We start from the raw sequence: 72,089 nt of genomic DNA on the forward strand, positions 1-72,089 counted from the left end.
AAACAAGTTTTGCAGATTTAATGCCTTTCCTGAAGAATTGTGTTTTGCTATCTGAGGATTACAAGCAAGCTACTCAGGCTTTCACCACAGAGTTAAAAAAAAATCCTAGAAAGAAACTGAAAAGGAATTAGAGACAGCATAAAGTGTTTGGAAAGCTAACTATGACGCCAAATAAATAATTTTAGGGTAAAATATATTACAACTGCAACTGTTTGAAATGATGGATAACTTCCAATGTAAAAACAACTGCTAATAGAAAAAGCTGGTTTAAACCCTGTTCACTGAGTAGTGAATAATTTTAAGCATCTCTAACTAAATTCCACAATTAGTAGCTTCCCATGCATTTTGATAATCTTTTTCACTCTCTCCATAAAAACTAACCTTTACAAGACAAGAATACACTTCTCATTCAGTATGTCTATACCCTTGATTTTAGCTTTTCATTACTATAATAAAAATAGATAAAATAGATCAAACAAAAAGCCAATGAGCAATGAAATGGGGCAGGGAAAGAACAAAATAGCCATTAGAAAAAAATTTAGCTTTGTATGAGCAACAGGCTTGTTCTATCACAGCCTGCAACTGCAAACTTAGCAACATGTAAAATTTGCTGTGAAGCCATATGGGCACCAGACAGCTAGCCCCACAACTCAACACATACTCTTGTTTAAGAAATTTTAAAATTTTTAGCTCATTTGAAAGAAAAATCACTGATTTGATCCACAACAGGGAAAGAAGAAAACTGCCACTCATTGGGTACATCTAAACTGAAGTCACAACACTACAGCCACCATCAGTATAAGCTAAAAAGAAAATAAAAAATTATATTAAGTATTTGTCACATTGGAATTTTTCTTCCAAACTCTATAATAAATATAACATACTACCAGGGGAAAAAAGAAAATAACAAAATTATTTAACTTGCAAGAAAGCAAAACTTTAAGAAACATTTTCAGACCAGGTTTCACCTGCAGCACGTTTGCTGAACTAGAAACTGAATTGAGCCTGACACAGGGTATGAGACTAAACCAGGACAGAAACACAGAAAAGAACTCCAAAAATAAGGATAAAAACATTCAGCACACTTATAAGGAAACAGGACACACTAAGTAATTCAGATTTTGAGCTTTGAACACACTCCTGATGATGCAGAACAATTCCAAGCTTGACATAAACACTGGGAAGTAACTGAACTGCGCTTGTTTCATCCAGAGGTACAACCAAACTTGAGTGATCTGCAATACAAGTGTCTGTATTTAAACATTATAAGTAACATCATAAATATATATAATAATGTCTTAACTGCAACAATTTTATTTGTATTTATGAGTCAGAGCACTAAAATCCCACAGCATGCAGCAGTATGTACACAAACTGACAGTATGACTAGAAGTTATGAGATTCCTTTTCAATAGTACAGATTTGGGGTGAGAGGATTCTTATTATGTTTTCTATAGCAAGCTTTTGTTTCACTAAATGAATTAAAGAGCATACTGATCTTAAGTATGCTAAGGCAAAGTAAAAAAAAACCCAACTTATTGGGAATCCCATGTTTTAATAGATTTAAAATCTTGCTAAGAAAAACTCAAGTAGAAGCTTCAGTTTTAGCACTTTACTGTAGTGCAATTAGTGTTCATTATCCCACATAATTCATAAATACTTTCAATTATATAGGGTGGGATTCTACTGACCTCTAAGGAAATAGTTGTCAAAACAATTCTGGACAATAAAATTAATAGATCCTTTTTTAAACTAATAATTAACTTTGAGAAACAGAACATATAGTTTTAATTAACATTTAATCACAGAATATGTATCTTGAGCAACAGGAATTTTCTCCAAGTCACTGTGATGAACCAGACATGAGGAATATTCTCTGGATTTGTGTCTCAGAAATCTAACATTTCCTGTCAATCAGCGAGATCCATCCATGCGATGTAGCATGTCAACACTGTAACTGTTGTGACAACGGTTTAAGTAGCACTGCACCAGAAATTATTCAACAACTGCTGCTAGTTTCATTCATGACGTATTTCCCAGCGTCGCACTACTTCGGTGAAGCTTTGCTGTCACACGCACCATTACGAGACTTCCACAAGATGGTGCTGTCGTCCTATTTTAGAAAATACCACCTATTTTTCTGTTAATTGGGCTAGCATTTAGATGAAAACTCATTTCATGTGATTGTTAAGATTACGAACAGTATTTTGCAAGATCTATTTTCGATCAAGGAGCAAAACATGCTAACATTACCTAACCTTCCAATATTTTTTAAAAAAATAAATTTCTTAGCAACTGGTAAAGCAGTTCTATTACAAAAGTCCCCAAACCCTCAACTAAGTTTCAAGAACATAATGTTCTTCTGCTTTTATGTAAAATAAAGTCAATTTATATTCCACATGGTTATAGAAAAAAGTCATAATTATTGTTAACATACATAAATCACTTTTCACAGCGCAATGTCAAACAGCTGCTTTCCCCTCCATTTGCAAACTCTGCCAAAAAAGAAAAAATCCACTGATTTGTGATACCAAACTCTAAAACTCTTGTTAAGTGAAGCACGTGTTACAGCAAAAAGACCCCTTGGTATGACAGGCTACAAATTTACAAAGAGTAATAAATAACTTCTATCAAAACTCGCACATCTCTGGTTTGATTATATAATGTTTATGGAAGTCCAACATCTACTTACATCTCTAAAGACAAATTTTAATACAGCTTCAAATCATAAAAATGTTGTGTATTTTTGTACACTGGATGGTCTCCATCTGTGCTGCTGGTTTTAAAACGTGTTGGGTAAGAGCACTAAAACACTCAACACATCTCTTGCAGTCAAAGTCTGTGGACTTACTTGCACATTTTATTGTTTAGGATCAAACTGACCCTCACTTTGTCAGTGTTAATGGAAGACATAATGTGTTGGTACTCTCCAGCTCAGTGTGAAAATTTATATTTAAAATAAAACCCAGCAAAAAAACCTACATATTTGAAATTGTGTGTTTAAGTTTTCACTAAGACTTACTCAACAGTACAGATGGTAAGATGGTATGTAAGAAAGCCTCTTGGGTGTAATATGCAGGTCCCAGATGGAATGTTTCCAACAGGATGTAAACCACAGTCCTCAAGCCTGCACTTTAAAAAACATATTACTTAGCACACTGCTAACAAATGTCAACACAAAAATACACTCCTGTAATGACTTCACTTTACAAAAGTAGGATAGGAAGGTGGAAGCTATTTGAACAATTTTTAAAACCAAAAATTGGGGCCAGGGGAAGGAAATCAACACACAGATGCATTAAAAAATATTTATTCAAAGGAAAAAAAGCATTGTCAATCACTACAAAATTGATATATTAAGAATGTAACACTGTACAAACATACATATTAGTTCTAATATCCATAAACCTACAGAGACCAGGTCTGAAGATCTGTGCTTTCAGGTCTTCTCAGAGGTGCTGCTTGATGTTTTCAACAATTCTGAGGTCTCTTCAATTCTGAAAATAAATTTTGATTATGCATGCACATTTATTAAAATATATCAGATCAGAAACATTAAAATGTATCAGTCAGCAGAAATAACTGACTTGCCTTTATCTTTCTAATTAATTCAAAATATTAAGAAGCTTGAAACTTTAAGTTTCCTCCTCATGCCCTCTTCTGCAATAAACCTTAAGTATACATAAAGAAAGCAGTAATCCACACAGTAAAATTAAATCACAAAAAAGGCTACAGCTTTTTCAGGCAAGGTACTGGCAGAATAGAAACTGCTTACTAAAGAAACATTGTACAGCAATGCATCTCTCCAAGTGTAATTTTTTTTTTTTTTAAAAAAAGTTTCATTACAGATCTTAGGACTAGTATCAAATACACCTTAACAGTTATCACAATGCTTAGGCTGCAACTGGTTTTACTTTTCCTTAAATAATAAAAACCAGACAAAAATATTGTAGTTATCTTTCAGGAACAGAAGTTCCAAGTCCCAGGGAATTCCCATCAGAAGATAAATAATATTCCTATTCCTTGTCAACCAGATTCTAAACACACTTTAATCTCTCGTTAATACTATTAAGAATGTTTTCTATTGTTTTTTAGAAACCGAAACAGTGACTCATCCCACAAATACAGACCTGTAAGTGGATTTATTATCCAGTGGAGTCATAAGGAAATGCCACACCTGATGTAGAGACCTTTGAGGTTTGGAACACATATGCACATTCTCTATATGCCTTAGTCCAGTACAATTCCCTTCTGGGAAATGAATTCCTGCTGCCCTTTCCTATTACTTACATTTTACTTATCCTTTCCATTCTTTGTCTTGTTGTCTCCTGCAATTTAAAAGCAACAAAGTTAGTGAACTCTTCAAAGCTAACATTCTTCAGATGGACTTTCAACCTGAAAAATTCATAGAGAAAATGTGACTTTAAGCACTGTTTACATATCAAAAGGATTTTTATGAGACAGACCTGGATGTAGTTTTGCATAGTTCCCTTGTTTTTCACTACTAGTATATACAACTAAAACTAATGCTTACTTGTTCTCTTGACCTCAGAAAGGAAATCAACTAAGCATTTGCCAGTTTTACTTACCTTTGAAATGTCTGTCAGATCATGAGAATTAATGGTCACGGCTTTGGGAGATGGGTCAGTGGATAATAGTGAACTGGATCCAGACAGTTGATGAAGACTCTCTGGCATCTCCTCTTTCCTCGCCGCATCTATGGAGAAATATTTGGGTTTGCGTCACCTTTGCCTTTTTGCTCTCCTATTGCAAGGTCAGCTATCAAACAGCTTGATTTACAGTATGTAATAACAGAAGGGAATGAGTTGTTTAGAGAGTGGAAAAAGAAAAGCTACTGGTGAGGGTCCAAAATACCTTGTTTTAAGAAAATGAGAAAGCTAAGTGCAGAACAATCTGTGTATAACACAAACAAGAGAAAAATCCAGAAGGATTACTAGGAATGCTACCTTTACCCTGATTACAGAAAAATCATCATTAAAGAAAGTCTAATTATTGGGTCAAACATCTAATACTAATTTCAAATAGCTTATGTTATCTTAATTGTAAAGTGCCTGTTGAAACTTGCCCTTTAATTTATGCCAAGTAATTTTTCTAATAAGCAGCAGAAACGAACAAAATCATCAGCTTCTGCCTTAACTTAATATCAAGCTCTTGCTGTTTTCCTAGCTCTTCTCCTATTGGGGCAGGTTCAGCATCCATCCAGCAGAAACAGAATTTTCTTTTACACTGCAGAGGCTTCGATATTCTTTGCAATTTTAGAATACTATTGTCAGGGACAAGGGTTCAGTGTTGAGAAAAAAGTGTTCCCATACCCTTACTTTCATTAAAGCCACCATTTACACATCATACCTTAGGAATTTGTTTAGCTACATTATTCTGTATTTCAAAATCATATTAAATTGCTTTTAATAAATTAAAAATTGCTTATTCTGTACAGCTATAATTCCTGAAAAGCATTCTGAGTATCATACATCTCAGATATAGAGTGGTCATGTAACTTTTATGCCAAAAATTTCCAGAATCACATTCTAGGGAAAAAAAAAAAAAAACAGGATTAACAAATTAAGAAGCATTCTAGAAGTCTTTAAAAGAGAATTTTTATATCTTCAGACTTGGATAAGAAATTGTCTGGACAGTCCCACTCAAAGAGTTGCCATCAACAGCTCAATGTCCAAGTGGAGACCAGTGGAAGTGGTATTCATCAGGGGTCAGTGTAAAGTGAGCCCGTGCAAACTGCATGAAGTTCAACATGGCCAAGTGCGAGGTCCTGCACATGGGTCGGAGCAATCCCAAGCACAGCTGGGCAGAGAATGGGCTGACAGCTGCCCTGAGGAGAGGGAACTTGGGGGTGTTGGTGGCTGAAAAGATGAACGTAACCCAGCAATGTGTGCTTGCAGCCCAAAAAGCCATCCACATCCTGAGCTGTGTCAAAAGCAGCATGACTAGCAGGTTGAAGGAGATGATTCTCCCCCTCTACTCTGCTCTCATGAGACCCTACCTGGAGTACTGCATCCAGCTCCCAGGGCTCCAGCATACAAAGGACACGGAGCTGTCGGAGCAAGCCCAGAGTAGGGCCACAATGGTGATAAGAGAGCTGGAGCACCTTTGCTATGAAGACAGGCTGAGAGAGTTGGGCTTGTTCTGCTTGGAGAAGAGCAGGCTCCAAGGTGACCTTATAGCAGCCTTCCAATACCTGAAGTGGGCCTACAGGAAAGCTGGGGAGGGGCTCTTTACATGTAGCAATAGAACAAAGGGTAACAGCTTTAAACTGAAAGAGGGTAGGTTTATATTAGATATAAGGAAGACTTTATTATTATTTTGTATTTTTTTTTTTAACATTGAAGGTGGTGAGGCCCTGCCCAGAGCACCTGTGGCTGCCCCCTCCCTGGTAGTGTTCAAGGCCAGGTCAGATGGGGCTTTGGGCAGCCTGGTCCAGTGGAGGGTGCCCTAGATGGTCTTTGAGGTCACTTCCAGCTCAAACCAGTGTGTTATTCGAAGTTCTCAAGGGTTAGAAACATACCACTAAACTTAGGAACGGATATAAACTTGTTGCAAGCTTTCTAATGTCTGTTAAAAGAAGGCCCATTTTTGAGACTTCAGTACTTAAAATACCTCCAAAGCAACAAACAAACAAAACTAACAACCACAGAAACAAAACAATCCCAACACCCATAAAAATACAAAACTTTGAAATAACCAAGAAACTACCTTCCTAATTTCCATGGAAACTGGATTACTGCAATTCTGGTTTAATCTCAACACAATAGTCCAACACTGGACAAAAGCACCTGGTAAGTGAGAATAGGAACTGGAACATGCTCCTTAGTACTAGTGGTAGGAGTAACAGCTGCCATATAGGACACAGACGAAATTAACAAAGAGAATGATGCAAGGTAAGGGCTAAAGAACTATCACTGAGGGAGAAGACTTACTTATGGTCTATGGAATGCTTTTAATTTCTTTCCCACTTAAGACAGTTTCAGGTGCTTCTTTCACGTTATCAAAATTAAGTTGAAAATGGAAGAAAAAGGTTTTGTCTTACTCTTTAACATAAAAAGTTTAGCAAAAATGCTCATTAGACAGCTGCTAACAGCTTCAAAAGGGATGAAGCTGTTGAGAATGTTCAGCAGTGATTTAATAACACCACAGATTATGAATGAAAAAACCCAATTTGTTTTAAGCCCTGTTGTAACAGTAAAAACCAACATCATAAATGTGGCACTATTTTGATTATACAAACTCACAGCAGCAAATAAAATCCCTTTTGTGCTTGTGAATAGCTTATTTTTAAAACATTACAGAAGCTGCTTTCAAAAGTGCAGGTAAGATAACTTTTCCACAGCTTTAGCTACAGAAGCTTAAATACATTTACGTCTTTGAGATCATTAGTAGAGTTGTTACTATCAATTACTACACTATACATTTTCAATAATGCTTTAAAATCCATTTCAGTAAATAAAGCTTCTAAAGAAGAAAAATTACAAACATGAAATGACTAGCAGGTTAATTTCTAGTTTGCAGCATGCATTTAAATTCAGAGGTCACTAAACTGCAATTGTGTACTAAAAAAACAATCACTTCAAGCAAGAGCAGCAAGAAGTGTTTGGCATACGATGTTAATTAAAAACAGTAATACTCACCAGTAGAAACTGCAATCCTATTAGAAGTATATTCTTGATGTATATTGCTGAACTCCATAGGTAAGTCTCTCTGAAATACAAGTGTATTGCTTTTTTAGCCATACATTCTGTTTAAATCATTGTTTTACTGAACAAAATCGTATTTAAGTACTAGTTATGTATGCATTTGCTACACCATCCAGATACATTTGCACTTCACAAATGTCTTTACAGGACTAAAAAAAAAAAAAAAATCCATAATTTCCATACATACAACACATTAAAAAAAAAAACCAGCAAGTCAAGTTCATGGGGGCTTTTTTAATATCAATATTGCTGCTGGTAAACAGGTCAACATAAGGTCTAAATATAGTGCATATAAGGTCTAAGTAGAATGAACAATCAGACTGTTCTTGGCCTGTGCTAACAATTACATCTTGACATTGACTGCTGTTACCCTAGTAAAATAATTGTGTTTGCAAGTTTATATTCAGAAATGCAGCTCCTTGGTCCTAAAAAATTAGCCTACAGATCAACTGAGATTCATTCCATTTAAATGTTTAAAACTCAAGCTCAGAAATGCTACTACTGGGCTACTAAATCAAAAAGGGCTCTTTTAAGAACAGTTCTTGGTTTTACTCAATCTAGCTTAGAAAAGATTGCTTGCAAATAAGGAAAAATGTTAATACTAACAACAGGTGGCTTTGAGTGCAATTTCAAAATAAAAATCCAACACTCAAACATCTAGACTTCTTTCACCAATGAGTTATCATTATGAATTGAAATCTCAACCTTTGGTGAAGCATAGCACTTTATACACTGGAGTAACTATTATCAATTAACAAGGGAATATTATAGCAAATTATGTGAGTGAGGGAAGAAATAAGTTTTGTGTGAGAATCGGCTGGAAAACACTGTAATAATGGATACCTCTTACAAAAAAAAGAAAAAAAAAAAAAAAAAGAAAGAGGGCATTTGGCCTTACTACTTCTCTTCAATTCCTTCATTGAAATGGATTTGGTAGCTTTCAGACTTTCCCAAAGCTAAATGTGCAGCTGCTGCTACTTTGGCAGCAGTGGAAAACAGATCTTAGAGTGTTCCTGCTATTTTGGCTAGACGCCAACAGTTCCCTGAAAAATTAAAAAGAAAGGAGCAATTCTGAATTGCTTCTGTATCTGTGAAGCTCAGCTTGGATGGAATTTCATGAAACAAAGCAGCAGCAATTCTCTGACCCCAAAGGATTATTTCTTGGTAGTTTTCAAATGGCTAGTGCAAAAAAAATAGGATTTTGAAGACTTTTTATAAACATACATACACACTTACATAAAACCAGCTTATCTTGCTTTGAAAAAAGACAAGCAACAATGCCACATGCAAGCTGCATTCAAACTTGTTTCTGCAGATGACTCCTTTCAGTGACATACAGTATAGAAATTCAATTATCTTAAAGGACTTTTTTGAGTGTTATTAATGTTTTTTCCAAATCACTTCCCAATACTATCCCAAACCTTTGAACATCTGCAGTCACCACATTAGTGAAGAAATAATAAACCAAGTTTGCAAAAATAAAAGAACAAACCTAGACTGGAACACAAACTTTCCTGTGCTACTACCCTCACAAATGCAACAACTATCTCTTGAATGAACACACTTGATACAGCAGCAAAACTGTCATGGCTGTTCAGCTGAAGATCTCCTGAGACTGCTAGCAGAAGTAAATATTGTCACTGGTGGTTTAATTTGGACATATGTCCACTGATAATTAAATTACAAAATCCATAAGAAATTGATTTCAAATGGTAAATCGCTCGAACAATTACTGACCTGAAACTATGTTTTAAAAAACAGTGAATCTTTATCATAGGAGCTACAGCCTTTAGAAGCAACTCTGTGACCAGTCTGAACACTTCTCCATTTCCAGACTTTGCACAACTAGCCAAATTTCAAGGCACAGAGGAGAAAAAACAAATCAAAACAAAACCCATACACCACCCCACCGCATCTTGTATACAAGTATTAGTGACATTTTCAAATCTGCAGGGCCAGCAACATCCACAGAGCTCCTGGTTACAAGTGAATCCAACATTTTTGCAACTACAGAGAAAAATGCAACTCTGATCAAGTATTTTCCATAACTCTTTTCAACTTCTGGAAAGCATCTTACAGTATCTGAAGGATACACATGAGCAAATACACTTTGAAATTAAGCATGTGATCATAAAATTGATGCTATGGTTCACTACATCTCAAAATACTGACATGTGTACATATATGAAATTACATACAGTGCATACAAGGACCTTTCAACAGCATGAAAACACAACACAGAGTCATAATGTTACAAAATCCTTGACTTGCTCTGATAGATATGCCAGATGTAGCCAAAACTGTAGCACTTCCATACATTTAAAATGCAATTAACATCACAGACAAGAAATAGGAAGGGAGAAGGGGGGGCTGCAAAAAGGAGAAATACCCTTGATTAGGCTAGAAATTAAAAAAGACACCAACTAAGAATAGGATTAACAGAAGAATTAACCTTTTATTTTTCATTGAGCATGACAACTATTTTTGTCAATGTTTTTAAAAATTTAAAAAAAAACCCATAACATTATTCAAGTGTACCAACAGCAGCAACATTTGCAGGCCAGTAAACTCAGAATAATGCAAGTCAGAATAAGGAAATCTTTAAAGGTGTCACTAGTATGATGAAACTCAAACACATTAATATCAACCTTTCAAAAGACAACGCAATTGAGATCTGAAAAATCTTCCTTCTACAATATTGCTAGGAAATAAAAATACAAGCAGTCATTACCACTGAATATAGGTTTAGCTATACCTGCTATTCCTATAAGGAAACAAATTCCAACGGGAAAATCTGTTTCATAGAGCATAACAAAAATTAGAACTTAACAGTTAAAAAAAAAACCCACCATCTCCATAAACAGCATTTCCATTCAGATCATGCCTTTAAAAATAATGGAAAATCATCTACATCAGGAGGCAGGAAGAGCAGAAACAGACCAATAACATCACTTGTGGGCCATTTTTCTTACAGAAGAAAAACAAGTTAATATACCTTTTTGGTTTGCAACAACATTTCTGTTTCAAGCAGCAAAACTCGACTCAACAAGTTATTCCAATCCTTCTCATCTATGATCACCTTTCCTTTCAATTTCTCTTCTAAATCGTGTAGTTTCTCTTCCATCCAATCTAGCTTATGAAGCTTTTCCTGGCACTCAGCAAGCTGACTCTTTAGGAACTCAGTCTGAGAATTATCTTCTACAACCTGAAAAGATAAAGAGCCCATGTTTTCTAATTCCAAAACAGATATAATTCATCATTTGATCAATGAAATTAAGTGCAATCTTCCTCAAGTTCAGTAACCACGTGTTGCTACATTAGAAATTTTTCTTTCTTTCAGAATTGCCAGAAGATGCCCATTCACAGAGCTCAGCTTTCAAAAGGAACTTGTTGACAGAACTGGCTCTTGAAAAGACAGTACCAATTAACTTACTTTCAGCTTTTCCAATAAATTTATTATATATCTATTAGCTATAGTTTAAGAGTATCCAGCTATCTTGTTAAAACATTTATCCATTTAGAAAAACCATGTAAGGAAAGTTAAGAATACACATAGACAGCATCTTAAAAGAAATGTTCTTACTTGTTCACATTTAACTTCCACAACATCAGGATCTAGGAACGATTCTTCTGCATTACCTCCCTGTGCAGGAAGAGGCAGTGGTTGAAAGTCACCACTAACTTCATTTCCTGAGTGCCGTTCTACTTGAGGCTTCATTTCAGTATACTTCTTAAAAAAAAAAAAAAAAATTAAATTCACTAGTGCATTCATTACAAGAACATTTAAATTCATCAACTGATAGAAAAGATCTATCATTTTAGTATTTATTTAATCTGACAATCTTCTCCCAACTGCCTGCAAAACACAGAAACAAAGAGCAGGCAGCTTAATTAAAAAAAAAATAAAAAATCATCATACAGACATGAAAGAACTGCAAAACAAATATGCACCCACTTTATGATCTGTAGTGTGTACCTTGGCTCCCTTCCACAAACAGTAATGAAAGCATTTGTGTCTTCTCATTCTAAGGGCTCTGAGATTTCTAAGCATGGATTGAGAGGTATGAATCTCACTGTATGCAGTAACATAGAGGCAGTTCCAACATCAAAACCACCACTTAAACTTCCAGAGGAAAAAAAAAGGTTTCTCTCAGAAGATTAGAAGTCTCTCTTCTCCTTTAAGCACTGCCAGCAAAATAGCCATACTAGCTACACATTCCATTGCCTTTGAATCCTTGCCTCAAAATGAATCAAGAGACAAATTTTGCTTTTCCTTCAAGTGGCTCAAGTTCTATAATAACTACCAGTTACAAAGCAAAAAAAGCTATCCACAATTACTAGCTTTGTGCAGCAATTTAACATTTACAGTTTCCTAGATATTTTAGCGAAGCTGAAATTCTTCCAGGAAATTCTTAATATATTGTTATCCCCATTCAGTTCTACCATTCAGCAAACAGACAATCCATTCCTAATATTTTCTTTCTGAATTTTTCCTCCCTTCCAAAAGCAGTATTTTCCTTCTAAATTGAAATCACCAATGTTTAACGGACAGTCACAGTCCTAGGAGACGTGTACAATTCTATTTTGCACTCTTTTAGCAGAAAATAATATTACAGAGGCTGTGTCTTCCACAGGCATAATGCGTGAGATCAAATGTTACTCTTGCAAAGCTGAAGCCAAGAGGAACGTTACATTAAGAAATCTTTGCTTAACAGATTCAGGCAAAAAGTATTTTGAAAGCTACATTGAAAACACTGCCACCTTACACCAAACACACTTCAAGTCTCCAAACAGGATATACATTCTTATTCCAAATGCATCTTCACTGTCATGGCTCTTTCTCAAATTGATATAATTCAGATGGCAAACAAGTCCTGGATCATTACTATCACGGCTTTGAGATCAATTACTCAGCATAAAAGAGAAGCAGTGTCCTCTGAATTTCAGATATTACTTCAGTCAGTCGCATTTTGGGGCCTGGGGGTGGGAGGAAGCAAAACCGAAACAAAACAAAACCAGTCTGATCAAACATTAAAACCCAAATGAAAGCACATATTTCAGAAAGACCCTGAATTGTTACAAATTAGATTAACCTTTAGACATACAACATAAAACTATTTTCATACCTGTTTGTTATTCAGAGCGCTGCCGCTAGCATCAGCAAGGACATTATCACAATTTGACCATATTTCATATTTAAAAGACCTCACTTTTTTCCTTGTTTGGGATTTAACCTTCAAAGTGAAAAGGAAAAAATATATGGCTTCTAACACATGAATATCAGCGGGGCAGGGGGGCACGGATGGGGACAGGATGATACATCCCATTTTCTACCATCATTAGTGGGCAAGAATATGGCATGGCACACACAAATGTATTTAAAGTATGACCAAACTTATAGAGAAAACAGATCTGGAAGTGAATGCTGTATTCATTAATGCCTATGCATCAAAGCTGATCATAAAGAGGAAAGACAAACTTGCAGCAGTGTTGAAATACAAACATGAAGAAAAAAAATGTAGTTATGCCCCAAAAGGTGACAAATTAAGTATACAGAAGTCCTGACAACTGTTAAAATGAAACAAAATCCTGTAAAATATGAAGACTAAAAATTCCTTTTATTAAAACATATGCTGATACACAACATATACTGATAAAAATAATGCCACAATGAAAACCAAATATTATTAATAAATTAATCAGATTTGAGATGTATACCACTGAAACACAAATATAAGTGGTCATGTTTAAATTGTTACAAGAATTTCAATATATCAGACTGTTTTGCTTTGTTTTTAAATCTACCTGAAAAGTCTACGGAGTTAGCCAAACATTCGTTACATTGAGAAGTGTAAAAGAAAAGGTAACATTTCCTATGATACCAAGTACCACATCTTCAATGTAACATATTTTTGGGTTTTTTGTTTATACTATGAAGCATTGGCAGCTTGGTGCCTTATGTATACTTGAGAACACTCAAACATCTTACAATGCAATTTCATCTTAATTTCCCCGCTATTTGGACAATTAGTGATGCTACACCTTCACATAAACTTGCTTTTAAATGCAGTATCAAGTTTGTCAAAAGAAAGATCTCATAATAAAGTTACTATTTCATCAGTACCTTATTTGAGTTGCTTAACTCATGATGTTTTTTCACAACACAATTGATAATGTCACAAACAATCTGCATTTTTCTTTCTGCAAAGCCAAACTGAAGGAACTGCTGTTTTGTTAGAATTGGTTTATATTGAAATCGATCTCGAAGAAGCTGCAACAAAAAGAGAGATTACTTCAATTTTAAAATCACCACACAATTTGTTGCAGAAATGGCATGCTTAGGTTCTTATTTTTCTATCTACTATTTCACTCTGCACTTCAGCAGTTAAACATTTCTTATTTGATTTATATATTCTCAGCTGTTTCTTCTAACTAGACGTTTAATATACCTCTTCTAGAACCATTTCATTCACATCACTCTTGGAAAGTTTAATCCACAGTCTTAAGATTTGTGAAATAAATAATTGCAGACATTAATATTAAAAAAAATTGAGCCAGAACTTTCCAAAGTGAATGCACAATAAGAAATCGTATTCGTCTCAGCAAGTGAGTCAGAGGGCTAAGTAAAGCTCCCACAGACCCTCTTTGTAAAGGAGCCTCTGTCTTCCTCAGATGGAAAACTCGTCTGAATATGCTATAGTATCCATTAACATACATGCTGCCTTTTATAAAAGTGTGCTTATACATATCTATAAGGATAGTTTAAAATTATTTTCATTCAGTAAAAATAAACATAAATGTTACTGTTTCTGCAACTGTCTCAAAATTGAGATTTGTCTAACATCCATCCTTATTTTCATGAAAATATACAGACTTGCCTACTACTCATCTTAAAATCTAACAGAATTACAATTCACATTCATACACAAAAAAAAATCCACATTCTAGTAAAACTTACACTAGACATTTAATTTGTATGAGTCCATACTCATACTGTGTCTTTTCTCTGATGAACATGAAGACAGATACCTTATAAATAGCTTCAATAAAACGCAAGTCACTTTTTGCTGTGAGCTCCACATCACACTTCACCAAAAGTTCTGCTACATGAGTTGAAAAAGATGTAAAAGCGTAGCTGATGATAGGTAAAAATGCGGCTGGATCACCCTTTACTAACCTATTGAGAAACAAAAGTATTTTAAACAGCAGAAGGTAACAAAAACCTTTCATTACATGAATTCAAACATTTAACCTGAAAGGTCTTAACCTTTTTTCTTTGGTTTTGTTGGTTTTGGTGGGTTTTTTAATCTTTATACAATGACATTTCCAGAAAAATGTTTTGCTAGCATGTAAAAGAATTTATGAAGGTGAAAGATTAATCAGAGAAAAACAGAAGAAAGAAAAAAAAAAAAAAGTAATACACTTCGGGGTTATTCTAAAGATTGCTCGGAATAGCAAAGCCACATCCTTTTATCTTCCACTTCACATGTGTCAAACCCCAACTTCCCATAGATATATGCTCTGACTGACTACTCATCACTGGGTGCAAGGCTAACATTTATACACATCTTGTTTATGCAGCTTGTACTCAAGATTCAATACAATCATGTATTAGCATAAAATTATTTACACTGCTGCTTACACTGTATAATCCACATCTCTTGGATAATTTAACAAGCGAAGTCCTTGTTCTATTTTTCTTAAACTTCCTTTTAGGTCTCCTGTCGCCATTATTCCAAATTCTGTTCTTCTTTTGGATTATTAAATAAATGTAATATAGCACATTTCCTCCTTAAAAAAAAAGAAATTAAAAATAAGATTACATACACAAAAATTAAAAACCGCAATAGTTATGACTGAAATTCAAAGGGGTTTGCTACTCTTTTCTAGACACTATTGTTTCCAAAGTGTTACAACACAACACAGAGCTACCAATTATCTTCATTCACTCCAAATGGGATCAAGTAGTAGCAGCACAGCTGCAGAAATCAGTGCAAACTGTTGTCATTCACAACAGATGTCCCTCAACCCTGACGGAGTAGCAGTATTAAACACCAGCCATACAAGCTGGCAGCAAAGTCTTGTGGCTTGTTTTTTGTTTTTAAACTGTCTGGAAGCCGCAATGCTGATGTACTGACAGGCTGACTCCTGTTCTTACCTCTGCCATCACAGCGGTTCCAAAGAACGGTTATCAATACGGTGACAGTTTATTGCAAGTTTATTGGAACGATAACCAAGAGGTCTCTGTTTAACTTTGACATTGCATTAAAATTTTGCTTCGCTTCACAGAAGAAAGAGATTTATTTAAGAAACGCATGAAACCCAAAAAGTCCTTTCTACCTGCAGAACTATCCTGCGAGGAAACTGAAGACTACAAGAAAGGAGAGAGGAGAGAGAGATGTGAGGGAAGGAAAAAAAAAAAAAAAAAGAAAAAAAAAAAAAGAGAGACAACAAATGAGAACCAGTAAACCACAAAATCATCATCATCTAAGTAAGTTTCAAACCTATCTAAAGCATAAGAACTGGTTAGTAAATTCTCAAATGGAGACTGGGAAAAAAAAATACATACCATAACAGACCTAATACTAGCAGCACTTCCTGGGTGGCAGATAGCAAAAAGAAACATGTAGAACAGTACCTTTCAATATCAGTATTAATAATAAATAACCTCGTTCCTCACTCCATTGCTTCCAAATACATTTTTATTTAGAGATAGCCTACTAGTAACATTTACTGTATCTTGCAACCATTTGTTTACAAGCAACCAATAGTGGTTCTTCTCCAACATAAGTCTTTAAAAGCACAGGCAGGATGATAGCCTAGTTCATACCTTGGCACTCTGGACAGACTGACAGAACTTGAGAAAAATCTATTAGCAAACCACCAAACTCAGCTGGTTTTGAATGGACTAAAGAAAAAATAAGGCAAAAAAAATAAAATAGAGAAAGTTAGTTAAAGGTGCAGAAAAAGTTAGTTAAAAGTACAGTAAGTTGACTCTTTTTATAAAAGAGTTCTGCTTCTTCACAGAACTTGAGATCTGCTTGTAAGTGCCTTAATCCTATACAGCACTTCCCCCCCAAACCACAGTAAAAGCAACCATTTCAGCAACATAGCCTTAAAACGACACTTCACTGTTCAATTTTCTGCTAGAAAACGGGAGATAACTGCCTGACACTGCCTTCACTGAATTTCTTTTCTTTCCAAACACACTTTGAAGTCTACCAATCCAGGCAGTGAAAAGTCCTTGCCTGACAGCCTGTACATGACTAGATATTCTCAAAATACAGAATTTTACTAAACAGTGAGCTGGGTTTGTTCATTTTTTTCATTCTTGTGCCTCAATGGTGTTTAAATCAGCAACCTTCAAGAAGAGATCTTCACCTGTGTTCTGCCCTTGTTAAAGTATTTTCTTCCTATTTAATTACTAGGTCCTTCCTCTTTAATCATTAGGTTGTGCATTATCAGTCATGCTAAATATAAGTACGCAATACTCATTGTTAAAGGTGAGGCATAGCTTACCCTCAAGTATTTGCGAACTGAGGCAGTCTTCCTGCGTTACCTTGCAGAGTGATCCACCCTGTGTTTTTGCCAATTTACCAGATCTCAAGACAAGTCTCAAAGACTCTGACATAAAACTGAAGCTCTAATCTGCAATATAAATACTCACAGAAGACATTCTCATGGGAATTTGCCTAATCACATCTGTTTCACAAAAGTATCAGCAATCCTTTCTATACCAGACCCCTGAATGTAAAAACTGGCAACTACCATCGCTACAAAGTGATTAGCTCAACAGATCATAAAAAAATATTTAAGTTAGTAGAAAATAACATCTTGGGAAGGTGAACACTGTACAAAGTGGCACAGAGCTTTGGCCTGTAAAAATTCATGACAGAACATCAACTATCCTGAACAAAATCAGGTATAACAAAGTTTTAAGAGGTAGAAATGTGAATGGCTTAGAGAACAACTCTTAAAACCGAACACGTATTCGCAGAACTAATGAATGCAAAAAAGAACCCAAACAACACACACAAAACTCCATTCAATTACCGAGCATCTTAACACTGTAAACACTGCCTGTTAAGGGACTAACAAAAAAGACTTCCGATTTCTTCAAGCTGTATTTGCGGCCTTCGGTCACATGGGCGGGGCCTGCACAGAGATGCAAACAACGTCAGGGACAAGCACGGCACTACCGCGCCGTGTCAGCCATAGCAGGCACGCTTCAGGCACACAGGATACTCGCCAGCCAGGGAACCGCCCTAGGAGCTGCACGTCGTAGGCCGATTGTCCCGGGAGCTACCGAAACATCGCAGAATAACGGGCCCCGAGCCGCCCCAGCGCGCTGAGGAGAGCTCGCAAGAGCAGGGGCGGCTCTCCACCCGCCCCCACTTGTCGCCCCCGAGAGGGAGGGCCTTGGGACAAACCCCTGCCCTGGCGAGAGAGACGCCGACGCTCACCCGCGCCAGCCGCCACACGGGAACCCGCTCCCTTCTGGGCCGCCCGCCCCAGAACGGCGGGCGCCTCGCTGCCTCCCCCTCAGGCTTCCGCAGGCCCACAGAGAGCCCCGAGCGGCGACAAGCACAAACTGAATCTGCCGCCGCTGCACCGCCCAACGGCCGCTTCCGCTTCCCTCGCGTCCCTCCGCGGTGACGTCACTTCCAGCAACAACAGCAAACGTCAAACCTGCCAGGCAGGAGAGGGGACAGCAGTTCGCCTGCGTGCCGGAGGGGCCTTCCCGATCCCCACCGCTCCTTCCCGCTGCCGGGGGCTGCTCAGCCCCTATCTGCCCGGCGAGGCTCACGCACCGACTCAAGCCAAACTCGTCGCGGCGGCGGTTGGGACCCGAGCTCGCACAGGTACGAGCCCCTGCCTGGTTCCTTCGGCGGGGCGGGTGGGTGCGGACGGACGGACGGACAGGCGGTGCATCCAATCAAGAACCGGGGCCGTTGGGGCGGCCCAATGGCGTGTGAGAGCGGCGCCCGCGGGGCCAGGCGCGCTGGTGTCCGCCGGGCGGGGGGGGGAGGGGCGGCCGTGCCCCGGGCCGCCCCGGCTGAGGGCCTGGCACCCGTTGATGGGGGTCGTGCCTCTTGGTGAAGTGCGGGAGACGGGGCGAGTTGGGCAGCCGTCGAGCTCCTCGGGACCCGGGGCGGTGGGAGGGCAGCCGCGGCCCGTGGCGGAGGGGTCTCCCTGGGTTGCTCCGGTGAGCCGCGGTCGCCTGGGCGGGAGGGGCTGGCGGGGTCGTCGGAACCGCCCGCGTAACGGCCCACGCCCAGCTCGGAAAGGCTCGCACGGTGAGGCGAGCAGCAGGCCGCGGTTACGAATAGAGCTGTGGTGAACGGAGCTTCAGCTTTGATAACGTCGAAGGAAGGAACGTTTTCCTGCTGGAATGGCCGTGGGGTTCGGTTACCATAATGGGGAGGGGGTTTATATCCAGACTGCGTGTTGTGTTTTATTTAATAAAGTCAGTGCCGGCGCAGCATTAACCTGGTTTGTGCGTCGCTTTCAGTGGCCTAGCATCAACACCGCAAAATAGCTTATTGTGCAGTAGCAAGGTAATGCGAAGACAGGAGCGCCTGGACGCTGCACTCCATCACATGCTCTGACCCGGCTGGCCTGCGCGGAGCCTGGAGTTGGACTCAATGGGGCCCCTCCAACTCAGGAGACTCTGTGGTTATCTATGATTAAAAATGAAACCCAGCTCTGATAGGTATCCGAGCCAGAGGAGATCAGCAACTTATAAACAAACTTGATGTTATGCTTACTGTGATAGATACTACAGCTGAGCTATCAGGAGGCTTTAATTATAAAGTTACATAATTGAACATTCAGGAACATATATTTAAGTGGCTTATTGAATGCAGAGGTTGAAAATACACGTTCAAAATAACTTTAAAACATCATCCTGGACACCATTATTTAAAGGGCTTTGTAGTAACGAGATTACTCATCTAGTTTTACAAATGAGTTCTCAAAGCATTCATCCTGGATTACTACAAAGCTGGAAGTAATTGCGTGATTGGGAAAATAAGATGTGATTTAAGCCGCTGAGTAGCTACACATGTATTCAAGCTTCTGGGTTTCCAGCAGCTACTTCTAGAAAGGTTTAAATTGTGTCTCACACTGTTGTGTCTCTGAAATGTCTTTAGTTGGTACTTAAAATAGCAAATACATGATTTTTTTTAATTTCTTAAAAAAATACTTTAAAAATTATTTCTACAGTAGTATTTTCTGTAATTATGTGTGTACATTATAAGAAGGCTAGATTCTTGAAATGACAGTAGCTTTTTTCTGTCTTAGAGCCACTTTTATTGTGACCATGTTGTTGTTGATGCGTAGCGATTAGCTTATTTTTCTGGGAAAAAAACCCCTGTGAGCGCCAACAACAACTGCTGATAACTCGTTAGCTCAGTGTTCCTGCACAGTAAGTATTTTGTGAACAGGAACTTCTGGCTGAATATTGCAATAAAGATGTTAAAGGAACAACTAAAATGTGGGTGTTTCATTCAGGGCTAAGTAGGAAAACTCAGTCCTCTGTGACCACTACTGAATTCTTTACAAGTAATGCATGTAGAACAGAAGGATAATCTGATTTTGAAGAGGTTTGAAAGATACTCTAAAGTTAATGTATGTTTTTCTGTTAGCCTAAAGCTTACTTGACAGTTGACTGGGTACAGCACAGCCTTTCTATGAATTGTTTGTGATGCTGCTGCTGGTCTCTCTCATCTTTCTGGTGTATTATGGATATGAAACGTGTCACAATGCGATGCCTAATGATCTTCAGAGCCTTTATTTTAGCTGTGCCCAAATAATTAGTATTTTCAGAAGATTTTTAACAGTTAGGAGTTAACCAGTGTGTGTAGAAATATGGCTTTGTTGCAATTATATAAAATAATGTCAGAAAAGATGGCAAAAATACTAGCAAAATAAATTATTAATTGGTCTTTTAAAGTTACTTCAACAAACAGATTTGGGTGTATGACAGAACTTTTCTTTCTCTGTATTTGACATACACAGTTTATGTAGAATAGCTTTTCTCATTTCATCTTTTGTAAAATGTAAGGTTTAATATTGCAATGTTTGGTTGGGTTTTTTTTTTTTCTTGCTGATCTCTGTTGCTAGAGTGGTCAAGGACTTGAAATAATAATGAGGAATTAGAAGCCCTCACTCCTGGTTCTCTTTATCCCTGAAACTAGTATTTTGCTGTTTGTCTGTTTCATCATTTTGTTCAGAATCAGTGCTGTATTTTCAGGCACATATATATGTATATTTCAGTGTGCACATCATATTTGATTTACATCTATGCATGTATGTATACATTTACCTCTTTAAAAACCCTCATTTCTTTACATCATTAAATGGAAAGGTCATTATTATTCGGTCATTCAGATCATCCGATATCATCCGAGAGTGAACACAGCCTCTGAATCTGGCATCTGCGTATTTAAAAGTGTAATGCCTTGTTGGCAGCGTTCAGTTTACTCACAGGGCTAAGGTCAAGAACTGGTTGAAGCCTCCCAAGATATTTAGAGATACCTGTGAACTAGTACTGTATGTAAGCAATTAAGCTATTTTTATCTTAATCAGATCCTTTAGGGTGATGATAGTAGCCCTTTCTGAAGTGTTGTATTTGCTCAGAAATATCCCTTATCTGCTCTTTTCATCCCTTAGGGAAGTCTCCCCTCCTCCTTCCAGCCCTCGGCTGATACTGCTTACCCACACAAGCTGCTTTTTAGCTTGATTCTCCACGGTTTGCCCTGCCTGCTCTGCAGAGGCAAAAGCAGCAGCAGCTGGTGTTGGAGTGGCATGTGACTTGATGAGTTTATGCTCATAGACCCAAATGCCAATTCTTTGTCTTGTGAAGAAATATGTTTTCTTTACAGCGAGAAGTTTCATAAATTAACTGCAAACACCAGCATGGATTACCAAGACCCAGTTTCATCAGACCACTCGCCCTTGCATTGCCACTTTTTAAATGGCACACTGCAGTATAGCTTCCTCTCATGCAGCAATTTTACCACTAGCCCTAAAGACTTTTAAAAAGTTTGTGCTGGTTTCAGGAAAGTAAGAATACCATCCTTATGCACATGTTCTTGCAGCCAACTGTATATCCAGTTTATGGTGTGACTTGGGTTTTATGGCAGCTGATCATGGTTTAAACTGCCTCTGCATGATAGAAATGTTAAGCCAAATATATAAATGTACAAGAAATTAAAATTAAAATAATGATTAATTTATATAATATCTTGCTAAATTGAAACAGGTGACAACAGTTTCTTCAAAACTGTGGCCTTATCTGAAAATGAATTCTTGAACTTGCCCTGAATGGATGCTTATGTAGATAACTGCTTCACTAGCCACCTGACCTTCTGCTTACTTCCATCTTCGTTATGCTGCTTTTTTTCCTGTAATTTCTGTTTTTTTCAATTTTTCCTTCCATAATCGCTCACCACATCCAGGGCTTGTTTCTTTCTACTTACGTAGAACAGTTTCCATTCACATCCAACCTTTAACAGCATTAAAGCCCCAGATTGAATTCCCTATGCTAATTGAATATAAATAATTTCAAATATATGTGAGATCCCACCACACCATGCCAAAAGCATTTTTTTTTTTGAAACATGCAGATTCCTCGTATGATCACGTTAGTGATCTGTCATCAGAGCAAAGGTTGAAAAACAAGGTAGATTGCCATATATATACTACTCGTGATGAGATAAAGACAACATTCCCCATACTGAATTTGTATGATTTATTGTACTTTAATTCAACCTCTAGGTAAATACAGTTGGTCACTGAAATTTGACTTGTGGCATTCAGAAATCTTGACAACTGACTAACATTCAGGATCTGTTCTTTTTATTACCATCTCAAGCAAAGTTTGACAAAACGTACCAAACAGTGCTAAGAAAGATGTAGAAGCCTTATCATGAAGCTTTTATGCTGTATTGCAGGAAAGCTTGAAAAGCTATTTTGGGTGCTCAGAAACAAGAAACAGAATCCTTAATGCATATTCACTGAGGTTTTAAAGCTTTGTCTTAACATCAGTCACAGCCTAGTTCTGTGTGCTACAAATATTTATAAATAGCTGTCAACATTTAATTTGGATTTTGTGCCCTGCAGGCTCGCAGATGGGTCAGGGACTCTGGAGAGTTGCTAGGAACCAGCAACTGCAACACCAAGGATACAGTGGACAAGGCTATCTCACCAGAGAGGATGGTAGGAGGATAGCTACTAACAATGTTTCCAGCACAAGCCATCGCAAACAAGCCCAAGGAGGCATTGACATCTACCATCTGTTGAAGACCAGAAAATCTAAAGAACAGGAAGGATTCATTAATCTGGAAATGCTGCCACCAGAGCTTAGTTTTACCATTTTGTCATACCTGAATGCAACTGATCTTTGTCTAGCTTCATGTGTCTGGCAGGATCTTGCTAATGATGAACTTCTCTGGCAAGGGTAAGCAAAAAAAAAAATACATATATAAAGAATAATTATTAGATTTTATGTTTGTCTCTCAACATGTGCTTTTTATCCTTCTAATCTTAGCAAAGGCTTGCTAAGTTAAATGAGATTTGACATAGGGGAAACATTAACATAGTTTTAAAATGTGTTATTGTGGATTTCTAATTATTCTTAGGTATTGGAAGTTTTGGCATACACAAGTGTGCTTGGTATGAGTATACGTGTTTATTAGTACACACTGGCTGTCGGAGGTATCATGGGGAAAAAAGCAAGAACTTGTCAAATGAAGCTCAAAGCTCATCTCAAGTGTTTCTATTATTACTTCTCTGAACTTGTCAAACGAATACCTAGCTTGAGCAAACAAACCTATTCAGCTGAAGCTCCAAGTAGAAAGGGATGAGAACTCATCTACTATACTTCTCTTAGAGCAACTTCAGCGTATTTTTTTTGGAAGAGTGTGGTGGAAGGGGGAAAGAAAAGGTCAGTTTTGCAAATGTGTCAAGTGGAATTTCTGCAGTCTTAACAGTTCAAAAACATGTATGTAACATGCAGAGTTGGTATGTCCAGGTGTCCTGGTTTCGGTCAGGATGGAACGTTCTACCAAAATAGTGTAAGATAAAAATTTAATTTAAACTATTTTATATTTGCTGTTGTACAACACTAGGAAAGACTCATGAAATCATACTTATTTTTAGAGTAAGTGATCAGCAGAACTTGTATCTTCTTTTACAACATACTCTTACCCCATAAATTAAGAGAGAATTAGTAGTATTACTGTAATAGTGGAGTTGTTGTTCAGGTCCTGTTTCTTTTCCTATCATTTTGCTCTACATCTCTTCCTTCCTTCTCTATTTCTTCAGCCCTCTGCATTTGAATCAAGCAGCTTCCCTTCCTGTCATGCTTTATGAACTCAGAAACAGGATAATGCAATTATAACTTAGTCACATTTGTTCTGCTGTTGGGAACTGTTGTCTTTGCAGGAAATGGGAATTCTAGCAAAGATCCTGCTAAGCTTCTAAGTTCATGTATATCAAATAGCTTGGCAGTTGAGTAAGTATGCGTTGTATTGTGCTTGGTTCTTGGCATCAAAACCACGCCAAATAAAATAAATTCCCTGGACCAAAGCTGGAAGATACTAGAGCAGTATATGTACTTAACATGAATGGAAAAGATACATATTTTCCTCAGAGTTCATGCTGGGAAACAGTTCAATCATTTTTAATGAAATCTTCCCAAACAACATGCAGTTCAATGTATACACTTTGGTAGTGAAAGTGTGTCCTGATTTAACAAACTAATAAAAATCTCAGATTGCATAAGCTCTACAGACAGCCTTCAGTATTCCAACTGCATCGGCTGTGTTTGAGTTTAAGCTTTGAAAAGTCCTGTGGCTGCAATTTGAAATAGTCCAAGTGAGACCCATGTTCCTGAGCTGAAAACAAAGTGTCTCCAATGTGCCCGAATTGCTACCTGCTGGGTCCTAAGCAGTGTGCATAATTATTTACAAAACAGACTTGCTGAAGCAGCACTACCAATTCAATAAGGAATCTAGATAACAATTGGAGTGTCTAGAAAGTGAAAGAAAGTTCCTGGGAATTTCAAACGGTTTCATCAAGGAGACTGAGATGACAGACAGAAACTCCTGGAAGTAAGATACGGAGTCAGGGTGGGATAGAAGGGAAAGAAACTGAGAAGTGATGGAAGATACAGAAGGATGGAGGTGGATCAAATAACTGGGAGTGGTCAAGGCTGGAAAAAGAACAGTCTGGTGGGAAAGGACAGATGGGGAAAGCAATGAGTTTGTGACGTAATTTGTGCAGACGTGGAGTTGCGCTCACTGCACAACTGGGGCACAGGGGAAGAGTCGCAGTTTTTTTAACTGTCACGCTGCTGCAGGAGACAACTTGACACAGCTACCCGGTGTTCAAACAGGAGGAGTGCGAGAGGTCCCGGCTGTGTGATGTTGCTATGATGCCACCTACTGGGGTATGTTTTGAGATTGCGCTCAAATTCACCAAAAACCCATGTGAGGAGAAAGCAGTGATCATATAAATGGAGGCTTTAGCAAAGCATGTGCAAAAGACTGGATAACTGTTAGGAGCAGCCTATTTCTAAGTTTTCCTGTAGTTTGAGTGTTTGGCTTTGCAGTGTTGGTTATGTTTTGGTTCTGTAAAATACATACATACAGAAAAGAATTTTGATATAGACTAATTCTATTCCCATAGGTTGTGCAAATCCACTTGGGGTCACTGTTCTATATACAATAAGCATCCGCCTCTAGGATTTTCTTTTAGAAAACTGTATATGCAGCTAGATGAGGGCAGTCTCACCTTTAATGCCAACCCCGAAGAGGTAAGTGAACTGTTGCTGACAGTAACAAACAGTTAAAATAATTATGATTGTTGTTTTATAATTATAGCCATACTAAAAGATAAGTTTTAGTAGCTGTTTGCTTTACTGTAGGAATGGTTAATAGAAAGTTACAGCCCTATCCTGATCTTTATTTGCATATGGTACCTGTGTACATCATTTACATGGCTTGCCTCTGAAGCACTCTATACAGCGGTCTGACCTGTGGATGCCAGAAATTCATAACCACATACTGACTTAGGAATGAGGCAGAGATTCTAACTGTATTTCAAAAGGATAATAATACACCTACATAAATTAAAATGTTAAAAAGCTTCTCCACAGTATGAGTTTGATCCCATTTCAGTTAACGTAGGATGAGGTATAAAGTAACACCAACTACTTCTATGGCAATTACATTTACTTGTAAAGGATTTTTAAATATTACCACTATCAAGGAGGAAATCTTGTACTATTATGAGAGAGATATACTGCTGACCTGTCCTAAAGATGAATTTCATTTGGTTACTGTGGATGTTATGGATAATCTTTCTTCATAGTGTATAAAAACATATATATTTATTTTTTAAAAAAACACCCAGTGTCAAACTAAAAGGTTGCCATTTAGTAATTCATGTAACTAACTGAAAAGGTCAGTTTCTGCTTTCACTCTTGTCACCTTTCAAAGAATAAAAGCGTTTGAGAGTGGTCAGCTTTTGCTTGGGGGATACGCAATTAATGTTCAAGTGACAGATTCTTTTGTGTACAAACCCAGACTCCTGCTTCATGTTTCCTAAGGAAAGAAGGTACAGAATACTGAACAAAAAGTAGTATTAACTTCCCACATGTATTTATACACACACGAAGAAGTGGTAACTGGGTAAATACAAAGTAGGAAAAGGAAGGATTACGAGAGATGGGAATATAGATCTTGTAGGAGCTAATAGTTCACTCTGCTGATACGATACAGAAAACGTGAACTTGTGACCACAGGGTAGAATAAATAAAGCAGTTGTATGAATCATTACTGTAATGTGATTTTGTTTAAATTCTTGCTTTATCTCATATTCTGCTTGACAAAGAAATCCACTACTTTTACTAGTCACAAATTACCGTATTTTGTCATTTCTCTGGTAGAGCTCTGCCTTGAACTGTGATACACAGTTCTGAGAGATCTTATCAGCACTTTAGCACTGAATTTGCAGCAGGATTTTAGTAAATTTAGTAATAAACATAAAACTTTCCAAATTAAATGCAATGCTTAGGTAACTTAAATGTGTTTTCAAGAATATATATAGTTTTAACTGGTAACAGCTTTGTCCAGCCAAATTTTTCTTTTCTTTCAATTTGTTTTACCACGGCATTTCAGTTAGTGTCTTAGGCTATAATATACTGTTATATTCCAACGTAATTTAAAATAGTCTTGTAGGTTTAAAGCATTAAAAGGCAATGAATAAAAAACAATTTATTTTTAAAGGAAATTAAGATCTGCAAATTAGAGCTACCTTATAGCACAGGTAAATTAGGTGTTAAATTTGCAATGCTATACTTCTTCTGGGTTCATTATGGTTATATTGTACAGTAGTGGTACAAACAGTCTGCTTCAGGCCTAGTGAGAGAAGAGAACCTCAGGACATGTCCTAAGGGCTTCTGTTCCTCTCTCCCTGTGGAGCACCATAGCCTGGTAGGAATCATTCAGGGCCTGAGTTTCAGGAGAATTCACAAATGCTATTGCTTTTACTGTTTACAACTGTGATATTGGCAGAATTATTATTCTGAAGACACTGTGACTGGAATATATGATATGACATTCCACTATTACAAATTGCGTCTCCGAATTTCCTGCCAAACTCTGCTTTACATTTGATAACAGACCTGATCAAATTACTATAAAAATAGGAATACTTACAGCCACAGGAGCAAGATTCTCCAAAGGACACCGCCCATGTCATGAAAATGGGTAACCAGGCTCCACAGCAACAGCTCCAGAGCTAGCGGTGGCTCACGGGGTAGGGAAGAGCATCTACACACTTTGTGGTAGGATTCTCTGGTTAGCCATTGTTGTCTGCATGGTGTTGTGATATCTGCTGTAATTTAATGTATTGGTTGTGTGCATGAGCTTGCATTAATTCATAGCAGGTGCTCACCTTCTGCTAAAGAGGATGTGCCTAATCAAGTGACACATAATCTGGGGGGAAGGAACAAAAAAACCCCACACCCCACCAGTGCATGTTTGGTTTCTTATCTTTTTTTTTTTCCTTTGTTTTGTTTTGTTTTGCTTTGTTTGTTGTTTTGGGTTTCATTTTTTTCTTTCATATGGCAGCACTGTTGTAGCCAAGATTTTGGAACTTGGTTTAACTTCTCTGGGGAGAGGGGGTGGTTTAGTGTTAGTATTAACACTTGAATATGAATATTATGTTGTTTAATCTGCCTACATGGTCTCTGCTGTATTTTATTCTAAAGAGTATATGGTGTATGTGAAATGTTTCTCATGCAGTGCTCATTTCCTATCTCATATGCTTACGGAATTTGTAAGCAACCAGAAGTTATTTCCCACTGTTTTGTATACTGTTTCTAACTCCCTACAAAATATTTTGTCAAGTTTATTACATAGTGCTACGATACATAGCAAAAATTGGAACTGAAGGTGAAAAAGAAAATTATTTGGTCAGGAAAGATCTAATTTTTGTTACATTCTTAATGATTCTGATTCTCTTTAGTAGCATTTATTTTTATGGATCTATTAGAATCTGGACTGTACCGAAACTCTCAGACTTTAATAAGGTCAGGCTTTCCTTGATGTAGCATAAAGTGTAGTAAGGCAGTGCTTATACTAAGCCTGACTTTCTACTCTCCTGATTGTATCATGCATTACCAGCTGCCCTTAGTTTTTGCCAGGGAGGTCAGCTTCCTGACCTGTTCTTGGATATAAATGAATTTTTACCTTACCAGACTTTTAATTAGATAGTCTAGATGATGGACTGTTTACTATGCTGTATATTTCTAATGAATTTCTTTTAAAACTTACCCTGTTTCATAGTGATCTACTAAGCAAGACAACTTTGAGATGCTCTGATTTATTTGTCCTGTGAATATTAAATGTATGTGTGTGTTGTAGAGGGAAGAAGTTTTTTTATGTGATTTATCTAGAACATTGGAATGTTCTAGATAAACACATTGAACATTGGAATGTTCAGCTGAAACCTTTTGAAAACTCTATGTTTAAGTCAGAGAACTTTAATCTTGTAAATTATTACTTATGGGTCCCGTGTAACATGAAGAATATTTCTACATTCTACTTGTGATTTCTGATGTCATAAGTGTGTATCACTGAGACTGTATTTCAAAGTCGTACAGTGAAAAAGACACTGTTTGAAATGTACATTCTATATTGTGTCCACTGTTGATGTTTGTCACCAAATACGTAACTTAGGAAAAGAATCTTTAAAATTTCAGTTAGACGATTAGAACGTCCCCACTTTGCATTTTGTTCTAGAAGATGCATCATGGAATATGTTAAGATAGTATATTTCCCTAGAGAAATACCACCATCCACGTCTAATTATTTGCTGGTAATGTTATCTAGAAACCCCAATTAGATACGGAGGCCCTAATGCCAGATACTATATATAGAGGATTAAATGACAGTCACTGCTCCCAAAGAATTTATCTAAGATAGTATTTAAACTTGAATTCCTAAATTTCCTCGGCTCTTATTTAAGAATGTTTTAATTTAGTTTGTGATCAAAATTGTCTTTTTTTTTTTAATTCAATACAGACTAGAAAGAAATCAGCATTTTATGTTGATACATAGGTAACCTTACCAAGATGTAAAACTATATAACTCCAAAATTACAAATTACTTAAAAATGTTAATATTCTACTAATGATTCCCTTAGTCACCTTTTAAAGCTATTTAAGCTTAACAAGTGGACTGTATGTACAACCATTTGTGTCTTTATTGACAAATGGATTTGTCATATATTTTCCTGCACTACTTTAAATACACATTAGGTAAAACATTTCATTGTCTCCTAGCTCTGACTTTGCAAACAGATCATTTTAATTATTAAAAAGAGAAATCATGTACATGTGTAGGAAAATACTGATTCCAAAATTTCTGTGCGGTTAATTTAGGATATATCTGATGTGTTTTGCATGGATATCTAAACAAAGATGTCAAAGGCAACTGCAAGTTTTAATACTGACTGCTCTATAGAATTGTTTTGAAAGTACTCTTAGCAGAGAAGAAAATCAATGCAGAAATGAAACCATTACTGAAAAAGAAAACTTCTCAATTGTCAGTATCCTACATGGATATAAATGATGGAGAAAGACTCTTGGGAACAGGTAGAAATCAATCTAGGAGTGTTAGTGCCATAACAGGATACGTTGGTAAAACAAGCGTTGTGTGACTGGGAAGAAAAAGAGCAACTGTAAAAAATAGCATATCAAAATAAAACAAATGGCTTTTGTTGTTACTATTAGTCTATATTTATGATTGGTTTTGCATATATAATTTCAATTAGCGCTTTCATATATTAAGATTTTATCCAGAGCTCCCTGAAATTTGGTGTTAAAATTCTTGCCACAAAGACAAGGTATCCTTAAGGCATCTTTCCTAATTCTCTAATGATAAGAACAAAGAACAGAATAGTGACAAGCAGGTTCCTCATCTAAGTTAGACAAACACATAGGAAATCTTCCCTATTTTACTGTTCACCTAACTGCGCTTCAACTAAGTCAGAATTAGAAGAACATACTGTGTCTGCTCATCCTGCAGTGTCTTAAGTGTTAAAAACACCACTTCAGACCTGGTAGGTAGTGGCACAGATCTGCCTACCTGACTTCAGTCAAATGGTTCATCACAGAATCATCAGGTGACTGATAAATAATCTTAGCCTAGATTTTAATACTTCTTTGAGGTACTGTACATGCCACAAGTGACCATTTTGGCTACCAAAGTTGATTTATTTTGAAACATGGGTTCTTTCAGGATTTCAAGGCATGTTTATGGTGTTAGAGAAAGCAGATTCGATGACATGCTGTAAATCCTGTAAATAAATTTGATTTGCTGTGAGCCAAAATTTAAGAACTTTAAAGAGAAATCCGGTTTCAATTGTTGCAAAGTATTTGTGGTTGCTTAGGAAGAAATAAAAAGCAACTGAGAAGGATGGCATGTGCTGAGGTATAAATTATTTATACCTTATTTGTGATCAGATGAGGCAAATAAATAATGAGACTGCATTCACAGAGGAAGAATTGTCAAACATTGTCTGGTGAGGGGGAGATAGAGAGAATTAGGGAATAAAGATGCTTTGCAAAGACCTGGTAGCCTGTCAGGTGAGGATCCTATGGTGAATTGAAATCTAGCGCATAGAAGAGATTACTTATGGCATTTACTGTCACAGAGAAACCAACCAATTGTCTGTCTTAAAGAAGGTCTTATTTTCATCCTGCCTACTCCATGACGTACCAGGTATTTCTGAGTATCTTGCAGAAATGTCTGTTAACTAATTGCAGCAGGAAGCTACTGAGACTTCCTCAACAGGCTTCAGTTTGTATTACCTGCAGCAAATACTTCTTACTGAGATAAATGCATCTCATTAGGTCAGAATACATGTAAAGGGGATGTTCTGCTGCTGGCCTTGTATAAATTGCCAAAATACTTGACGGAATAATATGCAGTCGATGTTCAATTTGATGTCCCATTTTAGTTTCCTGCTTAGCTCTGATTCAGGAAAGTACTTAACCTTATGTTGTCCAATCTAATTTAGACTTAAATACAAGCTTATAATGCAGTGGATGTTTCATGACGGTCCTAAGTAAAGATTCTTCTTAAAATCAGGGCCCAAATTTGATTTAAAAAAATTTTAAAAACTTATTTTTTAAAATATTATTTTTAATAAACTATTTTATATGAATATATAAGGGAAAATTATGGAATGGTAAAAGCAGAAAACATCTGAATAATATTCCTAGTGTTTGTTGGTTTTCCACTTGTGTTATCTGTATTTTAAGCATTTGTTATAATTTCTTTTTTTTGCTTGATATAACTGAGACTTTGCTTTATTAATCCACTTCATAAAACAACCTTCCAAATCTGTCCTCAGTCCTTTATTTCTTTTTTAAGCAAAAATGAAAAGCCCTGGGAAGTTAGTTTATACACTGAATGACAGGTTGGCCCTACATCTTTATAGATGTAATGTAAACTAAAAGGGCAGACTTCCAAAATATTGTGAAGCCTGATATCAGAAGACTTATGGAAAAAAGATTTCATAAGTATTTTAAAGGTGATTTAGGTTGTGGCCATAGTACAGAAATACCTTGGTACAGAAAATGTGTAAGCCTACACATTTTACATTATTTCAACGTTCTGGTATGGTCAGGAGATACTGTACTTAAGTATTGTAACACTTCTTTGTAACAATCGCCAAGAGCTGCTCCCAGTCCCTGCCAAATTGAATTGAAACTGGTTGGTTAGTTACTAGGTTTAGATTTTTGCTGTTGAAAAATGCGAACAGCTTTAAAATCCGTTAGGTTGGGTTTGATTTTTGAGGTCATAAGGAAAATAGTTTTAGTCTTTGGGATATTTCAGTGAACAGTAAGAATCCAGAATACCATTGAAATATTTTTAAATTACATTTGGCTTGTATATTCTGTAAGAAATGTCTGCTTGTCAAAGTGTGGAAGATTCTAGAACTTGTAATAGGAATATAAAATATACACAATTGGTCAATCTTTTTAAACTTTTTTTGATGTTAGGCACAGCGTTCTTATTTATGTGTATGCATATTTATATATATATGTTGATATTTACCTATGCTTTGAAATCAGCGTGCTTGTGTTTATCTGCATTATTACACATTTAAACAAATGCATTTAATGCATCTATTTGAATGTGATACATCATATACATGTGAGAACATTAATGTTTTAGTGTAAGATATTAACGTGACTAAAGACATTATGGCTAAGATTTTCTTATTTACAGAAGCTACGAAATTAAAGTTATGGTCCCCACAGCATTTTAATTACAATTAGAAAAGTACGGAAAGCAAAGTACTGGTCTATGCTGCAAAGAAATTATTCAAGAATCATCGTGCTTATTATGGGGTTCATAATTTTTAATTTCATACTGTGAGTATATGTAAAATCTCAACCATAACAATGAATTGTTTCTTTGCATTTGTTTTATAATTCTAGACTGTATTGTGCATGTTGAAATGTGATTTAGAGGAAGAGGAATAATTCTGAAAAACCATAATAATTAGTAAGATTATGTTCCTACATTGCCAAGTACAGTACTTGATCCTAAACACATTGTGAAGATTAAATATATTTATACATACGTGTATTTTATCTCAGGGAGTCAACTACTTTATGTCCAAAGGCATACTGGACGATTCGCCAAAAGAAATAGCTAAGTTTATCTTTTGCACGAGAACACTAAATTGGAAGAAGCTGAGAATCTACCTTGATGAAAGGTAATTTGAATGTCTCTGGAGACATTTTCAATGTACAGCACCATTCAATGATGTTTTGCTTGTGTTGATGTAATTTTAAAGACGTAAAAATACAAGGACATGTAACTACGTAATGCTTCTAAGTCTGAACAATTTTCCAATTTGAGCATTTGTGTGACTGTAACGCTTTATAAGAGCCCTTGAAAATACCACCTATAACTAGTAACTCTCATATCCAGAGCTTTTTCTGAATTTTTCTAGTCCTGTGCATAAACTGTTTTTAAATTACAGTGAGAGTTAAACTGCACAAGAGAATCTTCATGCTGTATGGTATCCAGATTTTCTGGATACTTTGCTGCTTTTTTTTTCTTGAGGTTGCTTTATTTGTTTCTTTTTTTTTCCCCTATCTAGTATAGGTGTTAAGCAGATACCACTTTACCAAGTGATAATAGCTCTTTATGAACATTGAATAATCTAACCACTATTTGGTGCCCTGCTTTTCTACCTCCACGATGCTTTCTTCTTGCCCTCCAGGATGCCTTCAGGTTGAGGTAGTGCAGCGTCAGGAAAGAGGAGCACCAACACATTCCAGGGAATTCAAAGAGGAGGAGAATAATAACTGGACCTAAATAGGAAGAGCAGAGGGACAGCAGCGCTTCTAGCAGGAATTCTGTCCTGCTTCTCATCCTCCTCAGCCTCTACTACTAAAGAAATAAAAGGACTCATTCTGTAGTGTTATCACCACTGACAGTCCTGTTCTGTAAAACTTCAGATCATCAGGTTTTTTTGGCAATAGAAAACACACAAAACTGCTCAGCGGATGAGATTGGAAGTTAATTTTAGCAACGCCTCCTGCCGTTAATCTTCTCTTCATAAACAGAGTGTTAATCAGGCACTAAAAATAAAAACTAGCTTTCTAAATGTTGAAGCTCCCCTCTTAGTACCGACTTGTTTAATAGAAAGGATAAACATACAGGAATATTTTTTAGTTCAAATTTGCTTCCAAATGTCCTTCAGATGTCTTTTGCATTTCTGTTCATGTAGACTAGTCTGAACCCTTTAGACATTTCAGTGTTCAGTGGAAAACACTCAAGAGTGTTGCATTGTGATGGACTTAGACTTTGAAGGGGTTTTGTAAGCAAATTGTATCTAACTTAAGCCTGGTTTTAACACGATACTCCTGTAATACCAAAATGTGTGACACATGAATCTATCTCCTTTTTTAAGAGCTTGGTCAATTTAAAGGAAATAAATCCTATGTGTAGACTATGATTGAAAATACATATAAAGAAATGTAGAATCCAAATTAACATGGTTTTATAGTATTTTGTTTCTATTGTGTCTCAAGAATGGGTTTATATTATCTTTCTGCTGTAAATGGTAATTGTCTTTCAGCAAAAAACAAAGCTCAAAAACTGTTCCAAAGTTTTCATTTTTATTTGTAAGACATAAATTTTTATATTTACACAATTAAAAGAAACTTCTTTAATTATGTGGGGTTTTATTCTACCAGGCGAGATGTTTTGGATGACCTTGTGACGCTGCACAACTTCAGAAATCAGTTCTTGCCAAATGCACTGAGAGAGTTCTTCAGACACATTCATGCTCCTGAGGAGCGTGGGGAGTACCTTGAGACTCTCATAACAAAGTTCTCTCACAGATTCTGTGCTTGTAACCCTGATTTGATGAGAGAGCTTGGCCTTAGCCCTGGTAAGCAAAAAAGTGGCTCAGTCTTCATTTCTAGATGATGCTACTGTTTATGATAGTTTTAAAATTAGCGCGTGAACAAGCATTTGTGAGAGTGAAAACATGTCTTGGGAGGGTTCAGTATACAGGCATCCCTCTTGGGTTGCAGCAAACCAACAAACAAAAAAAAATCCAAACCAGAACATAGAGATTTTCTTAGAACTAGCTGATAAGTGGGTTTAATTTTCATGTTGTTTTTCCTTCACTTCTCCCTGTGCTTAAGCTCTGTAGTATCTCTAGGTTCCCTCTCACAACGACTTACACACTTAACATTTTACCCTGTGGATAATCACACAGAAACGAGAGGGAATTTTGGGCCTCACTCAAGTTAACAAGCATTTCTGATTTGAGGGGGAGAGGGAGGGAAGTTTTCAGCAGCAGGACTGCTTATGTATCTAAAGATAAGCTTTAGCAGGACTTTGGCCTTAGTTTAGAAGAGCATCAGGAGTGTATAAATGAATCCACATCAAGCCCTTAGTGATGTTGGGATAATGTAGAAATATTAAGAGATTTGTAAATGCTCGTTTGGCAGTGTGCTGACATTATTACTTGGAAAAATGCTATATTAAATTTTATTTTACTGGGATACCCTTTTGAGTTGTTAACGTGTGTGTGTGTGTGTGTGTATAAAAATATATAAGCCCAAATGATGAAGACTGTAAGGTTCTTGGACAGGGAATAGTATTTTTAATGATCACAGTTTCCGTTTTAATCTTCTTTTTTCAATTTTATTCTCTCTTGTCCAGATGCAGTATATGTACTGTGTTACTCTTTGATTCTACTTTCCATTGATCTAACAAGTCCTCACGTGAAGAACAAAATGTCAAAGAGGGAATTCATCCGAAATACACGACGAGCTGCACAGAATATTAGTGAAGATTTTGTAGGGCACCTTTATGACAACATCTACCTTATTGGCCATGTGGCTGCCTAAAAGCACAATTTGCTAGCACTTAAACTTTGTAATTTTCAAAAACTACATCAAGTCAAGAAATTAATTATTTTGTAGAGATGGGGGTTATTTTAGTGCTGGTCATTCTAACCTCTGTATGCAATCAGAGTTTGTGTGTGTAAGTGTGTGTATGTGTAAACTACCTTTTCTATCTATTTACCATGGGAACAGAAGAATTTGGAGATTTGTTCTTCATAATTTTTTAGTTTTGCAGAAAACAGCGCCATTAGTCTGACACAGCCACTTACGGATGTTAAACTGACATTACAGTCTAAGCTGACAATGTGGTGAATTTGTGCGTTAGATCTGCTTGAAACTTTAATAAGTTCATTCTTTTTAGAATACCATGTAATGTGTATATATTTAACTAAAGAGATTTATAATCATAATTATTTTATTGTAAAATATTTTAACTAAAATTTCTCCCTTTATCTCTTAATCTAGTGTTGTATTTCATTCTTTTGCAATTTTTACAATGCTGACTACCTCAGATAAGTTAGAAAAATCTGAATACTACAATAAAGTTTATTCTAGGAGATTGCAGAACACTCGTGAAATATCTAAGCTGGTTTTTAATACTATATTGACTTAACTTGAATTAGCCTGTTGCCAATCTGCTATTTACTCGATGTTGAAGAAGATTACAGCCTCTATTTTAGATGAACCCAGATGTCATAGCAGGATAGCCTGGGGAGATGGTGTAGTTAACCTATGTTGCAGGCACTAGTTATTTGGGACATAGGACAACTACAGTCATCTGTTGGGCATGGGAAGGACAAATGCAATCATCTGTTCGGCATGGTAAGCAAGGCAAAATCTCACAAGGGAAAGTGGTAGGGGCAGGCAATGTGTTGCTGCTTTCAGCTGCTTCCCTTGGTCTAGAAGTGTCAGTGGTAGAAATGCCTTGGCAAATACGTACCAGATGACTCGTTGCTAACGCTGTTAAAAACTGACTCTGCAAGACCAGGGCAGGACCGGAGACCTGTTTCAGGCTCAGATACTGAATTACTCTCTCTAAATCCGCCATGTAGCTAGATGTTTAAATAGTTCTAGGTTTATAAAAATACTTCAAAAATGTTTTTGGTCAGGTTGTGTCTTGGATTTTCTGAAGTGTGTAGATCATTAGCTGTTGTGAATGTCCAGGAATTGAATGAGGATTTGCCTTGTTTTCAGATAACTCATAAAGCTGTGCTTTTCTTAAATAACATAGCATGTAGTTGAAATCGGAGCTGTTCCTGATTATGGTTGTTGACATAATATTCAGCTGCCACTAGCATCTGGATTCATCATGGAAACAAGGAGATTTAGCCTTTTTCCCTACCACACCATGACATGAGCTAGGAAGATACTCTTAGTTCAGTTCTGTTTCACAGATAAATCTGTTGGTTTGTTGTTTTGGGTTTTTTTTTTAATAATTGAGGAAGCCTGTGGCAGAGCCAGGAATTGACTGCAGGTCATACTCCTTGTAGGCATGCACTTTGCCCACACTGCTGCCTTCCTTGTAGCACCAGAAGGGTGTTAGATTTCTTTTAGATATAAGAGCGCTGACAATGACAGTCCACGTAAGGGCTACATAAATGACAGGGAGAAAAAAATGTAGCTTACTACTGTTATTTCAAGTGGTTAGTACATTTTGTTTATAGCTCTGGTTCACGAGCCAAAATGCATTCAGGAAAAGCTGTATTTTTTAATTACATTAACCTTTAATCAAGTGTAAGTGCCCTTTGTATTTGTGTAGCATATGCGGCCAAAGCCAGGAACCAGCAGTATTGCAGCTGTCTTCAAGACAGGCTTTACAATATCACTCCCCTCTCAGGATAGCATCCCATCACTTCACCCTATGTCATTTCATATATTTCAGAAAGCCCAAGGATGTGTTCCACAGTGGTCAATTAATTTCAAATAAAGAGTATATAATGTGGTGGGAAGCTTTGTTTAAGGTACAGATATCTGGTCCTGTCAAAAAAAAAAAAAAGACAAGTTGGAAAACTTTGAGCATAATTTGTAAAACCAACAGTAGGGTAAGTGTCAAGTGTCTTTTGTGCTCCTTAAAATGAACTTATGTGAAGGCTGCAGAATATGGCTTTCTAGAAAATACTCCTTGGAAGACATAAAAAAGTCCATGAGTTTTGAAATCACAATTGATCTTACCAGGAAATGTTTTCTTCTCCAACCACACATGCAGAGGGAGGGCTAATTGTCTTCTGACCCATGTACTGGTTTTGATTTCTCACAGATGAAAAAGTACAAATTGTTAATCTGCATTTCTCCTAATTCCCAGTTACCCTCAGTTCCCATCCTCAAACAGAAAACAAAGCCTCCAGGCAGAATGAGTGTGTTTTCTTCTGGCATAGATGAGCACATCTATTAACAAGGATTAGAGAGCTCCAAGGCCAGCGTAAGAGCCAAGACAATTAATTAGAAACAGGATGCTCTAGTTAGGATTCCATAAGATACAGGTACAGGGGAAAAGAACGTAACAAATCCAAATCCTAATTGCATGCAGATAACAGCGTCTGATCTTCACAGTAGGAGTTTGAATGGCATCAGGTGGTTAGCGCCCAGCTCATGCTCTGCGTAGAGCAGAACAGAAACCTGCAGCAAACACAACATGCCAAGTGTGAATTCCCAAGGAGGTAACCAAAAGTTACAATAGATGTTTCTTCTGTCGTCTTCTTTTGAAATGTGTGTCTTGCTCCAGAGTGGCAGAGAATTAAGTTTTTGCATTTTTAAGACTTATCATGAAGTTAGGCTATTTCTTATCTTAAAAGAAAAATCTTAAGCAGGTGTAACAATACTATTACAAAGTGCAAAAGATAAAGTTTGAATTCTCATAGTCGTCCTCCAGAAGTTTGGGTAGTGTCGTCTTTAGTGCACTATTGCTGTCTGCATGAATGTTTGAAACGAGAATAGAGGTGGATACTTTGGTGGCCCAGGTGTCACTTAATGTTGTGTGGAAACAGCCACTTGATCAAGCACATTGGAAGACTCAGAGGATTCCAAGCCTAATTACATGAGCATTGCCATACTTCTAACTGCCGAGCCATTCCCAAGCTACCGTGCAATTCCACCACTGCCTGTCATTTGAACTTTGGAAGCAAAACCCTTACCTTTGCACTGAACTGTACGGTGGACACACCGAAGGAAGGAATGAGCCCAGCCCCTTGCAAACGCTCCTTATTCTGCTCCTAAAAGACACTTAAGTTGTGGTCTGAAATTCTGCTAATTTTAGTATACACAGATGTGACAGAAGCACAAGTGTTCTTTGTTCATATAGGGGAAACAAGTGTACCTGTGTCCACCTAATACAGCTCATTTTTGGCTATATTCAATTCCTAAACTCTCATTGCATTTACTCAAGGAATATGGTGTATATTGCATGTTCATCTGTTTTAGGCAGTGTTTGATATTCTCCATTTTCTCAAATTTCTCTTTCTCTCTTGCATACTTTTCATTCGTGCTCTAAACAACAGATTTATACAGCTTTGGCTTTTTAAAATAAATCAAAGCTGTTTCAACATACAAAAGTCCAAACAGTTGTAAGCTAGAAACAAGTTTGTCAATTTTTCAGGCAGGGAAGAAATTCGCATTCAGGAGGCGGGGAGGGGGGGAAATCAATTTATTCTCTTCAGCCTTTCTCTCCTGTCCCCCACTAGAAAAAGAAAAATTACACTCAGTTTCAAAATACAGATTTAGGAAAATAAACTGCCTAGGTAGGCAAATAAATGTTACCCTTTCCTCTTCGGTTTACTGCAGTTTGTTAATGTCCTCTACATAAACAAATTTATCAGCAGGAATTGCTCTTTTTTGAAGTGGTAATGGTTTTGTTCTCTCTGTAAGGTTGTCGTTGTGCAGACTGATATTTTTTTATAGTTCTGTTTTCAGAAAACAAGTATTAAATTATTTTAAGTACTTAAGCAGAATTGAAGCATACCTATTTGATCATGTTAAAATGTCAAAACCACAATATTAAGTGTTTAGAAAAGTCAGGTTCACTCACCTTATATTGGATTGGGATTTTTTTTCCTTTTCACATATTTCATGTAAGTATCAAAACTAATAAACATAAAGGCTGACAACTTGTTCTCTGCCATTGTAAAATCCACCACTCTAATCTCAAAAGCACTATTAAAATGGACAAAGGACAGACTTAAAGGATTTCCTGTGTCTCCCATAGGCACATTATGGTTTCAGTTTGCCTTAAAGAGAAATAATATACAAACTTTCACAGTCTACATTTAATAGTGATTCTAGTAAGATAAAATTTTATGTGATCTTCTAATATTGTTTATCAGATGTTAGAAATCAAGACTTCCTATGCGACGAGTGCAACAGAATCATAACCAGATAGCTAGGATTAGTTACAGAAATGAATGTATATGTAAAAAACTTCAAAGAGATCACGTTGCTCCTTCAACACCTCAGTGCTTTTGCTGACAATGATGTTAGTAAATTTGCAGTTTTTCCTTTCTTATTTATGTAAACAGAGAAGAGATGGAGCAGAAAATATTTGCACAAAATACTTTCATTCCCTATGTCAAATTTTCTTGCATTAAAAAGGAACTTTGTATTTGCTTTATAATTTAAACAAGCAAAAAAACCCCTGCAAATCATTGAAAGAGTGAAGCAGCTCCAATTTTCAGGTATGTGGTTCACTAGCAGCACCTAATACAGAAAAGAAGCAAAAAGCACTTTTCACATTTCTAGCAATCCAAGAAATTCATTATTGTTTTAAGTTTAAAAATACTAAGTATGTATATGTGAGACAAAACAAGGGCATTTATGTGAAAACAACATGGTCAGGATACCAGTTCTCTTTAGAGAGTGTATTCATTTGTAAAAGTTAGCTTGCTTCTTGGCAGTGTTAGAGAGGAATGTTGGATTTAATTTAAAATGATTAATGAGATTTTGTCAGACTCCCTGCCTTTACCACCACTGCAGTTTGTCAGCACAACAACCTGGGAAACCCGGACGCCACTCTGTCGCCCAAAACAGCTTTCCAGGAAAAAATAAACCTGAGTAACTAGCGCCAGGTACATGTCAATGGGATTGTCTTTCGGCTGTTGACAGTTTAACTCTACATTGGGACATTTACACGTTCTGAGGAAGTGAACCTCATTCGTTATTTCAATAGCCTGGCTTTGACAGTGGATACCATACCAGTACAGACCTACGCGTTCAGAGCAGGCATGGCCTGTGCTATTAGCTTTATGGAAAATCCTATTATCCATGCAGATGAGAAATTCTCGAAAAGAAAGAAAAGGGAAAAGAAAAAAAAACCCAAACAAACAAACAAACTTGAGCAGGTATGTTTTTTTCCTGGAGAAAGACCATCTATGCAACCTGTCTCCGTTTGGGCTATATCGCGTTAGGAGGATCTCATCCTCCAAGCCCCATGCACACGAATAGGCTCCCGAGTTGCAAGGAGCTTTCAGGCTGGAGGCAGGCACATCTGAATGCTAAAAACCAAAACCTAACGAGTTTGCAGTACTTTTCAGATGTAACCATAACGTAAGAAAATTAGTGATTCTTTTGAAATTAAGGTATGGATTGAAAAATTATGTATGATTTGTCTTTTTTGCTTTCCTTGCAAAAATTTATTCTGTTGGGCTACAGCTTTGTGTTCTCCTTATGCATGAAATACACAAAAACTGAAAAGAAATCTTTCATTTCAAAAGCAGCCTTTCCCTTGCAAGAAAACATTGGTCTGCCTGTGCTGCACAGCTTAAAAAGTATACATGTTAATATATTATCTCCTTTTCTTGGTACTACGCATTCACAGTATACATTGTGCTGCATAGCATGTACTGAAAATCACAGCACTTAAAGGCCTAATGTGAAGATTTAAGTCACACTTAGATATTGTGCTGCCTTCCTACATTAAGTAGATTTTATTTAAAATCATGAAGACCCTGAAATGTATTGAAAATTGTTTTTAGAAGTTAGTGATTTTTTGTAACATTAAGTTAAATTGTTTAATACAAATCAAGATTTATGGTCTGGGCCTAAAGACACAAATTAGTAAAAGCCAAAGGAAGACATTTTCTCTGATAAGACTTTTCATTAAAGGTTTCATTTAAAACTAAAATTGTGTTAGTCTTAATGCAGGTCAAGACAGAAGTGTTAGAGAGGTGAGATGACTGGTGTCTGTAAGAGGATACCTGGTCCCAGCCATATTCATACCTCATGTTTCCCCTTTCCTGCCGTCACCTAGCAGCCTTCCCGCCCTGACCAACAAGTCTGCTCCCCTCCACAGCTGTCCGCGGTGAGGCTGAGCAGAGTCTTCCTTTGCTGCCTGCTCTTCTCTTTCCCCAAAATTAGTAAATGGGCAGTGTATAACCCCCTTAATTTTTAAAATACAAAGTGTTCTTTGAAATTTCTTAACTCTGGTTAAATAGCAGAAACAAAAGAAATTAGCAGTTAGGATGTACTCTCAGTAGTGTCCGTGGTTTTTATGTATGGACAGTTGTTCTGTAGAAAGGGAGCCCACCAGCTTTACGTCAATAACTTCAAACTCATTCCAAAATCATTCCCAGATACATTCCACGAATGCTGATTAATGATCTTCAGTGTGTTCCAGAAGTTGTTCACTATATACTCGACCTAAGCAGAATTTTACATAGAAGATAACACTTGGAGAGATTTATCTGCATTATCCCAACAACATAGCTAACAAGATACACCCTAGGAAAACTCTGGCCCATGCACTCTCAAAAGCACATCACGGGAGTAGAGTCAGGATGTCATTACGATTCAGAAGAAGCAAAAGCTTAGAAGTATCTGTATTGCCTCACCTTCTAACAGTCCCTTGGTCTCAGCAGGCTGTCTAAGCTGACAAATGCCACAGTGTTATCAGTTGTGATGTAGCAGTACTGTAAAATCTTTTTTTGGATAACCTATTCTCAAGAAAGGAGAGAAACAAGAGCAGGTTGACTCTCTGGAGACCTTATGCCTACTATAAGTAATACTTAATACAAATTGTACTTTAGTCAAAAACATTTAACCTCAGAGAAAAGAGGAATAGTAAAATTCAATGTCTATGATACATCAGAGATCTTTAAAATAAATAGAGGAGTCCCACCTGTATGGGCGTAGCAGGGTATTGGTCTAGAAGAAAAGGTGTCTCCATTTTGGTAAACTAGACTCCAATTTTCTCAGGTGGTGATGAAAAGAGTCCTTTTAGTTTCACCCCCTTTTTAGCCAGTTCTCAGGGTATAGGTGTACCATGTAACCTAGCAAAGGAGTCTGCACGTGTTCATATGCTGATGGATAGCACTTCTCACAGGCAGGCTTTGAGGACGCAGAAGCATCCGCTTTAGAAGCAAGGTGGGAGGAAATTTGTCACTTGCCATATCACAAGGGATGCTCGAAGGCTGAAGAAAGCCAGGGTGGGTAGGTGGGGGTTTAAAATTGTCAGGTATGGATGTTGTATACTTCTCTTCCCCTTTCCTCCTTTTTCAATTTCTTAATTTAAAAAAAAAAAAAAGCTTGTTTATATAATTCTTAACAATCATTTATCTCAGGGAAAAAATGAAAAGATTGTAAATCTTTGAGGGTTAAAAAAAAAAGTGTGAACTTTCACAGTTTTTCCATTACATTAAAATATCATTCCTGTGGCTGCCAAGAATTTTTATGAACAAAGATTGTGAACCCATGTGAGCCCAAACTGATGGACTGGTATCTGACAGCAGAAGACAGTCCCCTTGCAATTAACCCAAAAAAAGGTTGAAACATGGAATCAGTGTTACCTTGCTTACCAAAATATCCATTGCATCAAAGTTATTAAATATTTACAGAATCTTCACCTACTATTTTAATAATTGTTCTTTACATTGTGTACTATTTTAACTGGAAATTGTTGATTAATGCTTTTATTCCTCATTGCGTCAGACTTCTCTACCACCGGCCATGACAGGTTTCCATGAAAGGACTCCGTGATACATTGCTATGGAAAATAAAGCATCAGGTTCACGAGAATAGAGCTGTGACTGATGAGGCTCTCCCTTACATGGTGATAAGTATAAATTGGTACATAAAACTGAAAATGGCCGTTAAGCAAGCAATCCATTTTAAACACAGCTCCTGACAGAGGGGTTCTTCGATGTAAGCAGATGAATAACCCAATCCCTATTCTGGTGATGATACACATCTTTAAACATGTGCTTTTAAGTTTCCGAGAAGGCAATGCAACCAACTTTCCATACTATTTATGTCTGTAAGACCGAGCAAGCTTAGAAGGGCAGTACCAAAAACCACTCTCCTGACATGACCAGTATTTGGCTCAGGCTCCTTGAATGATTTGTTTTAACAGATGACAACAGTGGAGTAAAAGTTTAATATACTTTAATGTCAAGTTTATTCTTGGTAGGAAAACTTGCACAACAAACACAGTAATTGCAACAACAGAAAAACAAACTTGACAACAGCTCCATAGAGCAGCCACAAGGTCTTTCTGAACAAAACCAACACCCCGGTCCCAAATTTTACGTGCTTGTTTGGCAGGTTTTGCTAGCTGGGACAAGCTCCCCTCAATACCCTCTGCCAAAGCACAGCTTAGCTTTCTTAGCATCCATCCCAGGGCTCTTCTTGATGCTCGCTGTCCGGAAGGGGCCACAGTTCCAAATCACACCTACGTTCCAGATCACATAAGAACAACCCGCCATCTCTGCAGCACCAGCCACTTCTCTGTTTCAGTGAAACTCCTAATTTACACCAGCTCAGAATCAGCCCTTCTCTTGTAAGTGCTGAAACTTGATTGTCTCCTACCTTGATAGGTGACTCTTTTTGCATTGCTGGGATGCTTCAGGTCTGGTGTGCTCTTCACACTATGAGTTCTTTGTTCACTCACATACTTCTGCAAGCAAAAGACTCGGTGTCAGAAAGAGGGTGCAAATTCCTTGCTGCCCAGAGCACTTATTATCCAAAGATATCTCTCTCACACACACACACAAACTAAACCAAACAAAAAAATCCCCACAAACCAAAACACAAAAACCATCCCCTCCCCCCACCCCCCCAAAAAAAAAAATCCCAACCAAACCCAGTGCATTTGCAAGGACTTACCCCTGGACACAAATATGTTTCAAATTAAAGTAAGACTAAAAATGACTGCAATATAAAGAATACTTTGCTGACTAGAAAATCTGGTAAACTCATGTCTTTTCCAGATACATCTTTTGCATCGCACTTGAGATTTACTGGGTTTCACGTGTTTCAGCTACATATTCTTGAAATCGTCTCCCTGACTGTAAGTATAATAGGATGGCTTTTACATCTTTGACTTGCTCTAAACACTTATTGTTTTTCATTCTCTATTCTAACATTTCCCTTGCTGGTATTAAAGCATACAACCTAACGGAACTTTCTAACCATACCTCCTACTTCACTGACTGCGTTGGCACCTTTCTAGATGCAGTTTCTCTTAGAAAGACTTGGGGAAAAAAAAAGTGTAAATACTAAAGGTTGACAGGGTTTATACGTATATATTTGTGTATTTATGCCTTGTATATACCCTAGGCTCCTGGTCTGCTTGCTGCCAGTATGACTGATTGTCTGCGTCCTGAAAGATGCAGATCCCGCTTTTGCACGGATCTGCAAACACCCAAAGCAAGCCCGCTGATCTTGTCGATGGCTCTGTTCCTGCAGCCTCAGATGGGAGTGCTACTACGGCGGTGGTTACAACGGGTACCGCCGATGAGCTGATGAGTTGCTGATCTTCCTCCTCCTTCTCCTCCTCCTTCTTCTTCCTCCTCCCCCTCCCCAGCATTTGCGCGGTTCCCAGCCGCGGATCGCGGCAAAGAGAAGCGACCCTCGGGGATTGCGAGGGCGACCTGAGAAAATTAATCAGCTTGTCCTTGCTCAGGCTCCGAGCAGTCGGGGAATGGAGGGGCGGGGGGAGAGGGGAGGCGGGGAGAGCGAGGTCTTGGTTTAAGTCCCCTGTTTCAGGAGGGTCCCCTGTCACCACGGGAGCAAAAAATAAATAATATTTTTTTAAAAAAGCTGTCCGTCTATTAGGGAGCCTTACTCCAATGTTTGTTTGTTTGTTTGTTTGCTTGTTTGTTTTAAAATCCCCATCCCTCCCCGCCAAGCCGGGCTCCGCTCCGCCCCGCCGGGCTCCACCTGCCAGGGCGCTGGGCCGGGAGGATCCCCCTGCCCTAATCCCCTCCTCCCGGGGGTCTTTTCCATGTGGATCCCATTATCATCATTTGCTCCCAGTATAACGGGGATTAAAGCGATTAGAATGAAAATAATTAAATGATCTTTCATTTTACCCCTTCGTGCTGGTTGCAAGTGGAAAGGGAGAGGAGGACTCTACCTAGGGTAACGGAGATAGGTTTGTGGTTTCTGTTTGAAGGGGTTATTTTTAAAGGAAAGGAAGAATGGCGGGGGGGAGGGGGGGAAACAACCCTCGCAACTGTCAACTGTTTTCCAAACACTAGATTAATGCTGGCCAGATCTTTGTCGTAACGTGACCCTACTGTTTTCAAACGTGTTTTCCAACCTGTAATCGTTTGTTAAGTCTCAGCGTTGAATAATGAAAGCAAAATAAACCCGAAAAGTGCTCGATGTTCTGGGGTTTTGTTGTTATTTTGGAGATGGGAAGGTGGAGAAAAAGTTTTGGGGGTTCGTTCGACAAACAAAATCCCTATATTTCATCATTTGGAATAAAGCCATAATCCTGATGAGGGGATTTAAACATGTAAAAATAACAGATGGGTATTAATCTGATGAAGAGATAACCGTTTCCTCAGCCCCTTTTCTTTTTCAAGGAAAGTGCTCCGAACAAGTGACAAAAAGCTCAATAAACTACTCACAGTATAACTACGCGTCCCTTTGTGCCTCTTTGTCAAGCCGTAATTCAACTTTTACTCTTTTCGTTTGCACGGATAAAATTAAGATCTTAGAACCGTGCCGAAGAAAAGGTAAAAATTCAGAGGTTATTTAGCTACAAGAGCCTTCGCGGGTTTGGGTTTTGTTGGGTTTGGGGGGGGATGGGGGGGGTTGGGGATGGTGTTTGTTTTGTTTTGTTAAAGCACCGTGAACACTGAAGGGAGTGTTAATACACAGGGGCCCACGTGGGAAATTCCCGTGGCAGCCTCATGAACACGAACGAAGGGAGCCGTCCCAGAGGCAGTGGAAGCTGCCCTTACTGACACCCCGTCTGGTTTTCCCAGCAGCGACTCCCAGTGAGTCCCAGCCCCGCAACTGGAGCCGCCGGGGGGGGCGGTGGGAAGGCAGAACGGGAGCCCTCAGGCACCGCTGCCTCCCTCCTCTCCGCCTCTGTCCAGAGGCGCCAGGTCACTGGAACCAGTCTGCCAATTTTAAGTGGGCAGAGACGGCGAGGTAGCCCGCTTCCTTCATCGATGAGTAACACCGAACTAAATTCAAACGTTAAAAAACTTGAAGGGTCCGGCGCTCACGGGGGGAGGAGGATGCGCCGGGCCCCTTCAGAAAACGGGCAGTTTACAGCTGTGATGCCTCTCTGCCTGAAGGCACAGCGCCAAAGCGGGCAATTCCTTTTACTAATTGCTTCGTTTGACAACAAGCAGGTCAAAAAGAGAAAACTCTCGTTCTTCGGGGTCTGCAGGGGAGAATAACGTTTCTGTGCTCCGTGCATATGCGCAAATCCTAACAAAAATGGTGTGGATGCTCCGCTCTCAGCCGCGCTGTCATTACACGTCTGCTCAGAGCAACACTTCGCTGTGCCTTAAAAGGTTCTTCTAAGGCTGAAAAATTGCCCTGCGGGGCGTTGTTATTTTTAAAACAGTAGATCTTTGAGGGTGAAACGTAAGTATAGAAGTTTCTTTGATTCAGCGGGGAGGCAAAGTCCCGTTTGTTGTCAGAAGTTAATTTTCAGCTACTAGAGAAGTTACTGACTTCAAATATTTTTCTTTCCTAAATAAAAGTTACTGGCCTGCTTTCCTAGTCACTAAAAACTTTATCCAGCAAGAAGAAAGCCTAACTCTCTCCATTCGTTTGGCATCGACTCCTTTAGTAAATATTTGTTATTACCGCGCTGTGCCCCTTGCCCGGTGGGTCTCGCCCGCAAGCCCGTCAGTGTAATTCCTGCCCCCTGAAGCTGCCATTAATGCCAGACCTGCGGGTGCGAGGCGCTTCGCAATGACCCATAAAACCTTTACTGCTGCTCGAACGAGAGCGTCTTTGGCGAGCCGGCTTTCTTGCCCGCGCGGTGCCTCAGCGCTGTTCCGTCTAATGCCTCTTTTCCTGATCTGATTACCGGCCGCTCCTGTTTTACTCTTTATGGACAATAAAAAGGTCCCGCTCGGGGCCGTGGGACGCCCCGCCGCGCCCCCCTCCACCGCCGGGCTCCGCTCCGGGCAGGGCGCGCCGGAGCCGTGGAGCAGGTGGCCGCTCCACCCAATTTTTATTGCTCCCCCGTTTAATGCGAACTAGGCAAACCCTCGGCTTTACTCCCACCTCCCCCAGTCCCCCCGTTATTTTATTTGGTTTATTTCTTTTTTTCCACGGAAGAGACGCGAGGAGAAGCGGGCATCGCCGCGGCTCGGCATATCGCCCACAGCGGCTGGGGAGAAAGAAATTCCGAGGCTCCGCAGCCGTGGAAGGAGGAAGGGAGGCGGAGGCGCGGCCGGGGAGAGCAGGCAGGGTCTCCGGGACGAAGCACTTCGCGCCTCCTCTCTGCGTAACCCGCCGGCGCGGAGCCGCCGGTGTCCGTCTCGCAGCGGGGGACGGGCAGCTGCTGGGGGGGACAGGGCAGCCGAGCTCCCCGGGGTGCCAGAGCCGCTGAGCCCCCGGCAGGTCCGTGCCGTTCGGAAAACGCCGAGAGAAGGGAAAGACACAGAGAAGAAAAACAGACCAAAACCAAAAGCAAACCAAACAAACCAACAACAACAACAGAAAAAACCCCAACCTATATCGGTCAAATCAGATGTACCTTTCGCGGCCGGGAGGGATACCGTCATCTGGCGTGACAGGCTCTCCTCAAAGATCCCAGTCTCCTGGAGTAGCCGCTCCCTCTGTCACCTAGAATGACACGCAGCCGCGTGTGACACGCAGCAGCTCGCACACGCTCCCCCGCGGCTCGGGCTCCTCGCAGCAGCGCCCGGGGTGGCCCCCACCCTCCGCCATATAAGGCGCTTCAGGAAAGCCCCGGAGCACCCGCCGGTGCCAAGCGGTGTCCCCACCGCGCCGGGTCACCCCATCCCGCGTCAACCCCCTGAAAACCGAGGAATCTTGCTTCCTCAGCAATGTTTGGGGTTTGTTTTCCGCAGGGGGTGCACTCAGTCTGGGTTTAGGATGCTCTCCCCCCTCTCCCCCCCCCCCGCCCCCCCCAGCCTCTCCCACATGCTGGGAAGAAGCCGCCCACCCAACTGGGGCTCCTCGAGCATCCACCAGAGCCGCGGGGAGCCCCAGCCCAGCCGAAGCGGGGGGTTAGGAGCGCGGCGGGAGCCCCCATCTGCCCCGACAGCCCATTAAAACCTGTTCCGCCGCCTGCTTGTTTTAGGAGTCAGCCTGGACGGAGTCCTCCCTGACACGTAGGTTTGATTTAAAACTGCCTCCGGAGAAGTGCAAATAAATAACTTCTTCGGGAGGAGGAGGGGGGGGGGAAAGAAAAAGAGAGAGAAAAAAAAAGCAAACAGAAAAAAAAACCAACCCAGCCCAAAGCTGACAGGAGCTCCAAACACTAAATACGTGTAGGGACGGGAGAAAGAGCAAAAGAAAATAAATCTCGGTTACCTAACTGGAAGGCAGAAGCCAGCCCTTTGTGTACACAGCGCTTCAGCGAGAGGAAAACCAGAGCACGGGGGACGCGAGGGGAGCGGCGGGCGCCCGGGGCTGCCCTTCCCGGCCGGCGCTGGGAGATTTACCTTCGCCTCCAGCTCCGGCCCGGTCGTCCTCCCACACCTCTTCCCCTAAGAAGGAAAAAAAACCCCAAGCAACCCAACCAGAGAGAGTGTTAGGAGGAGTCCAGTAAAAGGGAGGAAGGGTGAGAGACAGGAAAAGGTTCCCCAGGAGCGTAGAGCCGGGGGTTCTGGATTTGGGAGTGTGCAGAGAGGGATGCGGTGGTGGTACGGAGAGGTGAGAGCCGTGCGATGAAGCTAAAGAGGTGCAACTAGAACCCGATGAAAGAAATACCACTATATATATATTTATATGTATATAAACATTATATAAATATATATAATTATATTATTTATACGTATATAAATATATATTATATATATTTTTCATCTGCAAATAGTCTGTGCTGCTAGAGAAGTGCAGCGAGACCAACGAAGAAGAGCATGGCCTGTCAGCTGGGTAAAAAATGCAAAAGCTTTTACAGGGTATGGTGGGGTCTTCTTTTCTTTTTCCTTTTCTTCTTTTCTTGTTTCCTTTCCTTTCCTTTCCTTTCCTTTCCTTTCCTTTCCTTTCCTTTCCTTTCCTTTCCTTTCCTTTCCTTTCCTTTCCTTTCCTTTCCTTTCCTTTCCTTTCCTTTCCTTTCCTTTCCTTTCCTTTCCTTTCCTTTCCTTTCCTTTCCTTTCCTTTCCTTTCCTTTCCTTTCCTTTCCTTTCCTTTCCTTTCCTTTCCTTTCCTTTCCTTTCCTTTCCTTTCCTTTCCTTTCCTTTCCTTTCCTTTCCTTTCCCTTTGGCAAGTGTATTTGTACTCGTGTCTCTCTGCATGGAGGCCAAAGGATCAAACAGGGTCCCTGAAATCAGTTACATCTTAATTACCTTGGGCAAAATCTAGTCGTATAATTCTGAGCTAACAGGATAAACGACTGAAAACAAGTCCTACAAGAGAGGCTTTTTGATGTCTCTCACACACACCCACAAGCTTTTCTCCCTGTATTTATAACTATGCCAAATAATTCACTGGATGCAGATGATGGTTATTCACACCACACATGTTTGAAGAATTAGTCGCTTGCTCTTCAGCTTGGGAGGTGCATAATACCGAAGGATGCTCTGCTCACACACTCCTTTGTACACCCACAGTAATTAATAACCACAATTAACAGCTTCATTTTTGTATTATAGAGTTCTCCACATGAAAAGATACTTATGGTCTGTAGTTTTCAGGTTTCAGCGTTGCTACCATACATGGAACAACTCAAACATTTAATTGCCTAAATGTGACATTCCAGGTACCCGTCTCTGGGGTATCGCAGGGAGCTTTTCCCCATCATTCTCAAACCAGTTTGCAACAATCTGGCCTCTTCCCAAGTCAGCCCCTCCCTGGATATTGATTCCAGCTTCAGTTCCATTAAAGCCATCAAGCTGGTGACTCCAAAGACTATACAACCAGTTCCATTCATCGGTTTCAGTTAAGGAAAAAAATCAATCTGTTAACAGAACTGTCCTAAAGCCGAATTCGTATGCACACATACATATTTCTAACAAATGCCAGTACTTTTCCTGATCCCTCTCCTGTATATTGTGGATGCAGCCAAAAGTGTCTTTAGAACCACTGTATGATGATCTTGATATGCAGGTGCATAACTGCCTTTACCAGGAATGGAGATGTTGAAAAGGGCCTGACTAATGTCATCATCACTGTCCAGTGTTGTGCAAACACTCCTAATTGGATGGTGCAACTACAGAAGAGCAGTGGTCTCTCACCTTACTCCAGGCCATCACAGCTGTGACCAAAGAAAGTCTTAAGAAAAGTAGCTATCACCTTCATCTACTGTCATCATTTCCTACTGTCTTAATTTTCCAACTACCAGAAATAGTTTTGAAAATGCAGTTTTAATGTAGAAATACAGCTAATCAGAAAAAATAAAGCTTTTATTATTTTCTAAAGGTATAACTGTGAGTTGTGGAAATGAAAATATTAAAGGTGATTGCTTCAGAAATTTAAAAAAATGAATCTTCTTACTCAAGGTCTCAGATTCCCACTTTTAAAATAAAAGCGTGTATTTCATTTACACATTCACTTGTAAAGTTTAGTTACAGAAATGTTATTGGGTTATTTGCTGCACAGCCAACTGTAGTTGTTGAATTAAAGGGAAAATTTGCTCCAAAAGATCCCATCAGTGACTTCCAGTCCTCCTGATGGAGCACCATGGCTGTTCAGTAGTTCACAGCATTAATCAGGAGCCTATGTCCCACAGTTTAAAGCAGGGAACGGGTAAGGTAAACAGCTATAAATCCTCATGTCTTAGAGAGAAATCCCGGATTAGCCTGTTGTATGAGAGGGTAAAAAAAGTGCCTTTTCTGGTTCTGTTGTCAGTAGGGAAAATTTTCTCACTACTCCCAGCACCAGGTGAGTGGCTGAAACACTGACTGGCATGTGGGATGACTGGCTCTTTGGGCGACTGAAAATGGCAGGGTTGGCACTTTGCTTGCAGAGAGAAACAGCTACTTGTAGACAATTACAGCATCGTTCTGGCTATTCAAAATACTTAGATTCCCTTCCTCTTAGTGTAGGGTCAGATGGACCTTGAGTCTCTGCGAGTGCATAATGCTTTGTGCAGCGAATCTGGGCACAGGACAGCAAGGGAGGTTTCCTGGTGGTTCATGCAAGGACAGGAGTGCTTTTTACTGCCTGTGACACTTTATGGAGGCATTTCTGAGACAATCCTACTGCAGTGATCTGATCTGCTCCCTCACCTCCTGGGATGGGGCTGTTGTGATTTCTCCTCCTGCATCTGCTCTCCTGGAAGATACAGAGAAAGAGGGATGGAAATTTTAGCACAAACACGAGAGCTGTGTTCATCGCTGGACATTCGTGTATCAGATTCCTGTACTCCTGCTTTTATAGACTTTGGAAATACATTCTGTGGGTGTTGGCACGAGATGGATGATGAGCTATTTCCAATGGGAGAGTACAAGTAGCCAGGGCTCCTGAGGAACTGTCCTGGTACTAGACCAAGAAGAGCTGGGAAGGTGGCGCAGAGGGATGTGAGCTGTTTTGTACAGATACCCAGAAGCAGCGTGTCTCCATTCGCCTGATTCAACAGCCCTGCCAAACAGCTCACCAGCTCGGTGGAAGGAGAAGCTCATCTTATTATTCAGGCAACAGTCATTAGTTTGGCTACCTTACAAATTGCAGCTCAACTGATTTCTGAAATCAGCCTATGTGCCTGTCAAGGACAGAAAAAAAAAAGGAGCGATGCACATAGAAAATTGCACAGCTGTATGCTGAGTTTATTTATTTTCCTCCCAGAAGATCAGCTGTGTGTATACAAATTTAGGTCTCCGTCTTTGATGGCGAGATGACATTTGAACAAAACAGGACATGGCTGAAATAGTTACTCCTTAAAGGTCTGGGTTTCTTTTTGTGTGTATGTTGTGGGGCTTTTCTGAGAAAACACCTTAAATACTGCCTTACTGCCAAAAGCTAGAGACTGTTGTTACAAATTCATAAACACCACCAATGTGAACCTACATTCAGGTCTATTTCACTTAAAAATTATTGATATGAGATACATGCACCCTTTCAAAGAAGTGTCTGTGTGCCAAAGACCTGCCTGGAACTAGACTGTTTAGGGCTCTCTGTCCTGTTCTGCAATCCAAAATCTCAGCCTTACTTCCAAGTAATTAAACATTTTACCTATCCTGTTGTTGGCTGTTCTTTTTCCTGGGACAGCTTCATTTTACCCTCATCACCGGAGGACATGGCATGGGAGTGAGGATGAGAACAAACTACTGAACTTTTCTTTGTCTGAAATGAATTATCAGAGCACATTGTGCTATTAGAGATGCTCCAGAAAACACAGTATAAATTATCAATTTTCTCATCTCCCTGAAGTTAGGAAACCTCCAGACTTGATACTGCACTTACTACCTAGATATTCAAGGGCTGATTCCTAGGTTGGTTACGTAAGAATTCACAAACCGACTACATTTTGTGTGACTTGTTTATGGTTGCTGAAACCTGCCTATAGGGACAAAAAGCTGAAAGCCACGACTGTGGATTAAGCACATTAAAAAACGTCAAGATTTATGAATCACAGTTTTGGACTCAGATATTTAAATCTGCTTTTAATTTGTGTCTGTGTTACTTAAATTTCATAGCTGTGTCATCTTCTTAAAAAAAAATATTTTCAAGTTTCCTGTTGACTCTGAATAATTGCAACTAAATCCTGAGCCCACCTGGACCCATAAAGTACAAATTTGTCTGCAGGAATTCCCTGAGGTCCTTTGTCCAAAAGGCACCTTTCTCACAGTGCCTTCTGGTAATCACTGGATCCAGTTGCTTATCAACTGCAAATGTATCATCTCTATAAGGAAAGGCACATGGTTGTGTTGCTGTTGCTCGGCTTGGACACCAAGGAAATGAAAGATAGTGTGTTTTAAACTTGTAAGGGCTTGGGAACCTTTAAAAATTAAAAAGATGAACCACAATTTCTGTATTTAAAATAAATGTAAGAATGAGGAAGAAGTCAGAGGATGCATGGAGTTATTTTGCCTCTCCACGGAGTGTTTTGACTCATAAGTCATGAAAAATGGGGCAATTATGTCTATCCCTAAATGAGGCAAGTGGAAATAGGTGGGGTTAAAGGCACAACCCTGCCCTCCACGTTTTGGCTGGCCACCTCACTGCAACCTCGCACCGGAAGGCGAGTGTGGGATCCTGCCACACACCCTTGCTCTCTGCTCCAAGGGGCAGGCAACGAAATTTCTTAGTCGAGCCAAGACCCAAGCAAATAGCTGCTTGTTACCAGATATAATCTTGCCGAGAAACCCAGAGGCAGCTATTACGTGTTGAATTGAAAAGAGCAGAGCGTTACAAAGGCGGGCTGCGTACGTGAGCGCTGCAGAGCTGTGTGAAGGCTCGGGCAGCACCAACAGCAGCTGGGGAAACAATCGCGGACCTACTTCTGAAAGACAAGGCAGAGTGCCAGATGGCAGCTGACCAGAAAAGCCAAGGTCTAAACGGCAGCTCTGGAAAAAGAAAAGGAAAAAGAAAAAGAAGAAAGAAAGAGAAAAAAGAAAAAGAAAAAAGAAAAAGAAAGGAAAAAAAAGAAAAAGGAAAAAAAAAAAGAAAACAAAAGGAGAAAAAAAACCCAAGCCCTAAATGGGGAACTAGTCTTCTGGGGCAACACAAATTTCTTTGAGAGGTATTAAAAAAAACCAAAACCAAACAAAGCAACCAACCAACCAAAAAAAAAAAGATGTCCATGCTGTCTGTTACTTTTTCAAAGGATGCATTTTCTCAGATACCTGCACCAAAGGTATTGCAAAGTGCTACCTAGTTTATTTGTTAGTCAGAAAGATTCTAAGGTTAAATAAGTAAATAAATAAATAAGGAAAAGCTTTTTTCAAGGAGAGTTTGATGTGCTGTTTAGCCGGCTCTGTCATTTTTCTTGTCTCTCTCCATAATCCCTATGTAACCCAGAAACGGCCAGTAAAAAAGAGAGACCCTCTGCTTGTTTAATTACTTCCTGAAAATTTGACAACTACTACTTCGGTCTCATTGGATAATCTACTTTTAAATTGCCTAGTCTTTCAAAGACAGCATAATTATTTGAGTACACTTACTTCCCTAGCTATACATCATGCCTATCAAAATTAAATGCTTCCAACATACCACTGCAGCATTTTAACATTTCACTTCTGTAATACATTTAACAGTAAATTGATCCTATACTTCCTTTTTAACAATTTTTCATACCTTTAGCAGTAAGGCACAGTTAGAAGCTGGACATTTTTTTCTCTGATGAAGGAATAAAGGTATTTAAAGAATGTTGAAGAGATATATGAAATGCGAAGCTTGGCGGCAAATGTTTGTGATATTTGAAAGTTACTTCCATTATTCTGCTCAAAAAAAAGGACCACTTTGTTAATGCAAATAATTTCTGAATAAAATATGTAAGCAGACCCAACTTCATGAGTGTTTTGATCTAGATACAACCAGAACTAAAAGTGTTATCTCAAAGGAATTAATGTGATTTTCCTATGAAATTTTTGCAAAGATTTTTTTTCAAAATAATAAAAATATTTACAATAATAAAGAACAAACAGTTTAGTGTACTCATTTCACAGACTATTCTGCTGACATTTTAACTGGCAAATACATCAAATTTTCGAAATATTATTTTTCTGTGGACCACATATTTCTGTTTGCCTCTGTATCATCAGAAAACTAAAAATACTCTGAACAACATGTATTGATTAATCATCAAAATAAGCGCTAAGCGCATATTCAGGGCACAGTGACTGCAGGGGGAGTGTGTGTATTTTTCAAAGCTGTAAGAGTACCCCACACAGTACTAGGATTTCTCCCATAAAGACATGGGAAGCTAAAAGCAAGCATGAACACAGACTTCTCTCCCAGATATTAGCACCGCTTTTGAGCATTCCTCTCTCAGGATATGCTGAACTTGAGGTTTGGGTTTTGTTTGTTGGGGTTGGGTTTGGGTTTTTTTGTTCATATACATGTCAATAAGCCACATTTTCAATTGAGAGTGGGGTTTTATTTGCAGGAATGCATGCAGACTCTCACGGTGGATCCTGTTGGTATATGCACCACATGTGCGTGTATGCATATGAGCCAGAAGACTGTCTACAGCACATGTGCAGGTCAGTCTAAAATGAGCAAAACCAAAAGCAAAGGAGGTAAAGAAACAGCACGTTAAAAAAAAAAAAAAAAAGGAAAAGAAAGATACCCCCCTTGGTTCTAAATCATCACAGAGACTGCAATATCCTGTTATCTTTTGTAGTAACATCATCTAGAAAATAAAGAACCCAATGCTGCCCTTCTGTGAAGGGAGATAATAAAAGATTGAGTCATTAAAAATAAATTAAAAAAAAAAGATATGAGAAATATGTTGCGCTAAGCTGTGCTTAAGAAAAGCACAGGCTGACATAACTTTTAAGCAGCCCAAAGTTCTTCATGTTGGCTTTTCTTGTTGTCTTATGAAGCAAACAGTACAGACGTGAGATGAAAGATAAAAAAAGCCATTGGATGTTTGGTTGCCACGAACCTGTTTCTAAACCACGCTATTGACCCAGTGGAGAAGAGATTTGGATGCTGATCTTTATTTTTCCTACCACAGACTTAGGAAAGACAGAAATAAGAGACTTAAAAAGAACCCCACATCTGAATAAGCTTTTGGGGAGCCTGTAACAAATGTACTTCCCCCTAAAGAGAGAATACTACTCAGCAAGGATTCATGTTGATTTAAAACATCTATCCAGAATATTAGGAAGCAAAAGTGTCATGTTATAACATTAAATGATGACAAAATAGTGACACTGCTTTATACTTTCTTAATTCAATACCAAAGAATTAAAACCTATCTGTTTCTAAAATTCTGAATCCTGATTTCTTCAGTTTACCAAATCAAGTTTCACCCTCTTTCATGCTCTAAACATGCTTACAGGTCCAGGCAGTACTAAAAAAGGCAAATCGTATCAGAACTTATGAAACCTTTGCAGAAATAACATATAAAATAATAAACAGTATGAATAAATAAATCCTACCCCTTTCTTACTGCGAGATGAAGGCAAAATAAGGCATGCAAAGTGAAAAATTATAAACAAGAAAATGTTTAGGCACAACCTACAAAAATCACAAGAATAAGCTTGAGTCCAGAAATGTTTGCAAGCTGGGGAAAAGCGACATTAATCAGTTACATATACGTTAAGAAATCTTACAGGTTAAAGCTGCTGAACAAAAGCACTTGAAGTATATGCCTAGAGCTGGGCTCTGATGATCTTATTTAAACTCCACATCAAGCTTATTTGAATTTAGTTGATTTTTTATTGTAGTTAGTTGGGTTTTTTTCTTAAACATCATCAGATTTGGAAACTAATGCATCTCAAACTTCAGTTAAACATTTGATCTCAATTGTCTTATTCAGAAGAGTATTCTGTAACAGTTTTGACTGAGTATTCCATGCTTGCTTTATATTTAAGGTCAGAATAGTCACAATAGAATTAAATCACCAGTCTGAACTGAGTTATGCTCATACAGTGATTTATAAAAACTGATAGGATCTTAAAAATCAATCATCTTAAATGAAAGAATTCCAGGTGACATCCCACATGGAATTAATATCAAATTAAGCCCAACAATCTCAGAAGGGAAAAAATACCTTCTTCAGTAACTTACACGTGTACCTTTTATTTTCAGCTTTTCCAAACTATGTAGAAACTGCTACATAGTAGCGGCCAGTCAAGTTCTACACTTTTGTTTCAGCCTCTGTTATCAAATTAATGTTACACTGAGTTGCGTATAAAATAATAATTAGCAACTGCTAAGCATCTGATCCATCTTAAAAAGCTTGTACTAAGATCAGTTTTAAAACAGGTTTGACCCAGAAGTTCTCAAAGATCGAAAAATATGCTTCTCTGATAGCGGTTTATAGTATTAGGTAAATTAAAATTTTTAAAAACAAAATCAGCATTTACTTTCCCTTTCCTGGTTTTGCCTGCTCTCCCTTTGTTCTTGAAGTATTAGAATGTTATTTCCTATCCTCTCCTTAACTGCTTTTCTCTAATGGGGCATCGCAGAACCACTCCATAGCAACAGTGTTCCCGACGTGCCAATAGTTTTCTGGGTTTGAAACTTACCCTTGTTACATGCATAATCCTCCACTCGAGGGGGAGACTCTCACTTTGGTGATACCTGTTTCCCAATTGATCGTAATGCAAGTACTCTTGCAAGAGATGCAATGTTCTAGTACAGGTAGGGTACCATGAAAGTAGAAGCAACTCAGCTACTGTAGTCAGACAAGGATTTCCTTATTCTTTGAAAAAATAAAATTACTCAATCAGTAAGCATAATAAACTCTTCCTAATAACGGGTGATTTTGTGACAACCTGCAATAAAAAAAAGCCCCTTGTTCCACAGATTCCTCTTCTGCTTTAGAGATTTCTTTTTATTTACCTGTTTTTGACTTTGAAGAAGGGTAAGAATTATTTATTTAAACAACTGAGTGCAGATTAAAATTAACACCGTACACTTCAATTATTATAAACTCATCAGGGAATCAAAAGAGTCAGTATCTTTTTAATTAAAATATTTTTATCAGATAACCTAAGCCTCTAAAGCCATATATTTGATTTTAATTAAAAAAAAATTCTGGTTGTGATCATTGTTCAGAATTAATATACCAAATAAAATATGGGAAGAAAGGAGGTAAGGGGAGGTTATATAGTGTTACCTGATAAAAGGAGACAGTAATATTTAAAATGAGGTAAGTGTTACACCGATTTATGATGTATTTTATCTTCTAGAGAAACCCTAGTTTATCGTAGTGTCGTTCAGTTTGAAACGTCAGCTGTATATCTTTCTGCTTTTGAATGTAGCTCCGGGTTGAAAGGAAAAGGTTTGCAGTGATGTGATGTATAAGCAGATCAAAAGCTTGGCATTTTTTCTGGGATAATTCACTTTTATATTGAAACATTTTTGTTGTCATAAACACATAAATATTATAAATAACTTACAAAGATCTTGAAAGGATATTAATTAATAACACTTAACAAGCCTCTCATCTTCATGGTGCTGTACAAACACCTATTAATCAGACAGGATGAAACGCTCCTTTTGTTTTAGTCCCCACTCAAATTATCCTGTAAACTTCCTCATCTCTAACCCACTAGGCACCAGGATTTGCATTTTTTTCCTTTGTTTTGAAAACAAAACAAAGTACGTTCACTCATAGCCTGCTTGCTTTCTTTTGTGTCCATAACATACTTATATCAGGATTCTTGCCAGTATAAAAGCAATTTTGTTTGTAAGAAAACAGAAACACTTGCTTGGCAGCCTTATAAATATAGTGCCCAAGTAGCATCACATTGGTAATGGACTTATTCTCAGTATATGCTTCCACAAACTCTAAATCAGATGCTGCCTCTGTCATGTATGTTCAAAAGCAGCATAATCCTCCTGTTTTTTCTTGTGCTCAAAAGAAAAATTAAATATCTCCAGAACAAAAATAAAAAGCTCATGCCACCAATACCGCGAATCAGCCTCTGAATCACCCTAAGCTAAGCACTCAAAAGCAAGCTGCCAGCCATGGGCCAAGCTAACCTGCCCGTCACAGCTAGCACAGGGACCGTGGCAAGGGGAGGTGGCACCTTGCTCCAGATGAATACCCTGCTCAGGATGAAAAGGCCGTGGCTTTTAAGAGCAGTATTGAATGTTACGCTTACTTATCTTTAAACTAAATTTATAAGCCAGCCAGGATACGAGACTTGCTATGGCTGAAGGGGGAAAGATGGCACCAATCCACAGAGGAGAGGGATTTCTTTTCTTTCAAGGTAGTCTTCCCTCCTGCTGATTTCCAGGTACCCAGCAGCAATGAAATGTCACCTCTTGTTGCTTGCTCTCCAAATACGCTTCTGGTTCCCAGTTGCTAGGATTAGACCAGCAGGTTGTTCACCATTCCAAAGCACACTAAAATCATGAACTGCTGCTACCAATGCTAGAGGGCATTTATGCCTCCCATTTCTGCACCTGTATATCCCATACAGAATATACTTCTAATTTTGATTCAATCAATTTAGCAGTATATATACACACTTCTAAGAATTTAATGAAGGGAAAAAACATTCAGGTTGCTATTTGTAATCTCAGTGGGCTATTTTGCTTTGTGTAAATTAAGCCAGCCCGCTGAGCACCATTGTTTATTTCCATTTACAGCAATTTGTAGGATAATGTATGGTTGTAGGCTATGGACAAAGATGTCTGACACAATGGACAGCACACTTCATTAAAAAGTGACAGCTTGAAGTCCCACGACCTTCCATTTTTTATCTTTAGAAAACAACTTTTGGTCTACATTACTGTATATTTATCCATTATACCATTCATTTTTTTATATCTCATAGCTTATTTCCAGAATAAATGGGGTAATAGCAATTGTAATCTATAAACCATTAACATATTTGTCTCATGAGAATTCAGTGTCTGGGCTGTATACTTTAGTGTCAACATCTAGGATGTAAGTAGAAGAAAAGAAATCGTGACTAAACCAGAGGGATTTTTTTTATTATTACTAGGTTTTTTCATTATGAAAAAAAATTCAAGTTTTTCCAGTTAAGGAGAGGAAGAAACTTGCATAAATCTTCCATGGACCTCAGCTCACAATTTAAATTCATTATGGTGGATAAGGAATTAATGGCTGGTGAGTGCTCGTATGTGTTCTGGGGATTCAAATGAGTATAATTCAGACATGTACAACAGCAGGATTTCATTTACGCATATGCCATCACTTAGCTTCTCATCACATCAACCTGTTGGATCCATTGGGCCCATTCCAAATCAGACAGATACAAAAGGAGTCTCCTGTTGACTTGGGGTCCCTTGGCTTTGGCACACTGAAGCAAGCAGCTCTTGAAGACATTTTCAGACCTTGTTTTGGCTAGACTCCTAGACACATCCAGCGTTTGGAACAAATTTAGAAGTGCCACTTGGGGCTTTAATTTTTGTCTGTTAGTCTTCTACTGGATGGCTCTGAGAATATAATCTGAATCATTTATGCACACACCCAGACATATGTACATACATGGATGCATACAAAGATGTAAAGCATCAAGTCTTATTTAGGAAACTAAGTGCGTGCTTTTCTAACTCCCTTACAGGCTTCTGAAAAGGAAAAAAACTAATAACGCTTTCTTTCAAAACTTCTCCAGACAAGAAAGATTCTTGAAAGATGCAAGCTAGACCAGTGATTGAACAGACAATCTAACAGAAGCAAGTAGGTATCCCTTGATTCTACCTTCAATGGCTGCCTGTCAGAAAAACATCTGTCTGTTTGCTAAGTTTCCACCAAGCCAGGAAAGATATAAAACTTAGCAATGTTTGTTGCTGTGCTGACAACAAGTTATAGTTCACTAAAAATATGGAGCAGATAAAACAATTATTTGTACAGGAGCCCAATTACTATAGCTTTCCCTTTCTTTTCCTCTTTCAGAGAGAAACCTTACATTCTTCTGAAACACTAGGCTACCCTGATTAAAAATAAAAAGTAAACAGAAAGCCAGTACTTAATCAGTGCCTTGCTTTTCCCTTGTTCACTGTTTGAGCAAGCTGATTCCAAAGTTTTGGCTGCTGAGGTATACAGAGAGGAAGACTGCAGGCAAACCCCTCTTTCACCAACAGCAGTAGGGCAGAAGGCAAACATGCAAGGCAAATTGCTCCTTCACAATTGGTCAGGGTCTACATATTATGAGGCACTCCAACATGCTCAGAATGTTGAAAAGACAGCACGGATCACAAGGGAAGTGGGGAATTTACCCATGCACAATTCTGAAAAGAGTTTCTATCTCACTTGTTTGCATTTTGCCATAGCATGCTCTTTCTCTTGCTGGCCTTTAGTATTCATTTATTCATACCGCCCCCACCCCCAAAGCAAACAAAGTGCTAAAACTGCCACCCCCACCCCCCATTTTTAGCGCTAAAGTGTTGTTGGCCCCAACACTTTATCACCTGTGTTTTTCAGAAGGTGAACCCGGAGCACAGAGACACTGCCATTTACTACAGTCAAATGAGCAAGGAGACGACCCAAAAACAAAACAACATGACTCCTATAACCAGCTGCCAAGGCTCCAGGTACATATCTATACTTTTCCAGTTGCATACTGTGTCCTCAGAATCTGAGGGCAGAAAAGAGCCTTCATTTAAATCCATTTCAATTCCAAGAAAGAGAAACTTTGACTTGTTTGCTATGCTTCGCTTGACATACTGCCTCCAGGGCAATGTTCAAAATGACCTTACATAACAGTTTACATTCATAATCCATCACTGCAGAGGGAAATCAAAACAACAGACTCTTTCCCACTTCGTTTTGAAGGGCTGCTCTTGTTCTATGTTGTGTCCTCAGGAAAGAGCCAGCGATGAAATCAGATTAGAACAACAAAACCTGCAAAACACCTTCCCCCAAAAAAATCCAACTCTGGCAATGTTCATTTGCAAATGAGTTGTAAGCAGCAAGTGGCTTAAAAGTGAATAAAACAACTTTTCTTCAGAGCTCAGAGGCCTTTTAAATGCCTGATTATCAGGTGACAAAGCCCATTGAAATAGCTCATGTATTGCATTTAGAATAGATTAAATATTAATAGATGCACACATTATGACCTTCTACATGTAAAAGTTACTTTTTTTTCAGTGAATACTGCATTTAATATAGGTTTTTTTTTTCAACTTCTTACTGCACCTATTAATATAATTTTCAAGGATCTTGCAAAATAATATTATTAATTACCAGAAAAATAATTACCAGAACAGGATAATTCATGTCTTGATGATGATAACCTCTCATTCTACTTGTCAGTCAAAAAAATTCCAACAAAAGCCAACCCCCCAAAAAACCAAATAACCCCCCCCAAAGCCCAGCCCATTCTTACCTCACCAAGTGAGTGAATAAACAAATATGACACAGAAGGTTTAGCAATAAGAAGTCAATGAACTTCTTAAAAACCTTGAATTCTGAAGTATTCTTACTATCACCAGGTCTAAACCAGTTTTGCTAAGCAGCTCCCTTCTTTAGCAAGAGAAACAAGGATGGGAGCTTTGCAATAGCCTTCAGTGCTTCTTGATAAATAGCAAAAAAAAAAAAGCTCGGTGGAAATGTCCAACTCCTTTATGATTAAAAAACAAACCTTTAATGTAGTTTTTGTTTACTGTGTCATAAGTGCAGCGTTGGAAGTTGTTGCCAAAGAATCATTGGAACAGGCATCACTAAAGCAGTGTCAGCCAGCCAGCTCTTTGAAAATGATTCAGTTCCTCTAGTCTTATGACTAAAATAATATCCAGTGGCTCCAGCTCGAAGCCTGGTTAATACATCTGTCCAGAACACATAATTACTCGGTCATAACATTCCCCCGGCCACCAGCCAACAAACCAATCAGCATTTCTTTCTAACTCACTAGAATTTTTGCTGTGTCAAACTGTTTGATCTCTCGGTAGTAAAAATGCAAAAAATGGAAGGACACTGCACTGGAAGGTTTTAATTTAACATAGTTTCTCATGGAAATTAAATCTGAAAAGAAACATGTTTTTGTTGACATTGCTGAAGTTGAGATTTTCTTTCTACCTCAGGAATGGTATTAACACATCTATCTCACAGCTTGCTTCGTATCTCTTCACCAGCTAAAATTCTGCAATGTAATCTCACTTTCATTAATTCCTTTCACCAGGAACCTCGTAATTATGAGAAAGTGATTTTAAAGGCTGTTGTGTGTAGCTACCAAGGACTATGCTGTGTACGCTGTGCATGGAAATTACACTGAAAGAGATGAAACAAGGTTTAGATTTACACAGATACTACTGCTCACAGCCCTTTAAGCTTTAATTGTAAGAATATATGCTTAATTTTATGAAGCTAAATTTTGAACACTCTGATCCAGATCCTGAGGCACTGGAATCAATAAAAGCTTTATATTGACCTCACTAGGACTCAGGATCAAGAGAACCGTAGTGTTATACTTACTTCCTATATCATGTGCCAAAACCACAACCAGGAAAGCACTCCATGCACATTTCAGAGTAATTAAATCTTTTCCCTATACAGATATGATATTCCGAAAATGACAGAAGAAATTGTCAAGATTTGTTTAGTGAAGAACTGAGGCAACACCCTCAAATGTGGAAACTCAAAGAACCCATATCACTTCCAATATCATAGTATACTTATTGCTTAAGTGCTATAGTTTTACACAGTATCCTTTTTCCTTGTGCCTACGGACTAACAAACACCTTTAGCTCATGGCTGATATTTAGAATTTAAAGGCAATGACGCAACTCTGCTGTCCTCACAATTAGTAATTCGTTCTGGTGAATAGGAAACAAAACATTTCCTTCATAGAAGTCACATGAGGTAGGTTATGTCTAGGCTAGTGTGTAAGTGAGGGCAGTAAGGTGCTCCGTTCACATTAAACAGAAGACTGGTAGGAAGAGGATGTAGCTCTCACCTGGATTCTGTGTATAGGTTTGCTTGCCATAGGAAAAAGCACACAGAAGGGGGGACAGGACTGGGAAGATCACTTTTTAAAAGGGAGCTAGGATGTGGTTGGCTTTCAGAGAAGCTCAGAAGCTTTATTGACTTAGACTTTGTTGTTTTTTTTCCTTAGCTATCTCTCAGATTCTGTCCAAAACCACAATTTAGGGAATCCAAACAGCATATATTCTGAACTTTTGACCTCTGGCAATACAGAGATATTTATATACTTCAAAGGTGTAGAGATTCCATTTACAAGTGTTAACAGTATCATTTATTTCAACATCAACAAAGATTTTATGCACTTGGGTGCACTTGTCTGTAACAGAACTGCAAAATGATTCATTATAAGCACAAAGGATGCCAGTGTATGAGGTGTGTGGGGGGGTGTTTTATCAACAATTCCAGCTTTTGCTTGAAAGCACCCTTACTTACCTGAATCTAAACAGTTAAACTATTATACTTAAAAGCAAAGCTAACATTTCACAACACTCTGAGCAGAATGGGAAAGCATTGTATAACTTGTATCCCCCAGAGGATACTTAAATATTAAGATTTATGGGTTAAGTTTGGAAATGCCAGAGTAATGCTGCCTGAATTCATGCATCTACCCATGCCAGTCGCCTCTGTGCAAATGTTCTCTTACCCAGTTTTAGTTCTATGACCCTACATGAGCTTTTCAACAGCATTTCTGTCTTATTTGATGAAAGCATTTTTAACATCATTTTAACATCATCTGCATTCATTGTACGCTTAAATGTTACGCAGAGGCATGTTAGCCAAGCTCTACTTTGAACACAAAGCTACGAGCTTTATGTTCTTGTTTCTACTTCCACCTCACACCCAGTTTAATGGAGTAGTTTTGTATTTTCATACCACCTTACTATAAAGACCTACTTTATTATCGGTGGTTTTATCCTCATATAGAAACCAAAAATGCAGATCAGGAACAGTCATGAATTTGTGAGACCATGTTAACATAGAATACTGTGAAAAATGGGGCTTAACTACAGAGGTGCTGAAAAGTAGGGCCACGCTAAGTATTGCCGTGCAGCACAGAACCAGCTCTTAGGCTTCAGTTCTCATCACCTTCCCCCTCCCACCTTCTTAAACTTTCAGAGTGAATCAAAAGAAAAGGGAAGAAGTATATCTTCTCTAGTCCCTTCTCCTTTAAAACAAAAGTTACAACTTAGTTTATTGTTAGGGAAGCAAAGCCAAGTGCCCAGTCTCTGGACTTGGTCCAAGTAGCTCTGGGGATACTGTGATTAATTTGAAGAACATTATATGCTTTAGGGAAAAGGCACACGAACATCATGTTTCTTACTTAGAAATGTCTACTGGTTTCCATGAAGGTGTTCTTATTTCCAGGGTTTTAGCCTAAAGATGTGTCCCTCACAGTGATTTAGTCACATGGCATTTGGTCTTCGGTATGAAGTGCAGGAAGAGCACAGAGTGGTAGAGCTCAGCTTTAGGAGACTGCACACAAGTAAAGTTGTCACGCTCTCTCTGGCTGTTTAGCTCCACACATACAATCTTAGGCAGTTTCTTTTGAACAAAGAAATTTATACACAAGACAGAGTAAAAAGTAACTACTAAGCCTTGTTTACTGGCCGATACTCGAGTGACAAGCAGTGACCTGCACCTCCAGAAATAGTTCAAATAAAAATACAGGAGACACTTAAGGAGTAGCCCTACCCATAAGCCAGATTCTTTCTATGCAAACTAAAGATGTCTTTTCTTGGAGCATGACAAATTAACTTTGGCTATTTTGCCATCTATTTTTTACCATCTTTAAATGCACATAAAGCTGCAAAGCTTATCGATAGAAAGACCACAGTGACATCTGAATAGAAACATTAAAACATTGGACACTTGGGCAGAAGTGTCCATTGATGTGGTTTAATTAGGAAATCAAGGATGCAGCCAGGAACTTACCAAAAGAGATTACAATGAAGTTTATCCCCAGGCTGGTTCTGCACTAGGGATCATCTGGGGAAAGACTGCTCTACGCACTTGATTCTAAACAGGTAGGTGGTGTAGTTTTTGTTCTGGTGGGTTTCTTTGTTCCTTCTTTTGGACCATGTATTAGATTCTATTGAAACATTTTCCACTGAGGACTGAGTTTTGTTTTGTTCTTTTTTAGACCCAATTTGAATTTTTAGGATCTGAGTAAAGAGAATATTATACGAACAGACACTACATGTTAAAAGCTAAAGTAGATAGAAAGGTCTTTCTACACCCTTTCCTTCCATTTCTTACATTTGCAGGAGCTGCAGCATTGCATGTTCTTATGTTCTGGTCCATCCTTTCTTCCTTCCTTCTAGGAAGACAATACACTTGCCGGCATTCCCCCTTCATTGCTCTCCTCTCCAAAAGACCCATATTTCAAAGCCAAAGAACGTATTACCACAACCATTTCTCCACATGTCCTCTAGCACAAAGCTTTTCCAGTCCTGTCCTCCTTTGCTTTGCTAGCACTATGAAAATACATACTTGGGAGTTCTCAATAAAATGCTATTAAAATACATACATGGATTGGAGAAAAAAAATACAGGTTAGTACAGAAATGAAACAATGCATTAAGTTACAGCCAGTGGGTCTACATATTTAAGATTTTATGTACTACCTTAACAGTCCCTCTTCTAATTCTTGGCCATTTACACAAACAATGGCTAGATACTATTTGCCCCCCCCCCCCAAATTTTTATTGTTCCTCTCTCAACATCATAAAGTTCCAATAGTGTCCACCTTGCCAAAACACCATCTAACCACAGGCACTGGGGTGTCTGTTACCCCTGGGAAGAGGTGCCTAGAATCCAAACTCACCTCTGGAGATCATCTTTCTACTAGTTGTGAGGCTTAAAATTAACACAACTGAGGTTAAGTTGAGGTAACATTAGCTCAGCTAAGGTTATTTTGTCTCAGGGATTCCATTTCCATCCCTGCAGGGAGGTGAGGTGCATCCAGGCCAATGTCTTGCAGGATGTTCTGTTAGGGCACAGCAGTGATTTCCGATGTGTGGTGTGCTCTTTCCTCTGCTGCCACTCTTTCCAAAGGCAATATTTATCCTTCCACTCAGAAATGAAAATGAAAGCTGGTGTGACAGAATGTACGGTACGATGCAAAGCACTTCGTGTCATAGCAAAAGCAGCTTACAGACAGCATGCCAGTGATGATATCATTCAGAGACAACAGTTAATTTGGAAACTGGAAAGGAGAAGCTAATATCTCTAGTGTTATATGATTTTGTAGTGAAAGGCCCTTGCATAAATGCACACATGCACAGGAATGGAATTAAAAACACTTAGTTTTGGGACTGAACACTAGAAAATGTACAGTTGGGAACAGCTTTGCATTGGTCAGTAGATGAGATAATCGGCTTTATTCTTTCACTTGTTATTGAACATATATTAACATTTCCTGACTTTTGCAGACCTAGGCAGCAAGCTGGATACTAACAGAGGACTTTCTTTTTTTTCTTCCTAAACATGCATCTTTTCCAAACAATTTATGATTATTTCCTCTTGTAAAAAAAAAACAAAACAACCAAAACCAAAACAAACAAAAAAAGAATCTTCAACTACTATTTAATACACCTTTGACTGAATCCAGGCTGCAAAGTAATGAACAACTATGTATTCTGGATGAACTCTAAAGAGTTTCTTATACTCATACATTCTTATACTCATACATGTCATCCCTTCAGCAAGACAATCCACTGGACTTCAGGGAGTGTATATATATATATATATATATATATATATATGTACTGCACTCTGTGTATATAGATGCTGTATATATTACTACTTCCTTAAAATAACAAGCACAGTCATGAAAAAAATATAAAGAATAAAGATGAAAGACATAACTGCTTAGTTTGGAAATTAAACATAAACTGAGGTGGAAGAAATTCTCATTATTTACTTAGGGCCTGATCCAAAGCTCTTTAAAGTCAGTGGAAAGAACATCAACTGCACAAGGATTTAAATTGTGACACTTTGGTTGGATGCTTTGGAAAATTGTCTGGGAAAGCAGCACACAAAAAAAAACCCCACTTGAAATGGGGAGGGAAGGGGCTCCCTGGATTATTTTAGCCCATTTTTGCCTTTGGGACAGTCTTGATCTCAGCTTACACAGACATGCGTTGCTTTATCACCGCTGTGCAAGAATGAAGCTTGCTAAAATTTTATGGCACTAGATCAAGAAAGGGCTAGAGAAGGAAATAAAATAGCGGGCAGTATTTAGGTGAATGCTGTGACTAGGGGAGGGCACCTGAAAGCAGCCACACCTGAGACCTCTGCTTGAGCAGAGGCACCATCTTGGTCCATTCTGCAGCTCAGGGCAGTGATCCACACATGTACTGCAGGTCCAGGAGTACTTCTGGTACAAGCCCACGCTGCTGAAACCTGTGCAGAGAAATCAGCTATCCAAAGAAAAATGATTTCTCAGGATGTCCAGCAGTCTGCCTGGTATCGTATAATATTTCCACTGAAACTAAGCAGTGTATCCAAAGCAAAGGATGAGACAGCAAGGTTTTTCCTCCTTGTGCAGTTAAATTTGCTTTTCTGTCTTTTTTGCTCTCATGTTTGTCCTTTGAGTTTAGATTTAAAGGATTCTCTCAGCTAACAGGTCCATCTGTCAATCTGACTGGATATTGTTATCGTTAAGTTTGCCACAATACAAAACTAAAGTCCAAATATTACCTCATGAGCACAGAAGCCTCCTATAGACACTTTAATACACACAGCCTTCAATTTGTGATACAGGAGAGACAAAGTATGAGCCGAGAGGTTGTAACACACTGGAGTGTAAGTCTCCGAGAACACACTGAATGATAGGATGGGCACAGCTTTTCACATGCGTTTTCCTATGCCACATCTACAAGTGTGAAAGTCAGCATTGAACACTCCTAGCAAAGTGTTCCTCAAAGCTTTCTTCCCGTTCACTATTATTTGCTCCACGACTATTACCAGCCACGTTTATGATGCCTGTGATCCAACTAAAGCTTACAGTTTAGTGAGACTTTGTATGCAGCCTCGGTCAACACTGATGTCAACAGAAAGCATGATAAAAATAGCAGCTGAGAGACCATTGATCAAGAAAGCCTGGGTCTGTGTAACTGACAGAGAATCACAGAATTAAACCACTAATAAAAACTTAATTTCTTGTACAAACTTATGATATTGAACTTTTCCTGCCCTGCTTGGATTGCAAGTCATCAGAGGAAAGAATAAAAGAAGGAATTTAGTGTTTGCTTGTAAAGTCACTGGAAACAGAAGCCTGAGCCAGCTTAAGTCTTACAGTAAAAAAAAATATTCCTCACCACCACATTGCTACTGTTTAATTATTTATTACTTTGAAAATGTAGCCCCAATAGTAATATTAACATCTGGTTCTGGGCCAACCAAGGCACGCAAGGTAGAGCTGGAAAAGATCCAGTTAGTTTACAGCATCACATTCTGCAGTGTCAAAGCAGCAAGTGTTTATTTCAGACACAAAGACACGATAATATCTTGTTTAAATTAAATGCTGAAAATATAAACAGACTGAGATAATTCTTTTTTTTTTCTTTTTTTTTTTTTTCTAATGTTTAGACTCCTCATAGTGGAAACAGCTTGCAATATACAGATAAAACTAAGCAGATACACTGATATTATTCTGGGAAACCTAACTCTTCCCTTCAAGAGCATGTGTCCGCCCTGGCAAGCCAATTGAGAAGTTCAGCTGCTTAAACTTCACTGACCAAATTTAAAGAAAAACATCCAAGAAAATAAGTCAGCAATGCAAAGCAGGTGTGGGGAAACTTCAGCCTTCACATAAAGAGCATTTTCATAGGAAACATGGGTTGTTCGACTGCCAATTCTATTTATGGCATCGTCAAATGTAGGGGGGGCAAAACCTGTACTAAAAGTACCCAGAGCAGTGTTTGGGTGCCCAAATCAACTCCATGCCTTTTTAGAATGTCGTAAAGGAGTCTCCTAGGAGACAGCTGTGACATTTCTCTTGATCTCATAAATCTAGTTACAGAGATGATGTTCACTGCTTCTGGTAACAATTTCTTCCCCTAAATACTGATATTACCCCCTCTACCACTTTGACTAGTGTGCATCAGAGCACAGTGGCTTGTACTGCATATGCAGAAAGCAAATCTTTGAACATTCATTTTGCTCCCGGGTTGAACAGTGCATTAGGGAGTTCTTCACGTAACACCATGTTCTGCAGTGTATTTCATTCAACATATATACTGTCACACATTCCTCAGAGCTATGGCTTTGGTTATTCTCAACAAGCCTCTCTATCCAGCTCCTCACTCTTCCCCTCCCCCCCTGGAACAAATCCCAACACAATACCAAAATAAACACAAAGTCACTCCATGGTGCTATTGCCCTTTTCCCTGAGTGACAGTCACACAGCCAAGATGTTGGCTGGTGCATTCCTTGGGAGGGACCAGTGCCATCCCCTAAAGACAACCATGCGTCCACATGAGGAGTTGGGCCAGAACCACTCACCTGAACTCCAAGAGCCATGCATACAAGGAAGCATGGCCAAGACCCCCCCCCCCCCCCAAAAAACACTCTGTTCTGTAGCAGGGATCACCACCTGCATCTCACCCAATGCCACTCAAGCAAAGTCCCAGTCTCTGTGGCTCTGACAAGTTATTATGTAGCCCAATCAAAAGCAGTGGGTGTATTACAATTTTAGATCTTAATTTTACTAGTGTACCCCTTTTCTCCCCTTTGTTAGCCTGCCTCCTAGCTTGCAGCCCACAAAGGGAGAGTATAGATTTTTTTTGTATGAAGGCTAGCACATTTGCATGATTATTACTGCATTACAAAACAATGTTACACATATTTACAGGCTATATTATATTTTGTGAAAGAATGTCAATCTCTTCTTCATGGCATTACTAGGAACATGGCAGTACATGAAATGTAAGGCAAATACCTGCAATCTTTTTAACCATATAGTTTTTAACCATACCATTCTGGATGATCCAGCTGCTTTCCCTAATGATGTATGGATAACAAGGCTTAGCTGCTAAAGCCACAGAAGAAACTGCTATACCGCAAAACGGATTAGCACAGCTTTTTTTCCTGGCAGAACATGTTTGTTATGAACTCTCCAATAAAATATTGTATTCCACAATACCAGCCCTTAAAGAACATTTTAGCAAAGACTCAGGCTCTCCCTTCCAGCCAAAAAATTCTCCAAACCATTTAGAAGGGGGTGTTGTATTTTTTTCCTTGGTCACCCCAAATACAGAGTTCAAAGAAAGCATTATTCAGAAGCTATCGAGCAGGAACAAACGTCTCTGTCTTCAAGTCCCAGAAGACTGTGATGACATTAAGAGAAATTTAACGTTTCAAATTGTTCCGTCAAAATCAATTCTTATAAACATGTACTTAGCATTACAAGAAGTGGATATTTGAGAGTGTATAAAGAAACCACTCAGAACACAGAAAATAACTGACAAGGATTGTTCACAGCAACTTCTGGCATTACAGAAAAGACAAATTTTAGATTC

The 72,089-nt window shown here is 38.7% G+C and overlaps 2 protein-coding genes across 4 annotated transcripts; one reads left to right on the forward strand and one right to left on the reverse strand.

Annotated features, from left to right (window-relative positions):
* Window positions 1-3,300: 3,300 nt before the first annotated feature.
* On the reverse strand, window positions 3,301-16,247 carry CEP44 (centrosomal protein 44). Of its 3 annotated transcripts, XM_084263814.1 has the most exons (11): window positions 15,886-16,247; window positions 15,370-15,518; window positions 14,757-14,904; window positions 13,852-13,998; window positions 12,854-12,961; window positions 11,311-11,457; window positions 10,723-10,932; window positions 7,662-7,731; window positions 4,590-4,717; window positions 4,291-4,328; window positions 3,301-3,497 (listed from the first exon to the last, which is right to left on the reverse strand). In XM_084263814.1, exons 2-11 carry the CDS (start codon window positions 15,456-15,458, stop codon window positions 3,440-3,442), a joined length of 1,143 nt encoding a protein of 380 aa, XP_084119940.1. In that variant the 5' UTR covers window positions 15,459-15,518; window positions 15,886-16,247; the 3' UTR covers window positions 3,301-3,439. The 3 variants fall into 3 exon arrangements, with proteins under 3 accessions (XP_084119940.1, XP_084119941.1, XP_084119942.1); XM_084263815.1 differs by lacking the exon at window positions 15,886-16,247 and having other exon boundaries at window positions 14,757-14,899; window positions 15,370-15,508; XM_084263816.1 differs by lacking the exons at window positions 15,370-15,518; window positions 15,886-16,247 and having other exon boundaries at window positions 14,686-14,773.
* Window positions 16,248-22,826: 6,579 nt separating this feature from the next.
* On the forward strand, window positions 22,827-36,148 carry FBXO8 (F-box protein 8). Its single transcript, XM_084262982.1, has 5 exons — window positions 22,827-23,190; window positions 25,422-25,548; window positions 32,914-33,032; window positions 34,525-34,721; window positions 35,504-36,148. Exons 1-5 carry the CDS (start codon window positions 22,862-22,864, stop codon window positions 35,689-35,691), a joined length of 960 nt encoding a protein of 319 aa, XP_084119108.1. The 5' UTR covers window positions 22,827-22,861; the 3' UTR covers window positions 35,692-36,148.
* Window positions 36,149-72,089: the final 35,941 nt, after the last annotated feature.

The sequence above is a fragment of the Gallinula chloropus genome (genome assembly GCF_964237585.1).
Source record: "Gallinula chloropus genome assembly, chromosome: 4".
In the NCBI taxonomy this organism is placed as follows: domain Eukaryota; kingdom Metazoa; phylum Chordata; class Aves; order Gruiformes; family Rallidae; genus Gallinula; species Gallinula chloropus.

Coding starts and splice junctions, on each gene's coding strand:
- CEP44 (XM_084263814.1), bottom strand. CDS start 15,458: ATGGCGACAGGAGACCTAAAAGGAAGTTTAAGAAAAATAGAACAAGGA. Junction 11,458..12,853: donor GCGCTCTGAATAACAAACAG/GTATGAAAATAG, acceptor TTTTTTTTTAAG/AAGTATACTGAAATGAAGCC. Junction 4,329..4,589: donor ATCTGACAGACATTTCAAAG/GTAAGTAAAACT, acceptor TTTAAATTGCAG/GAGACAACAAGACAAAGAAT.
- FBXO8 (XM_084262982.1), top strand. CDS start 22,862: ATGGGTCAGGGACTCTGGAGAGTTGCTAGGAACCAGCAACTGCAACAC. Junction 33,033..34,524: donor AGAATCTACCTTGATGAAAG/GTAATTTGAATG, acceptor TTATTCTACCAG/GCGAGATGTTTTGGATGACC. Junction 34,722..35,503: donor AGAGCTTGGCCTTAGCCCTG/GTAAGCAAAAAA, acceptor TCTCTTGTCCAG/ATGCAGTATATGTACTGTGT.